Source organism: Nerophis lumbriciformis, linkage group LG38 (genome assembly GCF_033978685.3).
Source record: "Nerophis lumbriciformis linkage group LG38, RoL_Nlum_v2.1, whole genome shotgun sequence".
Lineage (NCBI taxonomy): Eukaryota > Metazoa > Chordata > Actinopteri > Syngnathiformes > Syngnathidae > Nerophis > Nerophis lumbriciformis.
Genome location: NC_084585.2, coordinates 122,501 through 175,000, shown reverse-complemented (window position 1 = coordinate 175,000; position 52,500 = coordinate 122,501). Strand labels below are relative to the sequence as shown.

At 42.7% G+C, this 52,500-nt stretch overlaps 3 protein-coding genes across 4 annotated transcripts in view; 2 read left to right on the top strand and 1 right to left on the bottom strand.

Annotated features, from left to right (window-relative positions):
• LOC133577432 (uncharacterized) overlaps positions 1-10,672 on the bottom strand; it is an 11,759-nt gene extending 1,087 nt beyond the window's left edge. The window contains exon 1 of the mRNA XM_061931277.2: positions 10,403-10,672. Within this exon, the coding sequence (XP_061787261.1) occupies positions 10,403-10,568 (166 nt within the window). The 5' untranslated portion in view covers positions 10,569-10,672. The remainder of the gene's footprint in view (positions 1-10,402) is intronic.
• A 7,575-nt stretch (positions 10,673-18,247) lies between these two features.
• Positions 18,248-41,264, top strand: LOC133575112 (uncharacterized). 2 transcript variants are annotated; one of them, XR_009811462.1, is made up of 2 exons: positions 18,248-18,514; positions 18,791-20,389. XR_009811462.1 is itself a non-coding variant. In XM_061927592.1 (2 exons), the coding sequence occupies exons 1-2, from the start codon at positions 18,334-18,336 to the stop codon at positions 41,029-41,031; spliced, it is 1,500 nt and encodes a 499-aa protein (XP_061783576.1). In that variant the 5' UTR covers positions 18,248-18,333; the 3' UTR covers positions 41,032-41,264. The 2 variants fall into 2 exon arrangements, 1 of the variants encoding a protein (XP_061783576.1); XM_061927592.1 differs by lacking the exon at positions 18,791-20,389 and adding an exon at positions 39,713-41,264.
• On the top strand, positions 20,602-23,704 carry LOC140677618 (E3 SUMO-protein ligase ZBED1-like). The gene is made up of 2 exons (XM_072912648.1): positions 20,602-21,561; positions 22,054-23,704. The coding sequence occupies exons 1-2, from the start codon at positions 21,338-21,340 to the stop codon at positions 23,702-23,704; spliced, it is 1,875 nt and encodes a 624-aa protein (XP_072768749.1). The 5' UTR covers positions 20,602-21,337.
• Positions 41,265-52,500: the final 11,236 nt, after the last annotated feature.

Here is a 52,500-nt window from a genome sequence, read left to right as displayed (position 1 = left end):
CAGGGCCCAAACAACACAACGCACTTTAGGTAAACTCCAGTATTAAACCTACAAACCCCGTTTCCATATGAGTTGGGAAATTGTGTTAGATGTAAATATAAACGGAATACAATGATTTGCAAATCATTTTCAAGCCATATTCAATTGAATATGCTACAAAGACAACATATTTGATGTTCAAACTGATAAACATTTTTTTGTTCCATCCATCCATCCATCCATCTTCTTCCGCTTATCCGAGGTCGGGTCGCGGGGGCAGCAGCCTAAGCAGGGAAGCCCAGACTTTCCTCTCCCCAGCCACTTCGTCCAGCTCCTCCCGGGGGATCCCGAGGCGTTCCCAGGCCAGCCGGGAGACATAGTCTTCCCAACGTGTCCTGGGTCTTCCCCGTGGCCTCCTACCGGTCGGACGTGCCCGAAACACCTTCCTAGGGAGGCGCTCGGGTGGCATCCTGACCAGATGCCCGAACCACCTCATCTGGCTCCTCTCCATGTGGAGGAGCAGCGGCTTTACTTTGAGCTCCCCCCGAATGGCAGAGCTTCTCACCCTATCTCTAAGGGAGAGCCCCGCCACCCGGCGGAGGTAACTCATTTCGGCCGCTTGTACCCGTGATCTTGTCCTTTCGGTCATAACCCAAAGCTCATGACCATAGGTGAGGATGGGAACGTAGATCGACCGGTAAATTGAGAGCTTTGCCTTCCGGCTCAGCTCCTTCACCACAACTGATCGATACAGCGTCCGCATTACTGAAGATGCCGCACCGATCCGCCTGTCGATCTCACGATCCACTCTTCCCTCACTCGTGAACAAGACTCCGAGGTACTTGAACTCCTCCACTTGGGGCAAGATCTCCTCCCCAACCCGGAGATGGCACTCCACCCTTTTCCGGAAGAGAACCATGGACTCGGACTTGGAGGTGCTGATTCTCATCCCAGTCGCTTCACACTCGGCTGCGAACCGATCCAGTGAGAGCTGAAGATCCTGGCCAGATGAAGCCATCAGGACCACATCATCTGCAAAAAGCAGAGACCTAATCCTGCAGCCACCAAACCAGATCCCCTCAACGCCCTGACTGCGCCTAGAAATTCTGTCCATAAAGGTTATGAACAGAATGTGTGACAAAGGGCAGCCTTGGCGGAGTCCAACCCTCACTGGAAACGTGTCCGACTTACTGCCGGCAATGCGGACCAAGCTCTGACACTGATCATACAGGGAGCGGACTGCCACAATAAGACAATCCGTTACCCCATACTCTCTGAGCACTCCCCACAGGACTTCCCGGGGTACACGGTCGAATGCCTTCTCCAAGTCCACAAAGCACATGTAGACTGGTTGGGCAAACTCCCATGCACCCTCAAGGACCCTGCCGAGAGTATAGAGCTGGTCCACAGTTCCACGACCTGGACGAAAACCACACTGTTCCTCCTGAATCCGAGGTTCGACTATCCGGCGTAGTCTCCTCTCCAGAACACCTGAATAGACCTTACCGGGAAGGCTGAGGAGTGTGATCCCACGATAGTTGGAACACACCCTCCGGTTCCCCTTCTTAAAGAGAGGAACCACCACCCCGGTCTGCCAATCCAGAGGTACCGCCCCCGATGTCCACGCGATTTTTTTGTTGTTGCAAATAATCATTAACTTCAGAATTTGATGGCAGCAACACATGACAAAGAAGTTGGGAAAGGTGGCAATAAATACTGATAAAGTTGAGGAATGCTCATCAAACACTTATTTGGAACATCCAACAGGTGTGCAGGCTAATTGGGAACAGGTGGGTGCCATGATTGGGTATAAAAGTAGATTCCATGAAATGCTCAGTCATTCACAAACAAGGATGGGGCGAGGGTCACCACTTTGTCAACAAATGCGTGAGCAAATTGTTGAACAGTTTAAGAAAAACCTTTCTCAACCAGCTATTGCAAGGAATTTAGGGATTTCACCATCTACACTCCATAATATCATCAAAGGGTTCAGAGAATGTGGAGAAATCACTGCACGTAAGCAGCTAAGCCCGTGACCTTCCATCCCTCAGGCTGTACTGCATCAACAAGCCACATCAGTGTGTAAAGGATATCACCACATGGGCTCAGGAACACTTCAGAAACCCACTGTCAGTAACTACAGTTGGTCGCTACATCTGTAAGTGCAAGTTAAAACTCTCCTATGCAAGGCGAAAACCGTTTATCAACAACACCCAGAAACGCCGTCGGCTTCGCTGGGCCTGAGCTCATCTAAGATGGACTGATACAAAGTGGAAAAGTGTTCTGTGGTCTGACGAGTCCACATTTCAAATTGTTTTTGGAAACTGTGGACGTCGTGTCCTCCGGACCAAAGAGGAAAAGAAACAATCCGGATTGTTCTAGGCGCAAAGTGTAAAAGGCAGCATGTGTGATGGTATGGGGGTGTATTAGTGGCCAAGACATGGGTAACTTACACATCTGTGAAGGCGCCATTAATGCTGAAAGGTACATACAGGTTTTGGAGCAACATATGTTGCCATCCAAGCAACGTTACCATGGACGCCCCTGCTTATTTCAGCAAGACAATACCAAGCCACGTGTTACATCAAACGTGGCTTCATAGTAAAAGAGTGCGGGTACTAGACTGGCCTGCCTGTAGTCCAGACCTGTCTCCCATTGAAAATGTGTGGTGCATTATGAAGCCTAAAATAGCAGAAGGGAGACCCCCGGACTGTTGAACAACTTAAGCTGTACATCAAGCAAGAATGGGAAAGAATTCCACTTCAAAAATGTGTCTCCTCAGTTCCCAAACCTTTACTGAGTGTTGTTAAAAGGAAAGGCCATGTAACACAGTGGGGAACATGCCCTTTTCCAACTACTTTGGCACGTGTTGCAGCCATGAAATTCTAAGTTAATTATTTGCAAATAAATAAATAAAGTTTATGAGTTTGAACATCAAATATGTTGTCTTTGTTGCATATTCAACTGAATATGGCTTGAAAATGATTTGCAAATCATTGTATTCCCTTTATATTTACATCTAACACAATTTCCCAACTCATATGGAAACGGGGTTTGTACTTTATAGACTCAGTACCGTATTTTTCGGAGTATAAGTCGCACCTGCCGAAAATGCATAATAAAGAAGGAAAAAAACATATAAGTCGCACTGGAGCCCGGCCAAACTACCGTATTTTCCGCACTATAAGGCGCACCTAAAAACCACAATTTTTCTCAAAAGCTGACAGTGCGCCTTATAACCCGGTGCGCTTTATTACGATTCATTTTCATAAAGTTTCGATCTCGCAACTTCGGTAAACAGCCGCCATCTTTTTTCCCGGTAGAACAGGAAGCGCTTCTTCTTCTACGCAAGCAACCGCCAAGGAAAGCACCCGCCCCCATAGAACAGGAAGCGCTTCACCCGCCCCCGGAAGAAGAAGAAAAAACGCGCGGATATCACCGTACGTTTCATTTCCTGTTTACATCTGTAAAGACCACAAAATGGCTCCTACAAAGCGACAAGGATCCGGTTCATAAAAAGACGCAATCTCTCCATCCGCACACGGATTACTACCGTATTTCACAGCTGATATTCCTGTGAACCGCACTGTGGAACGGGAGCACGTACGGTGAATATTCGCACCACAGGGAATGAGGAGTCATCCTTCACTGTGGTTCTAGCTTGCCATGCTAACTTCCACCCATGGTGATATTCAAAAGGAAGACCTTGCCAAAAGAGACCTTTCCAGCCGGCGTCATCATAAAAGCTAACTCGAAGGGATGGATGGATGAAGAAAAGATGAGCGAGTGGTTAAGGGAAGTTTAAGTTTACGCGAAGAGGCCGGGTGGCTTTTTTCACACCAGCTCCGAAGGCGAACACACCTTCACTAAGACGGGCAGACAGCGCCGGACGACATACGCCAACATCTGCCAGTGGATCGTAAATGCCTGGGCAGATAGTTTCGGTCACAACTGTGGTCCGAGCTTTCCGGAAGGCAGGATTCACAGAACTGCTGCACAACAACAGCGACACTGAATCCGATGACTTCGACGAGGCGGAGCCGGCCATTTTTGGATCCCACGCTTGCGCAACTTTTCAATTCGGACACCGAAGACGAAGAATTCGAAGGATTTACGAATGAAGAATAACTTCAGAAGGTGAGCGCTATGTTTATTTTGTGTGTTGTGACATTAACGTTCGAGCAACATTATGTTGCTATTTATTGCTCTACACCATTTTGAATTTTACTATGTTTGTGATTGCACATTTGCGTACATTTTGGGACAGAGTTGTTAGAACGCTGGTTTTCAATATATTATTAAAGTTTGACTGAACTATCTGACTGTTTTTTTGACATTCACTTTAGCGCAGCGTTTTTTTGACATTCACTTTAGCGCAGCGTAGGCGCGGCTTATAGTCCGGGGCGGCTTATTGGTGGACAAAATTATGAAATATGTAATTCATAGAAGGTGCGGCTAATAATCCGGTGCGCCTTATAGTGCGGAAAATACGGTATGAAAAAAAACTGCGACTTATAGTCTGAAAAATACGTTAAACTCCCACACTGACATGTCAGGACAAAAAGTATTTGTAAAAGGCAAGGAGTAAAAACTAAAATGCAGAAGTTTATTTATTTTTAATTTTTTTTTACAAATAGCCACTTAGAACGAGAAGTGCAGCTACTACTAAGTGTGCTACAAAGAGTGCGATATAGACAATATACATTGCATCCGGAAAGTACTCACTGCGCTTCAATTTTTCCACATTTTATGTTACAGCCTTATTCAAAATGGAATAAATGAATTTTTCTCAACATTCTACACAAAATACCTTTTTTTTTTTTTAAATGTTGGCAAATGTATTCAAAAACAAGAAATCATCATGTACATTTTACAATTTTGCGCCTATAACAGTCCGGAGGGTTCTTTTCCTCTTTGGTCCGGAGGACACGACGTTCACAGTTTCAAAAACAATTTGAAATGTGGACTCGTCAGACCACAGAACACTTTTCCACTTTGTATCAGTCCATCTTAGATGAGCTCGGTTTCTGGGTGTTGTTGATAAATGGCTTTCGCTTTGTATAGTAGAGTTTTAAAGGGGAACATTATCACAATTTCAGAAGGGTTAAAACCATTAAAAATCAGTTCCCAGTGGCTTATTATATTTTTCGAAGTTTCTTTCAAAATTTTACCCATCACGCAATATCCCTAAAAAAGCTTCAAAGTACCTGATTTTAAGCATCGTTAAAATCCAGCGTCCATTTTCCTGTGACGTCACATAGTGAAGCCAACACAAACAAACATGGCGGATAGAACAGCAAGCTATAGCGACATTAGCTCGGATTCAGACTCAGATTTCAGCGGCTTAAGCGATTCAACAGATTACGCATGTATTGAAACGGATGGTTGTAGTGTGGAGGCAGGTAGCCAAAACCAAATTGAAGAAGAAACTGAAGCTATTGAGCCATATCGGTTTGAACCGTATGCAAGCGAAACCGACACGACAGCCAGCGACACGGGAGAAAGCGAGGACGAATTCGGCGATCGCCTTCTAACCAACGATTGGTATGTGTTTGTTTGGCATTAAAGGAAACTAACAACTATGAACTAGGTTTACAGCATATGAAATACATTTGGCAACAACATGCACTTTGAGAGTGCAGACAGCCCAATTTTCATCAATTAATATATTCTGTAGACATACCCTCATGTCAGCAGGCCAGGGAAGCTAGGGTGGATATTCTTCTCTTGATCATCTTCGGTGGCATAAGGGACGGTGTGAGCCAAGACATCCAGGGGGTTTAGCTCGCTCGTCTGCGGGAACAAACTGCCGCCATTTCTTGCCGTGCTAGCGAGGTCCTTTGTCCCTGAATTGCTCACACACTCCGGCAGATTCAATGGGGGTCTGGCGGCAGATTTCTTTGACTTTATGGTTGGAAATGCATCTGCTTTGAGTGTCGCAGGATATCCACACATTCTTGCCATCTCTGTCGTAGCATAGCTTTCGTGGGTAAAGTGTGCGGAACAAATTTCGTCCAATTTCTTGCCACTTTGGCATCTTTGGGCCACTGGTGCAACTTGAATCCGTCCCTGTTGGTGTTGTTACACCCTCCGACAACACACCCACGAGGCATGATGTCTCCAAGGTACGGAAAACAGTCGAAAAAACGGAAAATAACAGAGCTGATTTGACTCGGTGTTTGAGAAATTGGCGGATTGCTTCCCGATCCGAGAGCGAATATTAGAAAGGGGTTTAATTTGCCAAAATTCACCCATTTAGAGTTCGGAAATGGGTTAAAAAAATATATGGTCTTTTTTCTGCAACATCAAGGTATATATTGACGCTTACATAGGTCTGGTGATAATGTTCCCCTTTAACTTGCACTTACAGATGTAGCGACGAACTGGAGTTACTGACAGTGGTTTTCTGAAGTGTTTCTGAGCCCATGTGGTGATATCCTTTTACACACAGATGTCGCTTTTTGATGCAGTACAGCCTGAGGGATTGAAGGTCACAAGCATTGCCGCTTACGTGCAGTGATTTCTCCAGATGCTCTGAACCTTTTGATGTTATTACAGACCGTAGATGGGGAATCCCTCCTCTCCAAGGTTTCTCATTGTCATCCACTGGGTTGAGTTTTTCCTTGCCCTGATGTGGGATCTGAACCGAGGATGTCGTTGTGGCTTGTGCAGCCCTTTGAGACACTTGTGATTTCGGGCTATATAAATAAACATTGATTGATTGATTGATTGTCTGTTGCTGGTGTGAAAGCATGGAATTCTCTAAAGAAAGACTTAAAAAGTTGCAAGAATACTTTTTGAGTTTAAAAAGAGTTACAAAAAGAGACAACTGGCATTATATCAAACTGATTTTTGATTTTGATTGGACGTGCCGTCGTGAAAATGCTTAAACGAAAATTAAAAAGTATGTTGGAGTTCGGGTGTTGGTGGAGGGAACCGTGATAATGTCATCTAAAATAATTTGTGTTAGAAAAACGGGGAAGATAAATATAATAATTCTTATTCTTCCATCTGCTTCTTTCTGATCATGGAAATGTATAAGAAACAAAAAAAAAACAATGAAAGTGAACTGTACGTGGCTTGTATATATGCATTTTCATGAAAGGAATAAAAAGTAGAGATAATATCGGCCGATAAATGCTTTAAAATGTAATATTGGAAAATATCGGCATCGGTTTCAAAATTATCGGTATCGGTTTCAAAAAGTAAAATTTATGACTTTTTAAAACGCCGCCGTGTACACGGACGTAGGGAGAAGTACAGAGCGCCAATAAACCTTAAAGGCACCGCCTTTGCGTGCCAGCCCAATCACATAATAATTACGGCTTTTCACACACATAATTGAATGCAAAGCATACTTGGTCAACAGCCATACAGGTCACACTGACCGTATAAACAACTTTAAGACTGTTACAAATATGCGCCACACTGTGAACCCACACCAAACAAGAATGACAAGCACATTTCGGGAGAACATCCGCACCGTAACACAACATAAACACAACAGAACAAATACCCAGAACCCCTTGCAGCACTAACTCTTCCGGGACGCTTCAATATACACCCCCTGCTACCCCTACCCACCTCAACCCCGCCCCCTCAACCCTGCCCACCTCAACCTTCTCATGCTCTCTCAGGGAGAGCATGTCACAAATTCCAAGCTGCTGTTTTGCGCATATTTGCCAACCTTGAGACCTCCGATTTCGGGAGGTGGGGGTGTGGTCGGGGGTGGGCCGGGGCGTGGTTGGGGGCGTATATTGACAGCTGGAATTCACCAAGTCAAGTATTTCATACATATATATATATATATATATATATATATATACATATATATCTACATCCTGAAAATATGCAAACAAAACTGTGTTTGGATAATTGATACTTCAAACTTGCATAAATAAATATTAAGGAATATAACATAACTTGGCTTCTGAGAGCTTCAAAATGTAATGAATAAAATGCTAAATTGTTGATAAACAAGCAATTATTTTAATAATTAAATATGGTCATTTTAAATGAATTATTATGATCATTTAAAATTAATTATTTCAAATATGTTTATTTTAAGGCTCCAGCGCCCCCCGCGACCCCGAAGGGATTAAGCGGTAGAAAATGGATGGATGGATGTTTATTTTAATGTAAAATTCTATGGCTGGATGTAATAAGGAGTCAGAAAAAATAAAAATAAAAATACAATTAATTTTGATGATTTTAGCTAAATATAGTAAAAATGTATTTAGTTTTTTTTTTTAATTTTTTAATTAATAAATATCTATTTATTTTTAGGTAAGATAAACATAATAATACAATGTATCTCTAGTCTGGATGATTTAGTTCTTGTCACCCTGTTGTCCTCCCGTCATGAAAAAAGGCTGCCCTCACTCAGGTCCGCATGGAGCTGGAGGGGGCGTGGCCTCCAGCTCCGGCTGAAAATCGGGAGAATTTCGGGAGAATATTTGTCCCGGGGGGTTTTCGGGAGAGGCGCTGAATTTCGGGAGTCTCCCGGAAAATTCGGGAGGGTTGGCAAGTATGGTTTTGCGGCATGTTACAAAAAATAATGCACTTTGTGACTTCAATAATAAATATGGCAGTGCCATGTTGGCATTTTTTCCCCATAATTTGAGTTGATTTACTTTGGAAAACCTTGTTACATTGTTTAATGCATCCAGCGGGGCATCACAACAAAATTAGGCTTAATAATGTGTTAATTCCACGACTGTATATATCGGTATCGCTTGATATCGGAATCGGTAATAATTACCTGCCAACTTTTGAAATCAGAAAAACCTAGTAGCCAGGGTCCAGGGGCCGCAGGCCCCGGTAGGTCCAGGACAAAGTCCTGGTGGGGGGTTCAGGCTTCGCCCCCCGACGCAAAATGATTATTAGCATTCAGACAGGTTAAAATGTTGCTAAAACCATCACTTTTCTATCAGTCACAGTGACTTTTCAAAACAAAAATATTACAGCAAAAATCATATGGGTTGATTGACATGTTTATTCTGTAAGATAACTTCAATAGTTTGAAATTATTTTGACAGTTAATGCCAGTTATCCTGTCAACCTTTCACAAGACTTCAATTTGTTCATTGAAAGTATAAACACTTTTGACAGTAAACAAATGGTAAAACAGTACTAAACAATTCCATTAAAAAAAAAATTGGTGTCATTATTAACTTTCTGTCCAAGCTTGTATAATCTACTGCCTTGTTCAATTGTAAAAAATATTATGTGCCTAAAATTCACATTTCTCATACTGTAAACATGGTAAGCTAACTTCATTAAAATTAATAGTCCTGTCAATAGCATGGAATTACAATTCAAATGTAGTTTTTTTGTAAGCCTTTCAAAAGAATTCAAAACATGAAAAATGAATGAAAATTAATTGAAGCCATCAGACACTTGAAAAGTGGCACATCACATCTCTAATGTAATCATTTGAACTTTTCAACAGAAATAGCACTGCAAAAATATTAAGGACATACTTCTGTATTTTGGTAGTTATGCTGTCAACATTTAACAAGATTTCTTCAACTTGGACTTGAAAGCATAAATAGTATAAACACTTTTAACAGTATAACAGTACTAAACAATTCCAATAGATAACATTGGTGTCATTACCTTTTTGTGGCTAAAATCCGAAAAACGTTGAAAGTTTTCCACTTGTATCGCTAGCAACGGCATTAGACTTGTGTTTTTTTGTCCCAACGTGGTCTTTTACATGGCTAATTCCTCCGTGTCCGATGGAAAAATCTTGTCTGCACAAGGTGCAATTCGCGTAGTTTTCACCCTTTTTGGAAGGGATAATTATTCCCGGATAGGCTTTTGAATATTCTTCACGGAATGACTGCAGTTTTCTTTTCGGTTTAAGACTCGTTTGCGATTTTTCTCCGGCTGATTCCATGATCGTTCGCTCGTTTGGAAACAATGGCAACTGGTGCCTCGTGCTTGGCAGCGGTGCTATAAATAGCCTCGCGCATTTTAAAAAAAAAAAATTTTTTTAAATGAATGAAAAACCGTATTTTTTATCACTGCAACCGTAACCCGGAATAGGTTGATGAAAACTGTACTAATTACGGGAAAACCGGAGTAGTTGGCAGGTATGGTAATTAAGAGATGACAATATCGAAATATCGGCAAAAAAGCCATTATCGGACATCTCTAAAAAAAAAAAGAAATGATGATAATGATGATGATGACGCTGCAATGAGATGTTTTCTTGATGCAGAACATTCTAGCTGCAAGAAGTTCAGCCACCATTTTGTTCTCCCCCAGTCCACCATCTTGTTAGCCATCCTACATTGGCCAATATCTTGGATTTGATCATTACGGTACTGCGGTTAAAAATATGAGTCTCGTTCATTCTGTCCCCGTAAAATAGCGACGACATAAAGTGTGTAAGATAAGCAAGAGCATGTCAACAAACCTTCAACGTGTAGCACAATAGGAGACCTGCTAGCAGCTTCCAGTTGTCGCTCCTTCTTTCTTGTTCGAGAAAGTTCCTCCTCGTAGGACGCGATTGTTCTTTCGAACAGCGCGAATATTTCATCCGCCGCCGCCATTAGTCGCTCCCTCACCAACTCTTTCAACATTTTTGAAAGTTTTACAGTCGACAACTTCGCCTTTTTTGTCTTGTGCCGTTGCAGCTTTCGCTAACGTCCGCCTTTCTCTTCTTCCCTGCTTATTGGCTTGAAGCCATTCCATAAAAGTTGCCTGCTGCCCCCTACTGCATCGGAGTATGCAACACTTCGACCTCTTTTTCCATTTACCGTCAAAATAACAGCTATACATTTTTTTTTTATCGACATCCAGCATCAGACATTCATATCCATTGTTTGTATATATATTATATATCTGTTGTCTGCCCTAAATGTCAAAATAGAAACAGCAAAAAAACTAAGTAATATCTACAAATACATCAATTAATTAAACAAAAAAGGAATAATAATACATTAATAATAATAATCAAAAATAGAATATACATATATACCATACTTGCCAACCCTCCCGAATTTTCCGGGAGACTCCCGAAATTCAGCGGCTCTCCGGAAAACCTCCCAAGACAAATATTCTCCCGAAAATCTCCCGATTTTCAGCCGGAGCTGGAGGGGGCGTGGCCTGAGTGAGGACAGCCTTTTTTTTTTATGACAGGAGGACAACAGGGTGACAAGAACTAAATCATCCAGAATAGAGATGAATTATATTATTATGTTTATCTTACCTAAAAATAAATATATTCATTAATTACGAAAAAAACTAAATACATTTTTACTATATTTTGCTAAAAACATCAAAATTAATTATGTTTTTATTTGTATTTTTTCTGACTCCTTATTACATCCAGCCATAGAATTATACATTAAAATAAACATATATGAAATAATTAATTTTAAATGATCATAATAATTCATTTGAAATGACCATATTTAATTATTAAAATAATTGCTTGTTTATCAACAACTTTAGCATTTTATTCATTACATTTTGAAGCTCTCAGAAGTCAAGTTATGTTATATTCCTTAATATTTATTTATGCAAGTTTGAAGTATCAATTATCTAAACACAGTTTTGTTTGCATATTTTCAGGATGTATATATATATATATACATACATACATGTATATATATATATATATACATATATTTATATATACATACATACATATATATACATATATACATACATATATATATATATATACATATACATATACATACATATATATATATATATATATTTACATATATATATATATATATATATATATATATATATATATATATATATATATATATATATATATATATATATATGTCTTAATAAGGTTATCCAAAAAATAGTGCTCGATACCGTAGTAGAGCGCAATATATGTATGTGTGGGAAAAAAATCTCCTGATGATTGAGGGTACCCTCCCTCATGAAACAGGCCTGTAGAGATGAAATAGTCTTGTGATTTTTTTTCCCACACATACATATATATATATATATATATATATATATATATATATATATATATATATATATATATATATATATGTATGTATGTATGTATGTATGTATGTATGTATGTATATATATGTATATGTATGTATATATATATATATATATATATATATATATATATATATATATATATGAAATACTTGACTTGGTGAATTCTAGCTGTCAATATACACCTCCCCTCTTAACCACGCCCCCGCCCACAACCACGCCCCAGTCCCACCCCCCGACCACGCCCCCCACCCCCACCTCCCGAAATCGGAGGTCTCAAGGTTGGCAAGTATGATATATACAGAAAATACATATATGTATTCAAGATTGAAGATTGTTTATTGTCATATGCACAGTTAAACAGACAGTTTGCCGTACAATGAAAATCTTACTTTGCTAGTCCACCCTTCAACAAGTCACACGGTACTTAGCTAAAAATAAAAAATATAAAAATAAAAATGTATATACAAGGCACAGTAAGTAACATAACATTATTGCACATTCTGATTGACAGTCAACAGTATAAATATATATTGAAGTGACATTTGGTCACAGCAGCAGTTAGTGTCTTTAGTGATCAAAGGTGAAAAGGGTCTACAGTGATGGTTCATAGTTCGGGGGTGGTCATGGTAACTGTCTTTTGTTCAAAAAGACAAAAGTAAAACAGGGGGAGGAGGGGGGGGGGGGGGCTAGCATTCACAAGTTAGCATTTACAAGCCTGATGGCCTGTGGGTAGAAACTGTTTGTTAGTCTTGTAGTCCTGGATTTCAGGCTCCTGTATGGTCTGCCTGATGTTAGGAGGCTGAAGAGACTGTGTACTGTCCTTTATGATGTTGTGTGCTCTCCTGGTGGCCCTGGTAGAGTACATGTCCTGTAGCGAGGGGAAGGCTGCTCCTGATATGTACTGAGCAGTTTTAATCACTCGCTGGAGTGCCTTCCTGACTTTAGCAGCGCAGTTTCCATACCAGACCGTGATTGAGCTGGTAAGGACACTCTCAACCGTACTTCTATAGAAGTTGCTGAGAATTTTGGGTGGCATGCCAAATTTTCTCAGCCTTCTTAGGAAGTACAGTCGCTGCTGGGCTTTCTTTATTGTTTGTTGGGTGTTGTGATCCCAGGTGAGGCCCTCGCTGATGTGGGTCCCGATATATATATATATATATATATATATATATATATATATATATATATATATATATATATATATATAAATATAATATATCATATATATATAAATATATACATATATATATATAATATATATATATATATATATATATTATATATATATATATATATATATATATAAATATATATATATATATATTTATATTATATATATATATATATTATATATATATATATATATATATATAAATATATATATATATATATATATATTTATATTATATATATATATACATATATATATATATATTTATATTATATATATATATAAATATATATATATATATATATATATTTATATTACATATATATATATATATATATATATATATATATATGTATATATATATATATATATGTTATATATAAATATATACAAATATATTTATACTATATATATATATATATATATATATATATATATATATATATATATATATATATATATATATATATATATATAATTGGGCTTACTTCAAACAACTTAAAGTCCTCCAACAAAGATTATTTTGACCTTCTTCCAAGATTGTATTAATAACCTGGAATCGTTAAACCAAAGTGAGAATTTCCGTTTCACTTTAAGAAATCGACTTTTGTGTATGAAAAATGTAGCTTGCAGCATAATATCAATAATCATTTCTTGCTTGCTATGCCAAATTGTATCTCTTCTATACTAAATGGGGACATCTCCATATATTCGTATTTCAGGTAATCTCTGATTACCTCCCAAAATAAAAGTACAATATCACATTCCAAAATTTAATTCTTCAGATTTTCTATAGCATTACATATATAATAGTTGTCGACTATAATATTATATCAGAAATGTTTCTTCCAAAAAATAATGAGCAGAATGTATTGCATTTATCGTTTTAAATTGTATTTATTTACATTTGGGAAGAATTGGATATGTAATATATCTTGTACTTATTTTCCCTATTTCTACTTTTATAAACTATTTTCAGATATATTGTCTTTGAATTATCCCTGGAAAATATTATTTTACAAACACTCTAATTTTTTAGAGCATTTGTCATGACAAAAAAATAACAATTTCAACAAAAATAAATGAATACATTTAAAAAATTAATAACAAAAAGATTATATAATTGTTGATGACTGAAGTATGCTGATAGCAACCCAACCTAACCACCCCCCCCCCCCCCCCCCCCCTTCACATCACACATCCCGGAGTGTAAATAATGTAAATAATTCAATGTATATACTCTGATGATTAAAGGGGAACATTATCAGCAGACCTATGTAAGCGTCAATATATACCTTGATGTTGCAGAAAAAAGACCATATATTTTTTTAACCCATTTCCGAACTCTAAATGGGTGAATTTTGGCGAATTAAACGCCTTTCTATTATTCGCTCTCGGATCGGGAAGCAATTCGCCATTTTCTCAAACACATTACAAACACCGAGTCAAATCAGCTCTGTTATTTTCCGTTTTTCCGACTGTTTTCCGTACCTTGGAGACATCATGCCTCGTCGGTGTGTTGTCGGAGGGTGTAACAACACCAACAGGGACGGATTCAAGTTGCACCAGTGGCCCAAAGATGCCAAAGTGGCAAGAAATTGGACGTTTGTTCCGCACACTTTACCCACGAAAGCTATGCTACGACAGAGATGGCAAGAATGTGTGGATATCCTGCGACACTCAAAGCAGATGCATTTACAACCATAAAGTCAAAGAAATCTGCCGCCAGACCCCCATTGAATCTGCCGGAGTGTGTGAGCAATTCAGGGACAAAGGTCCTCGGTAGCACGGCAAGCAATGGCGGCAGTTTGTTCCCGCAGACGAGCGAGCTAAACCCCCTGGATGTCTTGGCTCACACCGTCCCTTATGCCACCGAAGATGATCAAGAGAAGAATATCCACCCTAGCTTCCCTAGCCTGCTGACATGAGGGTATGTCTACAGAATATATTAATTGATGAAAATTGGGCTATCTGCAGTCTCAAAGTGCATGTTGTTGCCAAATGTATTTCATATGCTGTAAACCTAGTTCATAGTTGTTAGTTTCCTTTAATGCCAAACAAACACATGCCAATCGTTGGTTAGAAGGCGATCGCCGAATTCGTCCTCGCTTTCTCCCGTGTCGCTGGCTGTCGTGTCGTTTTCGCTTGCATACGGTTCAAAGCGATATGGCTCAATAGCTTCAGTTTCTTCTTCAATTTGGTTTTGGCTACCTGCCTCCACACTACAACCATCCGTTTCAATACATGCGTAATCTGTTGAATCGCTTAAGCCGCTGAAATCCGAGTCTGAATCCGAGCTAATGTCGCTATAGCTTGCTGTTCTATCCGCCATGTTTGTTTGTGTTGGCTTCACTATGTGACGTCACAGGAAAATGGACGGGTGGTTAAAATCAGGCACTTTGAAGCTTTTTTTTAGGGATATTGCGTGATGGGTAAAACATTTTTTAAAACTTCAAAAAATAAAATAAGCCACTGGGAACTGATTTTTAATGGTTTTAAACCTTCTGAAATTGTGATAATGTTCCCCTTTAAACAAAATAAACACATTACAATTGGCCCTGTGATGAGGTGGCGACTTGTCCAGGGTGTACCCCGCCTTCCGCCCGATTGTAGCTGAGATAGGCTCCAGCGCCCCCCGCGACCCCGAAAGGGATTAAGCGGTAGCAAATGGATGGATAGACATTACAATTTATTCTGTATGATTTTGCAGTGACAAGTGACAACAAGAGTGGCCCCAATGAATAAAACAATCTTTGTCAACACACTTCAATTATCGTCTGTTGAGACACTTTACGGACAGGAATTCCAAATATCACTTTATTGAGCAAAACTGTTTGTAACCACACCAAAAACATGAGTAAAAAAACCTTTTATCTATAAAAACTGGTCATTTTCTGCCATGTCGTTTCAACAGAAGCCGCTCGCTCTCTCACCTGCACCAACACAAGCACTCATGGCACTTAGCCAGTGTTGCGTTTATGGCCAAACAAAAAGTCTGACATCACTATGTGACGTCACAGGAAAATGGACGGGTGTTTATAACGATGGTTAAAATCAGGCACTTTGAAGCTTTTTTTAGGGATATTGCGTGATGGGTAAAATTTTGAAAAAAACTTCGAAAAATAAAATAAGCTACTGGGAACTGATTTTTAATGGTTTTAACCCTTCTGAAATTGTGATAATGTTCCCCTTTAACTTGTGTGATGACTGTATGATGATGATAGTATATACAGGTAAAAGCCAGTAAATTAGAATATTTTGGAAAAACTTGATTTATTTCAGTAATTGCATTCAAAAGGTGTAACTTGTACATTATATTTATTCATTGCACACAGACTGATGCATTCAAATGTTTATTTCATTTAATTTTGATGATTTGAAGTGGCAACAAATGAAAATCCAAAATTCTGTGTGTCACAAAATTAGAATATTGTGTAAGGGTTACATTTTGAAGACACCTGGTGCCACAAACTAATCAGCTGATTAACTCAAAACACCTGCAAAGGGCTTTAAATGGTCTCTCAGTCCAGTTCTGAAGCCTACACAAACATGGGGAAGACTTCAGATTTGACAGCTGTCCAAAAGGCAACCATCGACACATTGCACAAGGAGGGAAAGACACAAAAGGTTATTGCTGAAGAGGCTGGCTGTTCTCAGAGCTCTGTGTCCAAACACATTAATGGAGAGGCAAAGGGAAGGAAAAACTGTGGTCAGAAAAAGTGTACAAGCGATAGGGATCACCGCGCCCTGGTCAAGATTGTGAAAAAAAACCCATTCAAAAATGTGGGGGAGATTCAGAAGGAGTGGACAGCTGCTGGAGTCAGTGCTTCAAGATCCACCACCAAGAGACGCTTGGAAGACATGGGTTTCAACTGCCGCATACCTCGTGTCAAGCCACTGTTGACCAAGAAACAGCGCGAAAAGTGTCTCACCTGGGCTAAGGAAAAAAAGAGCTGGACTGCTGCTGAGTGGTCCAAAGTCATGTTTTCTGACAAAAGCAAATTTTGCATTTCCTTTGGAAATCGAGGTCCCAGAGTCTGGAGGAAGACAGGAGAGGCACAGGATCCACGTTGCCTGAAGTCTAGTGTAAAGTTTCCACCATCAGTGATGGTTTGGGGTGCCATGTCATCTGCTGGTGTCGGTCCACTCTGTTTCCTGAGATCCAGGGTCAACGCAGCCGTCTACCAGCAAGTTTTAGAGCACTTCATGCTTCCTGCTGCTGACCTGCTCTATGGAGATGGAGATGTCAAGTTCCAACAGGACTTGGCGCCTGCACACAGCGCAAAATCTACCCGTGCATGGTTTACGGACCATGGTATTTCTGTTCTAAATTGGCCCGCCAACTCCCCTGACCTTAGCCCCATAGAAAATCTGTGGGGTATTGTGAAAAGGAAGATGCAGAATGCCAGACCCAAAAACGCAGAAGAGTTGAAGGCCACTATCAGAGCAACCTGGGCTCTCATAACACCTGAGCAGTGCCAGAAACTCATCGACTCCATGCCACGCCGCATTAACGCAGTAATTGAGGCAAAAGGAGCTCCAACCAAGTATTGAGTATTGTACATGCTCATATTTTTCATTTTCATACTTTTCAGTTGGCCAACATTTCTAAAAATCCCTTTTTTGTATTAGCCTTAAGTAATATTCTAATTTTGTGACACACGGAATTTTGGATTTTCATTTGTTGCCACTTCAAATCATCAAAATTAAATGAAATAAACATTTGAATGCATCAGTCTGTGTGCAATGAATAAATATAATGTACAAGTTACACCTTTTGAATGCAATTACTGAAATAAAACAAGTTTTTCAAAATATTCTAATTTACTGGCTTTTATCTGTATGTGTACCATGAATTGATTAACGTGGACTTAAACAAGTGGAAAAACTTATTGGGGTGTTACCATTTAGTGGTCAATTGTACTGAATATGTACTGTACTGTGCAATCTACTAATAAAAGTTTCAATCAATCAATCAATCAATCAATCAAACCTCTTTGTAGCTGGAATTTCTTCATCAGTGCTCATATTGAGTCGTATTCAATCCCGCCGCAAGATGGCAACAATGTAACACAACGGATGTTTTAGCTGCTGCCAAACCATCGAAGAAGAAAAAGGCAGAAGTTAGCAACGCTTCGACACAAAAAAAAACCCGAAGGCGACGACGTGTAATTGAGTTGAAAAGATTCAAAATGTTGAAAAGGTTGATAGAAGAGCGACTAATGGCGGCGGCTGATGAAATATTCGCGCTGTTCGAAAGAACGATGGCGTCGTACGAGGAGCAGCTTTCTCGAACTCGAGAGGAGAAGGAGCGATATCGACGACAACTGGAAGCTGTTGCTAGCAAGACTGGAATTCTACTACAAACTCCAGGTGTGTTTCACCTTTACATCTTAATACATTCATTTTAGTATTGTATCACTTATGCCGGTAATATACGGCGCTGAGGAGTCAAAATGAAAGTGCTTTAATTTTGTCAATTCACTCACTTGTCGGCAGTGTTGGGTTAGTTACTGAAAACCAGTAACTAGTTACAGTTACTAGTTGCCTTATTTCAAAAGTAACTCAGTTACTAACTCATTTACTTACACCAAAAAGTAATGCGTTACTGTGAAAAGTAACTGTTTAGTTACGTCTGTTTTATTTTAGGAGTTTGCATGTTCTCCCCGTGACTGCGTGGGTTCCCTCCGGCTTCCTCCCACCTCCAAAGACATGCACCTGGGGATAGGCCCCTCCCACTTCCAAAGACATGCACCTGAGGATAGGTTGATTGGCAACACTAAATGGTCCCTAGTGTGTGAATGTGAGTGTGAATCAGTGACGTGCGGTGAGGTTGATGGCTGTTGAGCAGTGTTGGGTTAGTTACTGAAAACCAGTAACTAGTTACAGTTACTAGTTACTTTATTTCAAAAGTAACTCAGTTACGGTACTAACTCAGTTACTTAAACCAAAAAGTAATGCGTTACTGTGAAAAGTAACTATTTAGTTACTTTTTATTTTATTTTATTTTTTTAAGGCCCCATTTAATGCCCTTTTAGCCTTCATTTTAGTACTGTTATTGCACTGGACAATAATACAATGTGTTGATCAACTTGACATGCATTTGCATCACTGAACTCTGCTAAGCAATGTGGTCTACATACAACACACAAACAATGTGCTCTACATACAACACACAAACAATGTGCTCTACATACAACACACAAAGACAAAGAGATGTTTTAAACGGCCAATTTGTTTCAGACCAGAACAAATTGAAAAAACTATTTTAAATAGCTGCAACTTAACATACATAAGTAACAAACAGCATAATAACAACATAGCTGTAAAACAAGAAAGGCACACACTACATACATAAAGCCTAACCAGGCATTTTTTTTATCTCAAGTAATTCTGAAATAAAATCATGTCTGAAGCCCAGAACACTCTACACATTTCCCCACTTAGTTTAGAGAAAAGGAAATATTAGCCTGGCCCACTAGTATCCCTCTTTAGGTTTGTGAACTTTATAGTCTAAACATTTAGAGTGATGTGATAATCAAACACTCTAAAAGTCTAAAATGAAAGAGTATATAAGAGAATTGACAGAGTGTGTGTACCTTCAGTGTGCAGTGCCTCATTAAAATCCAGCCGCTGTTGGAGGTGGAGGTGAAGTGTGTGTCTCTTTACTAGCTTCGTCGAAGCATGTTGTTTTTGTAGCTGTTTCAGCATATTTGAAACTTACATTCAACTAAAATGTTCTTTTCTTTGTGGTCGATAAAAGAAACGTACTGAAAATATCTCCATTTTAAGAAACTCGGCTTCGGGGTTCGCCATGACGTCTTGATAGTAGACACAGACACGCCCCCTCCCACACACACACACACACACACACACACACACACACACACACACACACACACACACACACACACACACACACACGTACACACAGACAGCGCGCGGCGCGCCTCTTTTTTGTCGCCTCTTCAGCAGCGCTGCAACACTCAGATCTTCTCAGTTTCTAGCCGATACTGCGTTATTTTGCGTTATTTTTTATGTAGTAACGCATCATGTAGTAACGGTAACTTAGTTACTGAATATAAAAAATAACGCGTTAGATTACTAGTTACCGCCGATAGTAACGGCGTTACAGTAACGCGTTAGTTTGTAACGCGTTAGTCCCAACACTGCTGGTGAGGCACTGACTTCATCACAGTCAGATTTACAAACATATGAACCCTAAAGAGTATCTTATTCACCATTTGATTGGCAGCAGTTAACGGGTTATGTTTAAAAGCTCATACCAGCATTCTTCCCTGCTTGGCACTCAGCATCAAGGCTTGGAATTGGGGGTTAAATCACCAAAAATTATTCCCGGGCGCGGCGCCGCTGCTGCCCACCGCTCCCCTCACCTCCCAGGGGGTGATCAAGGGGATGGGTCAAATGCAGAGGACAAATTTCATTACACCTAGTGTGTGTGTGTGACAATCATTGGTACTTTAACTTAACTTTAACTTTACACATACAAACTGTAGCACACAAAAAAGCACATTTAATAAAAAAAAAAACGTTATTATGGTCTTACCTTTACTTAGAAATGAAGTCCATTCGCCGCTGTTGTGCTGGATTAATGAACCCCCTGACGGGTGTGTTATATCAACTAAAGCCCTCACTTCAACTTTCCACGTGCAAGATTGAATCTATTTAAAAAAGTGTAACCGAGGGTTTATAAATGTGGCCTATACTGTATGAAACTACAAAATAACAAACACGGAGGCTCCAGTTTACACGAGGACCACTTTATTTACCTTCTTTCAAAAACCTCCGCTCCACTCCAACGTGTCATCACTTCCGCTCTTAGCGCCTTCAAAATAAGAGCTCAAGGCATATACTGTATAACAGCGCATAACAGGAACTTAACATCACAAAGAGGAAAGCCCATGAAAATAGGTTACAAAAGTTATTTAATAAGAAGCCAAAAAGTGCAAAAACAATAATGTTCATGTTGGAGGAGTTGTGAATTAGATACACCTGCAGTCTGCAGGTGTACCTAATGTTGTGGCCCTGCAGTCATTCACAACTCCTCCAACACCAACATTATAGTTTTTTAAGGCTGAAACGACGCGTCGACGTAGTCGACGTCATCGGTTACGTAAATACGTCGACGTCATTTTTGTGCGTCGGCGCGTCGCATATTTACGTCACACAACTGTCATGGCGGAGCGCAGAGCAAACGATGCGAGCGAGGGGAAAAAAACATGCCAAAAGTTGTCAAAAGTGTGGGAGTATTTTAATAAACGGCCTAATAATGTTGTTTTATGCACACTGTGTCGAGCGGAAATGGCGTATCACAGCAGCACAACGGCTATGAACGAGCATCTAAAAAGAAAACATCCGACAGCGTTCTTCCCATCACCATCAACGAGTCAATCATCCGCGTGAGTATACGTTGTCATTATTACACAAAAACATGCATGTGTTATTTGTATCTGCGTTGTAAATTCATAAACTAAAGCACCGTTTTGCTCTGAGAGGCGCGTTTGGTGTGCCTGTTCAGTGTTTACAAAGACGCGCTCCTCTTTAACGCTAACGTTAATAAGTTGTGCAAATACCTTTTACAACATTAACAGTTACATATACTATCTTTAACGCAAACGTTAAGTTGTACAAATACCTTTTACAACATTAACAGTTACATATACTATCTTTAACGCTAACGTTAATAAGTTGTGCAAATACCTTTTACAACATTAACAGTTACATATACTATGTACAAACGAACAATTAACTTCACTTTAATCATACTATCGTTGTGTTATTAACCCAATTTAACAAGATAATGTGTGTAGTTTAATTAACCTTTTGTATTAAAGTAAGCTGTATTTGGGTATATTTAAAATGAAAATTAATTGTTGTCTCTTATGTTGCAGCAAACGACAAAGCAGTGTCCAGGATTTTTTTCCAAAGAGGCATGGGACTGAATGCACACCCCAAGTGGCCGCTGACCTGACTGATGGTGTCCTGGAAATGATGGTCATAGACATGAGGCCATTAAATATGGTAGAAGGGGAAGGGTTTCAAAAAATGATCAAACGGTTTCACTCTGGCTACACACTACCATCAAGAACCCACTTCACTAAGCTTATGGAGCAAAAATACACAAAGAAAATGAATGAAGTCAAAGCAATCCTGAAAAATGTGAAAGGAAAACTGACACTCACAACTGATGCATGGACAAGTATGGCCACTGAAGCTTACCTTGGTGTCACCATTCACTTTGTTAATGATGAGTGGGAGCTTGCCTCAATTAACTTGACAACAATGCCCCTCAATGAAAAGCACACTGCAGAAAACATTGCCTCTTGGATTGAGGATGTTGTCAATAAGTTTGAAATAAACATAAAACTAGTACAAGTCATTGTACATGACAATGCTGCAAATGTTGTTGCAGCTTTAAGAGTTCTTGAGGAAAGACATGGTGTTTCATCCCTCAGATGTGTTGGCCATACTCTACAGCTTGTAGTTAACCATGCTCTAAAGGACAACCACATCAGCAGAGCTTTAGGAGCAGCAAGAAGTTTGGTCGAGCACTTCAGAAAAAGTGAGCTATCCAGTACAAAACTAAAGGTTAAGCAAAAACAAATGGGTTCTCCAGACCACAGCCTCATACAAGATGTGTCTGTGAGATGGAACAGTTCCTTTTACATGATTAGTCGCCTGCTTGAGCAGAGGTGGCCAATAACAGCAACTCTGTCAGATCCGGAGGTCACTCAAAGAGGGAAGCATTTTCTGGATCTTAAGGCTGACCAGTGGAGCTTGCTTGAAGAACTTGAACAAGTTCTGAAACCTTTTGAATGTGCAACTGTGTACCTGAGTGGAGAATCTTATGTAACAGTTTCCGCTGTCCCTCTGCTGGTCAAAGGGCTTCGGAAGGCTACACAAACTGCATCAATCAAGTGTTTCCAGGTCACTGCTGCACGTGAGATAACATCCAGGTGGGAAGCCGAGACCACATTCAAAGATGATGGACCAAATGTGTGCATATTAGCAGCTGCACTTGACCCACGATTCAGGAAGCTGAAATTCCTGACTGCAGATGAGTGTTTAAAAGTTCAATACAAGCTGCATGCAATAGTTCTGGAGGAGAAAAGAAGGGAAAAGGAGACACACGCTCAACAGGGCACAGCAATGCAAGTGGAAAGACCAGATGCTGACAGGCGGCCTGTATCTTTACTAGACACACTTCTTGGCTCAGATTCAGATGAACTCAGCAACAATGAGGAAGACAACAATGACAGTAATGATGCTGAAATGGTCAGAAACGAGTTAGTGTCTTATTTTGGAGAATCCCCCATTTCCAAGGATGAAAACCCATTAAAATGGTGGAAAGAACATCAGGCAAGGTTTCCAAATCTGGCAATGCTGGCTCGGTCTTACCTCTCAGTTCCAGCCACATCGACCCCTTCTGAGCGCCTATTTTCAGCTGCTGGGAATATTGTAAACAAGAAAAGAACCAGCCTCACCCCAGAGCATGTAGACATTTCTTCATTACAACTGTTAGTCACTCACTGGAATGAGTAGAATTGGTTATAGTGTACTGTGTTGGACTGGATGTTTATTTTGCACATTTTAAAAGCAATACTTAATGTTTACAGTGCTCCAGAATATTTAGATTGGCACAAATGTTTACAGTGTTACAGAATGTTTTGCCATGTTTTCAATGTTGACTGAGTGGCCATACTTTTTTTTTTTGGAAATAAAAGCCATGCCTTTTGAAAAAACTGGCCTAAATTTATTTTTTTCATCTTAATTTTAAATTTAAAAAAAAATCGGTAAAAGGAAAAATAATCTATAGATTAATCGAAAAAATAATCTATAGATTAACCGATTAATCGAAAAAATAATCTATAGATTAATCGATAGAAAAATAATCGTTAGCTGCAGCCCTATAGTTTTTGCACTTTTTGGCTTCTTATGAAATAACTTTTTTAAATAGATTCAATCTTGCACATGAAAAGTTTAAGTGTGGGCTTTAGTTGATATAACAATTCTACGGCGGGGGTGCAGGAGGCGGGGCTACTGGAACCTCAGCCAGTGCGTCTTTTGCAGCCGTTTTATGATCGCTCAGCACAAGAAATACGTTGCACACATACAGTTGTTGACAAAATACACTGTACATTATATACCTCAGCTAACTAAACTATGGAAATGTATAATATAGTTCATATAGCAATACAGTCTCATTGCACAGCAGGCCGGCAGTTAGCCGAGTCCGTCCATGTTGAGGCACTGAGTGACGTGCCTCAACTGGCTGCTGTTCACCGCACCGTCTCTTCTCATTATTTTGAACGGCAAAAGAGAAAATTCAGCGATTTTGAATAAAAATAATCTAAAACTGGTGAAGTTAAATGGAAAATAACTTTATAGTATAATCACTGCATACATATAACAATTTAATTAATTTTTTTTCTTTTTAATTTTTTTTTCGGGGCCTCACCTGCCACTGCACGTCACTGGTGTGAATGTTGTCTGTCTATCTGTGTTGGCCCTGTGATGAGGTGGCGACTTGTCCAGGGTGTACCCCCGCCTTCCGCCCGATTGTAGCTGAGATTGGCTCCAGCACCCCCCCGCGACTCCAAAAGGGAATAAGCGGTAGTTCAAATATTAGAAATGACACTCAATGTAATATAAATATATGATATAAAACAAAAACAAAAAAAATGAAACGTGAAAGATTTAGTGTTTATGTACATTCACAAATTGAACAGTTAAGACAGTGCGTCTATCTCGCTTACAGCGTACCGGCAAGGGACTCAGGATTGCTTCATTTTGCGGCGAGGGGGTGTCACCTCTAGGCTTGCACCTTCTTCTTCCATGTGCGGTGGTCCAAACTTGGTAGTGGCAGATTTCCGTTCCGTGCGCCGCCCGTTTCCTTTTTCGATGGCCTGGCCGATTGCTTTCGGCATGTCATGAGCATTTCATCGCATCTTCTTCGAGATGAGGGTGAGTGCACAGTGCGTTTCTTTTAAAGGCCTACTGAAAGCCACTACTACCGACCACGCAGTATGATAGTTTATATATCAATGATGAAATCTTAACATTGCAACACAAGCCAATTACTAAAGTGCAATTTTAAATTTCGCGCAAAATATCTTGCTGAAAACGTCTCGGTATGTTGACGTCAGCGCGTGACGTCACGGATTGTGGAGGACATTTTGGGACAGCATGGTGGCCAGCTATTAAGTCGTCTGTTTTCATGGCAAAATTCCACAGTATTCTGGACATCTGTGTTGGTGAATCTTTTGCAATTTGTTCAATGAACAATGGAGACAGCAAAGAAGAAAGCTGTAGGTGGGAAGCGGTGTATTGCGGCCGACTGCAGCAACACAAACACGGCCGGTGTTTCATTGTTTACATTCCCGAAAGATGACAGTCAAGCTTTACCATTGGCCTGTGGAGAACTGGGACAACAGAGACTCTTACCAGGAGGATTAATGAGTTGGATATGCAGACGCGGTACCGTGAGTACGCATGCAGCTGCGGCTTCCAAACATTTGATCGCTTGCCCGTACGTGCGGGCCGCTATGTGCATGTCACGTACGTAACTTTGGGGAAATATATGTGCTGTATGAACTTTGGGGAGGTGAACGGTACTTTGGGCTGTGGGATTGAGTGTGTTGTGCAGGTGTTTGAGTTGTATTGGCGGGTTATATGGACGTGTTTGTTATGCGGGATTAATTTGTGGCATATTAAATATAAGCCTGGTTGTGTTGTGGCTAATAGAGTATATATATGTCTTGTGTTTATTTACTGAGCTGAATATCAGGTTCCACCCGCCTCTCACAGCATCTTCCCTATCTGAATGGCTCCCACTGCACTCTAGTCCTTCACTCTCACTTTCCTCATCCACAAATCTTTCATCCTCGCTCAAATTAATGGGGAAATCGTCGCTTTCTCGGTCCGAATGGCTCTCGCTGCTGGTGGCCATGATTGTAAACAATGTGCGGATGTGAGGAGCTCCACAACCTGTGACGTCACGCTACTCGTCTGCTACTTCCGCTACAGGCAAGGCTTTTTTATCAGCGACCAAAAGTTGCAAACTTTATCGTCGATGTTCTCTACTAAATCCTTTCAGCAAAAATATGGCAATATCGCGAAATGATCAAGTATGACACATAGAATGGACCTGCTATCCCCGTTTAAATAAGAAAATCGCATTTCTGTAGGCCTTTAATGTGAACAATTGCATTGGTCCACCCTGGCCCGTTTGGCAATTCAGTTGGTCCGATGTGGCAAGGCTAATTATTTGTGGCATGTCCCCTTACTCACCCTTGTGTGTTATACTGAATGGTTAACTGGACATCTTTATGTGCTCGGCGCCTCAATCATTGGTATGTGTTCATCTACAAAACCATTCTGGGTATCACTCCATCTTGTCTATCTTGTCTTTTAACAAAGAAACAAGGAAGTCACAATCTTCGTTCAATAAATGTTCTGCAATTTGTCGTCCCCAAAGTAAGAACTGAACTGGGCAAGAAAGCATTTAGGTTTTCAGCACCAAAGGCTTGGAAGAACCTTACAATCGAATCTTCAACTTCAAACCCTGGTTACATTAAATGAGTTTAAAGCTTCTGTGAAAGGATTGCAGTCTACCTTGTCTGTGTGTTATGTGAGCAAATTTTAATGTTGTAAATTTGATGTTTTATGTGTTGTTTACTGTTTTTAATGTAACCTTGCTGCTGCCCTCTTGGCCAGGTCTCCCTTGGAAAAGAGATCTTTGATCTCAATGGGATTTTACCTGGTTAAAGGGGAACATTATCACAATTTCAGAAGGGTTGAAACCATTAAAAATCAGTTCCCAGTGGCTTATTTTATTTTTCGAAGTTTTTTTTCAAAATTTTACCCATCACGCAATATCCCTAAAAAAAGCTTCAAAGTGCCTGATTTTAACCATCGTTATAAACACCCTCCTCTCTGAGCTGCCACCTTAACGTGGTAGAGGAGTTTGCGTGTCCCAATGATCCTAGGAGCTATGTTGTCCGGGGGCTTCCATGCCCCCTGGTAGGGTCTCCCAAGACAAACAGGTCCTAGGTGAGGGATCAGACAAAGAGCAGCTCGAAGACTTCTATGGAAATGCAAGAACCGAGACTCAGATTTCCCTCGCCCGGACGCGGGTCACCGGGGCCCCCCTCCGGAGCCAGGCCCGGAGTTGGGGCACGATGGCGAGCGCCTGGTGGCCGGGCCTGTCCCCATGGGGCCCGGCCGGGCACAGCCCGAAGAGGCAACGTGGGTCCCCCCTCCAATGGGCTCACCACCCATAGCAGGGGCCATAGAGGTCGGGTGCAATGTGAGCTGGGCGGTAGCCGAAGGCAGGGCACTTGGCGGTCCGATCCTCGGCTACAGAAGCTAGCTCTTGGGACGTGGAACGTCACCTCGCTGGGGGGGAAGGAGCCTGAGCTAGTGCGCGAGGTAGAGAAGTTCCGGTTGGATATAGTCGGACTCACCTCGACGCACAGCAAGGGCTCTGGAACCAGTTCTCTCGAGAGGGGCTGGACTCTCTTCCACTCTGGCGTTGCCAGCAGTGAGAGGCGACGGGCTGGGGTGGCAATTCTTGTTGCCCCCCGGCTCAGAGCCTGCATGTTGGAGTTCAACCCGGTGGACGAGAGGGTAGCTTCCCTCCGCCTTCGGGTGGGGGGACGGGTCCTGACTGTTGTTTGCGCTTACGTGCCAAACAGCAGCTCAGATTACCCACCCTTTTTGGATTCACTCGAGGGAGTACTTGAGAGTGCTCCCCCGGGTGATTCCCTCGTTCTACTGGGGGACTTCAACGCTCATATTGGCAACGACAGTGAAACCTGGAGAGGCGTGATTGGGAAGAATGGCCGCCCGGATCTGAACCCAAGTGGTGTTTTGTTATTGGACTTTTGTGCCCGTCACGGATTGTCCATAACGAACACCATGTTCAAGCATAAGGGTGTCCATATGTGCACTTGGCACCAGGACACCCTAGGCCGCAGTTCTATGATCGACTTTGTAGTTGTGTCATCGGATTTGTGGCCTCATGTTTTGGACACTCGGGTGAAGAGAGGGGCGGAGCTTTCTACCGATCACCACCTGGTGGTGAGTTGGCTGCGATGGTGGGGGAGGATGCCGGACAGACCTGGCAGGCCCAAACGCATTGTGAGGGTTTGCTGGGAACGTCTGGCAGAGTCTCCTGTCAGAGAGAGTTTCAATTCCCACCTCCGGAAGAACTTTGAACATGTCACGAGGGAGGTGCTGGACATTGAGTCCGAGTGGACCATGTTCCGCACCTCTATTGTCGAGGCGGCCGATTGGAGCTGTGGCCGCAAGGTAGTTGGTGCCTGTCGTGGCGGTAATCCTAGAACCCGTTGGTGGACACCGGCGGTGAGGGATGCCGTCAAGCTGAAGAAGGAGTCCTATCGGGTTCTTTTGGCTCATGGGACTCCTGAGGCAGCGGACAGGTACCGACAGGCCAAGCGGTGTGCGGCTTCAGCGGTCGCGGAGGCAAAAACTTGGACATGGGAGGAGTTCGGGGAAGCCATGGAAAACGACTTCCGGACGGCTTCGAAGCGATTCTGGACCACCATCCACCGCCTCAGGAAGGGGAAGCAGTGCACTACCAACACCGTGTATGGTGCGGATGGTGTTCTGCTGACCTCGACTGCGGAAGTTGTGGATCGGTGGAGGGAATACTTCGAAGACCTCCTCAATCCCACCAACACGTCTCCCTATGAGGAAGCAGTGCCTGAGGAATCTGTGGTGGGCTCTCCTATTTCTGGGGCTGAGGTTGCTGAGGTAGTTAAAAAGCTCCTCGGTGGCAAGGCCCCGGGGGTGGATGAGATCCGCCCGGAGTTCCTTAAGGCTCTGGATGCTGTAGGGCTGTCTTGGTTGACAAGACTCTGCAGCATCGCGTGGACATCGGGGGCAGTACCTCTGGACTGGCAGACCGGGGTGGTGGTTCCACTCTTTAAAAAGGGGAACCGGAGGGTGTGTTCTAACTATCGTGGGATCACACTCCTCAGCCTTCCCGGTAAGGTCTATTCAGGTGTACTGGAGAGGAGGCTACGCCGGATAGTCGAACCTCGGATTCAGGAGGAACAGTGTGGTTTTCGTCCTGGTCGTGGAACTGTGGACCAGCTCTATACTCTCGGCAGGGTCCTTGAGGGTGCATGGGAGTTTGCCCAACCAGTCTACATGTGCTTTGTGGACTTGGAGAAGGCATTCGACCGTGTCCCTCGGGAAGTCCTGTGGGGAGTGCTCAGAGAGTATGGGGTTTCGGACTGTCTGATTGTGGCGGTCCGCTCCCTGTATGATCAGTGTCAGAGCTTGGTTCGCATTGCCGGCAGTAAGTCGGACACCTTTCCGGTGAGGGTTGGACTCCGCCAAGGCTGCCCTTTGTCACCGATTCTGTTCATAACTTTTATGGACAGAATTTCTAGGCGCAGTCAAGGCGTTGAGGGGATCCGGTTTGGTGGCTGCAGGATTAGGTCTCTGCTTTTTGCAGATGATTTGGTCCTGATGGCTTCATCTGGCCAGGATCTTCAGCTCTCACTGGATCGGTTCGCAGCTGAGTGTGAAGCGACTGGGATGAGAATCAGCACCTCCAAGTCCGAGTCCATGGTTCTCGCCCGGAAAAGGGTGGAGTGCCATCTCCGGGTTGGGGAGGAGATCTTGCCCCAAGTGGAGGAGTTCAAGTACCTCGGAGTCTTGTTCACGAGTGAGGGAAGAGTGGATCGTGAGATCGACAGGCGGATCGGTGCGGCGTCTTCAGTAATGCGGACGCTGTATCGATCCGTTGTGGTGAAGAAGGAGCTGAACCGGAAGGCAAAGCTCTCAATTTACCGGTCGATTTACGTTCCCATCCTCACCTATGGTCATGAGCTTTGGGTTATGACCGAAAGGACAAGATCACGGGTACAAGCGGCCGAAATGAGTTTCCTCCGCCGGGTGGCGGGTCTCTCCCTTAGAGATAGGGTGAGAAGCTCTGTCATCCGGGGGGAGCTCAAAGTAAAGCCGCTGCTCCTCCGCATCGAGAGGAGCCAGATGAGGTGGTTCGGGCATCTGGTCAGGATGCCACCCGAGCGCCTCCCTAAGGAGGTGTTTAGGGCATGTCCGACCGGTAGGAGGCCACGAGGAAGACCCAGGACACGTTGGGAAGACTATGTCTCCCGGCTGGCCTGGGAACGCCTCGGGATCCCCCGGGAGGAGCTGGACGAAGTGGCTGGGGAGAGGGAAGTCTGGGCTTCCCTGCTTAGGCTGCTGCCCCCGCGACCCGACCTCGCGGAAGAAGATGGATGGATGGATGGTTATAAACACCCGTCCATTTCCCTGTGACGTCACATAGTGAAGCCAACACAAACAAACATGGTGGATAGAACAGCAAGCTATAGCGACATTAGCTCGGATTCAGACTCGGATTTCAGCGGCTTAAGCGATTCAGCAGATTACGCATGTATTGAAACGGATGGTTGTAGTGTGGAGGCAGGTAGCGAAAACCAAATTGAAGAAGAAACTGAAGCTATTGAGCCATATCGGTTTGAACCGTATGCAAGCGAAACCCACGGAAACGACACGACAGCCAGCGACACGGGAGAAAGCGAGGACGAATTCGGCGATCGCCTTCTAACCAACGATTGGTATGTGTTTGTTTGGCATTAAAGGAAACTAACAACTATGAACTAGGTTTACAGCATATGAAATACACTTGGCAACAACATGCACTTTGAGAGTGCAGACAGCCCAGTTTTCATCAATTAATATATTCTGTAGACATACCCTCATCCTCTCTCTTTTCCTGAAAGCTGATCTGTCCAGTTTTGGAGTTGATGTCAGCAGGCCAGGGAAGCTAGGGTGGATATTCTTCTCTTGATCATCTTCGGTGGCATAAGGGACGGTGTGAGCCAAGACATCCAGGGGGTTTAGCTCGCTCGTCTGCGGGAACAAACTGCCGCCATTGCTTGCCGTGCTACCGAGGTCCTTTGTCCCTGAATTGCTCACACACTCCGGCAGATTCAATGGGGGTCTGGCGGCAGATTTCTTTGACTTTATGGTTGGAAATGCATCTGCTTTGAGTGTCGCAGGATATCCACACATTCTTGCCATCTCTGTCGTAGCATAGCTTTCGTGGGTAAAGTGTGCGGAACAAACGTCCAATTTCTTGCCACTTTGGCATCTTTGGGCCACTGGTGCAACTTGAATCCGTCCCTGTTGGTGTTGTTACACCCTCCGACAACACACCGACGAGGCATGATGTCTCCAAGGTACGGAAAACAGTCGGAAAAACGGAAAATAACAGAGCTGATTTGACTCGGTGTTTGAGAAAATGGCGGATTGCTTCCCGATGTGACGTCACAACGTCATCGCTCCGGGAGCGAATAATAGAAAGGCGTTTATTTCGCCAAAATTCACCCATTTAGAGTTCGGAAATGGGTTAAAAAAATATATGGTCTTTTTTCTGCAACATCAAGGTATATATTGACGCTTACATAGGTCTGCTGATAATGTTCCCCTTTAAACAGAGGTTAAATTAAAAAAAAAGAAGCTTGTGAACTCATAAAAATTCCTGAATTAGGCGCAGCATTGTATAAAGCGCAGGATTTAAAGTCTGGGATAGAGGCTTGTAGACTTGAACTTATGGTATTCTACAAATAGAGTAAGTACAAACATTAGCAATACCAGCGCTGTAGAGTAGACCGAGCTCTACAAAGTACGGCACGTTTTCTGAAGATAGTCCCACTGCACACACACGTTTGCTTTTGCTCCATCTCGTACCTTGCACCTCCTCTCACCATCTAAACTTTGTGTGCTTAGGAGCAGGCGTTACCATAGCAACAGGTGGACTCATTGTGTTTCTTTCCTCAAGCAAAACGGAGTGTCCAGAGAATGATTCCCTATTCATCTCATTCTACTCAAGGAGAAAGAAATATCCCTAATGATCACATTTTCTTATTGGCCTGCCCCCCCCCCCCCCCCCCCCCAGGTTGGGGATAGGCAAACGGCCTCTAGGGCTTAGATGTGACTATATTGAATAAGCAGTGCTGGATAAAATCTCATATTGCCCTTTGGCAAAGCATTGCAGACGATAGCCAGGATCAGGGTTACTACGAAGATATTCGCAGCGGGATATTGGATGAGAGTAAAGTGCGGATTCAAACAAACCTGATTCCCGTATTAATTATATATTCAAACAAGGTGTCAACAGATTTAAAAGGATATAGAGGGACCAAATGATCTTCAGTTAATAAGTGAACTGCAGCTACTGGACGAGTAACGGTCCCTTTTTAGCGAATCAGCAACAGAAAAACCTATGATTCAAGAGGGAGCTCGACCAAAGTAAAGTAAGTTATTGATAAGCCCACTAGTGGAAAAAATGATGGTAAACTGATATGGAATAAATGCTCATTTTAAATAAAAACACACAAGTAGGCATCTGAAGATGAAATACACAAATCATGACAGTACAGTATCTCATTTGGTTTTATATTTGACATGTAAAGTAGATACTGCGGAAGCCTGTTTCCGCCACTAAACAAAAAATCATATTTATGAGGTACAAATTTGAAATGATGAAATAAGAAAGTCGACAATATGAGATAAAAAGTTGAAATTTTGTGATTAGAAAGTCAGAATTACAAGATAAAAAAGTCAAAATGATAAAATAACCGTCAAAATTACGAGATAAAAAGTCATGATTATGAAATAAAATGTCTAAATTATGTGATAGGAGGTCAAAACTCTAATTAAAAATAATTATGATAATATATATTTGTCATACAACTTATCTTTATTTATCCTTCAATCTCAATATGACTATTTATCTCGTCATTTTGACTTTATTTCATCATTTCAACTTTTTAGCTCATGATTATGACTTAAAATTATGACTAAACGACATTTGTAAGGTTACGAAGGACTTAAAGTTGGTTTTATTTGCGGACGACACAACTGCTTTCTGTTCAGGAGAGAACACACAGAAGATAATACAAATAATAACAGAAGAAATGAACACATTAAAAAGATGCTTTGACAAAAACAGACTATCTTTGAATCTCAGTAAAACTAAAATAATGCTATTTGGTAACAGTAGAAAAGAGCATCATACACAAATACAAATAGACGGAGTAGACATAGAAAGGGTAAAAGAAACAAGATTTTGGGGAGTATTAATAGATGATCAAATGAACTGGAAATCTCATATACAAAACATACAACATAAGGTGGCAAAAAACATTTCAATAATGAATAAAGCAAAATATGTCCTGGGCCAAAAATCACTACATATTCTCTACTGCTCGCTAGTGTTACCATATCTGAGTTATTGTGCAGAAATATGGGGAAATAACTACAAATGTGCGCTACATTCGCTAACCGTGTTACAAAAAAGATCAGTTAGAATAATACATCATGTTGGATATAGAGAACATTTATTTATTAAGTCAGAAATATTAAAGTTCGGTGATTTGGTCAAATTGCAAACAGCTAAAATGATGTACAAAGCAAACTATAACCTGCTACCAAAGAATGTACAACAATTCTTCTCAACTAAAGAGGAGAAATATAACCTTAGAGGAAAAAATAATTTAAAACATGTATATGCACGTACAACACTTAAAACTTTTAGCATATCAGTATGTGGAATTAAATGATGGAATGGATTAAGTAAAGAAGTAAAAAATTGTACTGATATGATCCAGTTTAAGAGGTTGTTCAAAATAATAGTGCTTACAGAGTACAAAGAAGAAGAATTATGAGAAATACTTTCAACCTTATTGAAAATAAGATATTCTTCATCTCAGTATGTTAATAATGACTGAATTAATTAATTAATTACATATTACAAAACTGTTGTATACTAATTCATAGATGTTATTTTATTATATAAAAAGGTCAGTAAATGATTCTATATATTTGTAAACGCTTGAAGTGGGAAAGGGGTAGGATTAAATAAGCTTTGCTTCTTCCTACTCCTTTTCGGGCATGATGTAAAATGAAATGATATGAAATTGTGTGATGTATTATGATGTAAGTGTGTTCATGTTCCAAATAAACTAAAGAAAGAAAGAAAGAAAAAAAGGGGAACATTATCACCAGACCTATGTACCGTATTTTCCGCACTATAAGGCGCACCGGATTATTAGCCGCACCTTCTATGAATTACATATTTCATAATTTTGTCCACCAATAAGCCGCCCCGGACTATAAGCCGCGCCTACGCTGCGCTAAAGTGAATGTCAAAAAAACGCTGCGCTAAAGTAAATGTCAAAAAAACAGTCAGATAGTTCAGTCAAACTTTAATAATATATTGAAAACCAGCGTTCTAACAACTCTGTCCCAAAATGTACGCAAATGTGCAATCACAAACATAGTAAAATTCAAAATGGTGTAGAGCAATAAATAGTAACATAATGTTGCTCGAACGTTAATGTCACAACACACAAAATAAACATAGCGCTCACCTTCTGAAGTTATTCTTCATTCGTAAATCCTTCGAATTCTTCGTCTTCGGTGTCCGAATTGAAAAGTTGCGCAAGCGTGGGATCCAAAAATGGCCGGCTCCGCCTCGTCGAAGTCATCGGATTCAGTGTCGCTGTTGTTGTGCAGCAGTTCTGTGAATCCTGCCTTCCGGAAAGCTCGGACCACAGTTGTGACCGAAACTATCTGCCCAGGCATTTACGATCCACTGGCAGATGTTGGCGTATGTCGTCCGGCGCTGTCTGCCCGTCTTAGTGAAGGTGTGTTCGCCTTCGGAGCTGTGTGAAAAAAGCCACCCGGCCTCTTCGCGTAAACTTAAACTTCCCTTAACCACTCGCTCATCTTTTCTTCATCCATCCATCCCTTCGAGTTAGCTTTTATGATGACGCCGGCTGGAAAGGTCTCTTTTGGCAAGGTCTTCCTTTTGAATATCACCATGGGTGGAAGTTAGCATGGCAAGCTAGAACCATAGTGAAGGATGACTTCTCATTCCCTGTGGTGCGAATATTCACCGTACGTGCTCCCGTTCCACAGTGCGGTTCACAGGAATATCAGTTGCTGTGAAATACGGTAGTAATCCGTGTGCGGATGGAGAGATTGCGTCTTTTTATGAACCGGATCCTTGTCGCTTTGTAGGAGCCATTTTGTGGTCTTTACAGATGTAAACAGGAAATGAAACGTACGGTGATATCCGCGCGTTTTTTCTTCTTCTTCCGGGGGCGGGTGAAGCGCTTCCTGTTCTATGGGGGCGGGTGAAGCGCTTCCTGTTCTATGGGGGCGGGTGCTTTCCTTGGCGGTTGCTTGCGTAGAAGAAGAAGCGCTTCCTGTTCTACCGGGAAAAAAGATGGCGGCTGTTTACCGAAGTTGCGAGATCGAAACTTTATGAAAATGAATCGTAATAAAGCGCACCGGGTTATAAGGCGCACTGTCAGCTTTTGAGAAAAATTGTGGTTTTTAGGTGCGCCTTATAGTGCGGAAAATACGGTAAGCGTCAATATATACCTTGATGTTGCAGAAAAAAGACCATATATTTTTTCAACCCATTTCCGAACTCTAAATGGGTGAATTTTGGCGAATTAAACGCCTTTCTAATATTAGCTCCCGGAGCGATGACGTCACAACGTGGCGTCACATCGGGAAGCAATCCGCCATTTTCTCAAACACCGAGTCAAATCAGCTCTGTTATTTTCCGTTTTTTCGACTGTTTTCCGTACCTTGGAGACATCATGCCTCGTCGGTGTGTTGTCGGACGAAAGCTATGCTACGACAGAGATGGCAAGAATGTGTGGATATCCTGCGACACTCAAAGCAGATGCATTTCCAACCATAAAGTCAAAGAAATCTGCCGCCAGACCCCCATTGAATCTGCCGGAGTGTGTGAGCAATTCAGGGACAAAGGACCTCGGTAGCACGGCAAGCAATGGCGGCAGTTTGTTCCCGCAGACGAGCGAGCTAAACCCCCTATCGACCCTAGCTTCCCTGGCCTGCTGACATCAACTCTAAAACTGGACAGATCAGCTTTCAGGAAAAGAGCGCGGATGAGGGTATGTCTACAGAATATATTAATTGATGAAAATTGGGCTGTCTGCACTCTCAAAGTGCATGTTGTTGCCAAATGTATTTCATATGCTGTAAACCTAGTTCATAGTTGTTAGTTTCCTTTAATGCCAAACAAACACATACCAATCGTTGGTTAGAAGGCGATCGCCGAATTCGTCCTCGCTTTCTCCCGTGTCGCTGGCTGTCGTGTCGTTTTCGTGGGTTTGGCTTGCATACGGTTCAAACCGATATGGCTCAATAGCTTCAGTTTCTTCTTCAATTTGGTTTTGGCTACCTGCCTCCACACTACAACCATCCGTTTCAATACATGCGTAATCTGTTGAATCGCTTAAGCCGCTGAAATCCGAGTCTGAATCCGAGCTAATGTCGCTATAGCTTGCTGTTCTTTCCGCCATGTTTGTTTGTGTTGGCTTCACTATGTGACGTCACAGGAAAATGGACGGGTGTATATAACGATGGCTAAAATCAGGCACTTTGAAGCTTTTTTTAGGGATATTGCGTGATGGGTAAAATTTTGAAAAAAACTTCGAAAAATATAATAAGCCACTGGGAACTGATTTTTAATGGTTTTAACCCCTCTGAAATTGTGATAATGTTCCCCTTTAAAGTGGGGTTGATGTATTTCAGTGGCGAAAACGCACTTCTTTAAATTACAAAGTAAATATTTGGCAGCTGTATTTTTTTCCCCCTCACAAGCCAGTTTATATATTGAAACAATTTGCTAATCATATTGTGGAAGTTGCTTCCTAGCAGTTCCACTGTTAGACACAGCACCAGGTTTTAATGTACATAGATTTTATCATAAGTTTTCCCTCCAGCAGGATGCGACCTTTCAGCCACGTCCGTATCCTCTCTCCCCTCCTGCTCCCGGTGGCTTACTGTTAAAGACAACAGATGATTAGATTAACACGTACCACCTGTGAAATCTAATCACCTGCCAGCTGTGTCTTGCCGTCAGCCCCTATCCGATGGTACTCGTCCTCAGCACCATAGACAGAGGCGGTGACTTTTGCTCCTGCAGGCACGCTGGCCACACCTCCCTCCACACATATGTACTAAAATCTGAGGTACACTTCTTAAAATAAATAAACTATTCTACAGTATTTATCAGTGGCGGGCCGTGCGTTTCCCACCTAGGCCTTCAGTGATGTCCGACTTCAATGATTACTTCTCAAAATAGCATCATTGATGTCACCACATGACCATTGCTGGAGAAATAACTATACAGGAACACATTTACACACTACTGGGCATTGTACAAAACGGGTTATTTTCTGGCGCATTTAAGAAACAATAAACCCGCGTCAGGGCAGCACGGTGAAACAGGGGTTAGTGCGTCTGCCTCGCTATACGAAGGTCCTGGGTTTGATCCTGCGCTCGGGATCTTTCTGTGTGGAGTTTGCATGTTCTCCCCGTGACTGCGTGGGTTCCCTCCGGGTTCTCCAGCTTCCTCCCGCCTCCAAAGACATGCACCTGGGGATAGGTTGATTGGCAACACTAAATGGTCCCTAGTGTGTGAATGTTGTCTGTCTATCTGTGTTGACCCTGCGATGAGGTGGCGACTTGTCCAGGGTGTACCCCGCCTTCCGCCCGATTGCAGCTGAGATAGGCTCCAGCACCCCCCGCGACCCAGAAAGGGACAAGTGGTAGAAAATGGATGAATGGGATAAACCCGCATCAGCTATTAAAACATATCTTATGTGGTACTGTCAAAATAAACATTTCAAAAATATACTAAACGTGAAAAAATTAAGAAATAATATATCTGTACTCTCATTTCATCGCCGGGCCAGCTGAGCTAGCCGTTGGCCGACATGGTCTCACAAGATGTAGTTTCTATTTAAATAACCTTCTTGAAAATGGCATTGCAAATATATTGTCTTGTCTAATCATAAAAGATGCAGACAAGGCATGTTGGCTGAGTTCGTAAAGTTTACTCCACAGCGTGCTCTTCAAAAACATCCCGCTGCATGTACACATTCAACAACCTAAACGGGGCTACTGCGGCATGCTGGGTAACGTAGCTCATAACATCTGCCTAGGGCAAAGGTCGGCAACCTTTACCAGTCAAAGAGCCATTTTGACCAGTTTCACAAATTATAGATAACAATGGGAGCCGCAAAATTTTTGAAATTTTAAATGAAATAACACTGCATACAAAGTTTTTTTTTTTGCTTCATGCTATGTATAAACCAGGGGTCTCCGACACGCTGCCCACACCTTTTTATTGAATTTTTAAGCTGGTGCGGGTTTTAAATGAATAGCGGTTGTCAGCATCATGCGTGCCGTAATGTTACAGCATATAGCGCCCACTACAATTAGCGTGCCTGAACAGCCACATGTTGAATGGAGCTTTCGCTTGCTCACGTAGGTGACAGCAAGGCATACTTGCTCAACAACCACACAGGTTACACTGACGGTGGCGGTATAAAAAAAACTTTAACACTCTTACTAATAATGCGCCACACTGTGAACCCACACCAAATAAGAATGACAAACACATTTCGGGAGAACATCTGCACCGTAACACAACATAAACACAACAGGACAAATACCCAGAATCCCATGCAGCCCTAGCTCTTCCGGGCTACATTATACACCCCCGCTACCAAACCCCGCCCACCTCAACCGACGCACAGAGAGAGGGGGGGGGGGGGGGGGGGGGTGTTGGTGTGTGAGGGAGCAGGCTTGGGGTGGGGGCGGAGTTTGGTGGTAGCAGGGGTGTGTATAATGTAGCCCGGAAGAGTCAGGGCTGCATGGGATTCTGGGTGTTTGTTCTGTTGTGTTTATGTTGTGTTAAGGTGCAGATGTTCTCCCGAAATGTGTTTGTCATTCTTGTTTGGTTTTGGTTCAAAGTGTGGCGCATTATTAGTAATAGTGTTAAAGTTGTTTTATATGGCCACTGTCAGTGTAACCTGTGTGGCTGTTGACCAAGTATGCCTTGCTGTCACGTACGTGTGCAAGCAGAAGATGTATATTGTATAACAAATGTTGGGCTGGCACGTTTGTTAATACAGATTGTAGAGGGCACCAAATGTTGTACCATCATGGCACGCCCCTATTATAGCTGTAAGGGTGAAAATCAGTGAATATTAATCCCGGGAGTTTTCTGCCAGAGGCACCAAAATCCGGAAGTCTCACGGGAAAATTGGGGGGTTCAGCAAGTAAGCTGCTGAGCCGCATCAGAGTGATCAAAGAGCCGCATGCGGGTTGCCGACTCCTGGCCTAGGGCCATCAAGAAGGCCTTACTGACGACATCACGTCATCTGATTGGCCATCGCAGCGGTCTGTCAAATGTTTGTGTCCGTTCACTTACAGCCTGCATTATTGATTCTGAAGGCTCACAATCCACTCTTCCTTCAGTTGTTAACAAGACTCCGAGGTACCCTCCTCCACTTGGGGCAAGATCTCCTCCCCAACCGGGAGACAAAATAAATATCTGAAATAATGATGACGATTACACCACTGATGCATCAACAATGAGTGAATGGACAAACATTTTACATTTATAAGATAACTGTTGTTTGTGTCCTACAGACATCCAGCAGTTAATTGGTCATCAGGAAGAGCGTCTCCCTCAACTAACAGAACGGAGCTCCACTTTGAAGGAGGAAGAGCCACCGTCCTCCCACATAAAAGAGGAATTGGAGGAACTCCATGTAACTCAGGAGGGAGTGTGCCTTCTAGGTCCGGAGGAGGCTCACCTTACGGATGTTTCTGTAAAGACCGAAAACGATGAAGAGCAATCACAAGCAAACAACCTCTTAGCTCCACTATCAGATAGTGATGACATAACGTCACACTCTCCTGAAGATGAAGACCGATTCGACGCCCAAGAGCCTTCGAGCATCGATACAGACTGTGAAGGTGATATGAGGACTCACACTGGCAACAAACATTCTGAAAAGTCCAAAAAAAAGCAGAGTAAAAATCGGTTTGCTTGCTCATTTTGTGCTAAAGGTTTTTTTTATAGGAGCTATTTGGCTCGACATATGAGAACGCACACAGGAGAAAAACCCTTTAAATGTTCGATTTGTGAGAAAAGATTCTCTCACAACGTCTCTGTGGTATCACACATGAGAACACACACGGGAGAAAAACCCTTTACATGTTCCGTTTGTCATAAAACATTCTCTCTTCAGATACACATGTCGACCCACATGAGAATACACACACGGGAAAAACCTTATAAATGCTCAGTTTGTGACAAACGATTCACTCAAAGGCCACACATGCTATCACACATGAGAAAACACACAGGAGAAAAACCTTTCAGCTGCTCGGTTTGTGATAGAAGATTCACTCAAAAGGCACATATGCTAGCACACATGAGAAAACACACAGGAGAAAAACCTTTCAGTTGCTCCAATTGTGTTAAAAGGTTTTCTCGTAAAAGTGATTTCACTCGACACATGAGAACACACACGGGAGAAAAACCCTTCAGTTGTTCAGTGTGCGATAAAAGATTTACCCAGAAAGAAACAGTGGACTCGCACATGAGAACACACACAGGAGAAAAACCCTTTAAGTGTTCAATCTGCGATAAAAGGTTCACTAACAATGCGTCACTCTTGTCGCACATGAGAACGCACACTGGAGAAAAACCCTTCAGGTGTTCCGTTTGTCATAAGACGTTCTCACACAGCGGAACGATGGTATCGCACATGAGAACACACACAGGTGAAAAGCCTTTTAGGTGTTCAGTTTGTGGTAGAGGATTTGCTCAAAAGTCGAACATGGCATCGCACATGAAAACACACGCAGGAGAAAAAGCCTTTCGGTGTTCACATTGCACGAAAACATTCACTCTGCACGAAACCTTGATGTTACACATGCGGACACACAATGTAGAGTAAACGTCATGTTGAGTTTCTGCAAAAAAAAATGGTCAAAATATAAATATTATATTAAGTGTAATGATCACACATGAGGACCGAGGAGTCACCTAGAATTGTATGATCTGATGGGTGTATAATACCAGATTCCCCCATGAGCTCCAAGTTAGTGTGCCGCTAAAAACAGCAGTGCCCAACTTTAGATTCTGACCTTTTCACTTTCTCAGGCTGATTGGTTGAGAAGAAAATGAATGATTAAATGCAAAATGTTTTGTCAACAGGGGTGCCCAAAAATATATCCACATAGAAATTGCGATTCTTATTCAGTAAGACTCTGAATCCATCCAAAATGTGCGCTTATTTGCTGCGTCGGGTAATGGTCTACGTCCAGTTTTGTCCCAGCGAGTGGTGGGTCCAGCGAGCTGCTAAAATGAGCAAGCTAGGTTTAGATATCGTTAATGTTTCTGCATGAATGAGAAAGAAATAGTCAGCTAGGGGTGTAACGGTACATAAAAATTTCGGTTCGGTACGTACCTCGGTTTAGAGGTCACGGTTCGGTTCATTTTCGGTACAGTAAGAAAACAACAAAATATAAATGTTTTGGTTATTTATTTACCAAATGTGTAAACAATGGCACAACACACAAGGTCCATTGCCAGTGTTAGTGTGGTCAACATATATCAAATAAAAACTAAATAAGATAAGGCTCAGAATGGTTTCTTAACAAAAACTTTCTACATATAAAGTGCTTTTTTTGATTGATTGATTGAGACTTTTATTAGTAGATTGCACAGTACAGTACATAATTGACCACTAAATGGTAACACCCCAATAAGTTTTTCAACTTCTTTAAGTCGGGGTGCACGTTAATCAACATTAAAATGCCTCAAGTTGTTGCTCAGATTAAATAAAATGACAAAATTTGTCTTCTACATATAAAAAGTGCAACATTAAGCAGTTTCAAGTCAACTCAGCCTCAGATTAACCCCCCCACCACCAAAGAAATGGGTCAAAATCTAGTTTCTAATGCAATATGGACTTAAATCTGCTGCTGTAAAACATTTGTTATTGCTTTAGCCCTGCCTGACTCGCCGAGGAGAGGCTGCTTGAATGCGGTGGTGACGCTTCAAATGGGTTAGCATGTTTGACGTGTTTGAACAATGTCGGCAAACCTCCGTCCTCCATTGTTGTATCGCACTGAAGTGTTCCCAAACGGGAGATCTTAACAAGGCAGGAGGGTCTTCCAGCTCTGGCTTTCACATGTTGTCCTAGCCTGGTCGCATGCCGTGTGTTGTGCCTCGGTGTGCATTGTTTACACAACGTGCGCTACGCTACTTAATATGTCCGTGTGGAAACTCGTTTGGTACACCTCCGAACCGAACCGAAACCCCCGTACTGAAACGGTTCAATACAAATACACGTACCGTTACACCCCTACAGTCAGCAACATCTACTGTATGTTGAGGCCAATTTTTCAGGCGCACTTTGGATTCTCTGAGGGACAGGCAATATGGCCTAAAGTCTAGATCACAATATTAATGAAACCTTCTCCAAAAGCGATGTATATAACAATTAGGGATGTCCCGATCCAGGTTTTTGCACTTTAGATCCGATACCGATATTGTTTTTGCATTTCCGATCCGATACCGATAGATACCGATACTGACCGATACTGGCCTATCCGAGCATGTATTAACGTTATTTAGCCTACTTAGTTGTCAGAATCATGTTGAAAAGGGTTTTAGTACTCTTGATAACAACTAGCCAGCTGAATTAGGGGAGTTTGAATAATACACAATGGTTGGTAACAAGAAACTGACCTGTTTATTCAAGGATAAACACAAAATAGACAAAATGATACATGACAAACAGAAATGGCATCATTGAACTAGGGCTGGGCGATATGGCCTTTTTTTAATATTGCCATATTTTAAGGCCATATTGCGATACACGATATATATCTCCATATTTTGCCTTAGCCTTGAATGAACACTTGATGCATATAATCACAGCAGTATGATGATTCTATGTGTTTTGATTGATTGATTGAGACTTTTATTAGTAGGTTGCACAGTGAAGTACATATTCCATACAATTGACCACTAAATGGTAACACCCCAATAAGTTTTTACACTTGTTTAAGTCGGGGTCCACTTAAATTGATTCATGATACAGATATATACTATCAGATATATACTATCATCATTATACAGTCAACACACAAGATAATCACATTGAATTATTTACATTATTTATAATCCAGGGTGTGGAGGGTAAGTGTCAAAAAGACAGCCAAAAGAGTTTGATATGAGAATAAATCTAAAGTTAAAATATAGGGTAGAAATGCACCCATTTGCAGGAAATGTAGTCTTGATTTTCAAAATGTTCTTTCAAGGCTTGCATGTCTACATTAAAACATTCTTCTTCATACTGCATTAATATATGCTACTTTTAAACTTTCATGCAGAGAAGGAAATCACAACTAAAAAAATCACTAATTTTTTCATACGGTGTTGATGTGGAAATTTTTGCCTCGGCATTTTGATGGTGTGGACGTGTGGCACCGAATGGAGATAAGCGTCTCGACAGACGTCACAATATTTGAACAATGATGACGAAAACTGTTTTCTCTGTCGTGTCCGTGTGTCGAAAATTGTTATGTGCTTATTTTTTTATTTGATTTTGTGCGTGGCATAGATTTGCTATGCGCAGAGGACGCTTAAACAGTGCGCAATTGCACAGGCGAGCACCTTAGAGAGAACGTTGCTCGCACGGCTGCGCTAGCATCACAGCTAACGTTAGCCATGCTGCTACCTCTCTGCTCGGGGAGGACGTATACGTATGTGACGTATGACGTGACAGTATGTGATGTATGACGTGACAGTATGTGACGTATGACGTGACAGTATGTGACGTATGACGTGACAGTATGTGACGTATGACGTGACAGTATGTGACGTATGACGTGACAGTATGTGACGTATGACGTGACAGTATGTGACGTGTGACGTGACAGTATGTGACGTGTGACGTGACAGTATGTGACGTATGACGTGACAGTATGTGACGTGTGACGTGACAGTATGTGACGTATGACGTGACAGTATGTGACGTATGACGTGACAGTATGTGACGTATGACGTGACAGTATGTGACGTGTGACGTGACAGTATGTGACGTGTGACGTGACAGTATGTGACGTGTGACGTGACAGTATGTGACGTATGACGTGACAGTATGTGACGTATGACGTGACAGTATGTGACGTATGACGTGACAGTATGTGACGTGTGACGTGACAGTATGTGACGTGTGACGTGACAGTATGTGACGTGTGACGTGACAGTATGTGACGTATGACGTGACAGTATGTGACGTATGACGTGACAGTATGTGACGTATGACGTGACAGTATGTGACGTATGACGTGACAGTATGTGACGTGTGACGTGACAGTATGTGACGTGTGACGTGACAGTATGTGACGTGTGACGTGACAGTATGTGACGTATGACGAGACAGTATGTGACGTATGACGTGACAGTATGTGACGTATGACGTGACAGTATGTGACGTATGACGTGACAGTATGTGACGTATGACGTGACAGTATGTGACGTATGACGTGACAGTATGTGACGTATGACGTGACAGTATGTGACGTATGACGTGACAGTATGTGACGTGTGACGTGACAGTATGTGACGTGTGACGTGACAGTATGTGACGTGTGACGTGACAGTATGTGACGTGTGACGTGACAGTATGTGACGTGTGACGTGACAGTATGTGACGTGTGACGTGACAGTATGTGACGTATGACGTGACAGTATGTGACGTATGACGTGACAGTATGTGACGTATGACGTGACAGTATGTGACGTATGACGTGACAGTATGTGACGTGTGACGTGACAGTATGTGACGTGTGACGTGACAGTATGTGACGTGTGACGTGACAGTATGTGACGTATGACGAGACAGTATGTGACGTATGACGTGACAGTATGTGACGTATGACGTGACAGTATGTGACGTATGACGTGACAGTATGTGACGTATGACGTGACAGTATGTGACGTATGACGTGACAGTATGTGACGTATGACGTGACAGTATGTGACGTATGACGTGACAGTATGTGACGTATGACGTGACAGTATGTGACGTATGACGTGACAGTATGTGACGTATGACGTGACAGTATGTGACGTGTGTAAGAAGGTGCGCTTGCTGTCTGTGAGAGGGAGACACAGGAAAGAGTGAGAAGAGCCTGTCGTGTAATGCCAGCAGCTAAAAGCAACTGCGTGAGAATCCACAGACCTGTGGATGTGTTGAAGGTGTGCTGGAAAATGCGAAACGGAAATTACGGAGCAGCAGAAAAGTGGAATGTATTATTTAAATCGGTGCATTGGAAAACACGGACCGGAGTTTTTTTTTAAACTGGATCTGGATCGGCATTTTCCCATGCCTTGCTGATACACAATTTTTGGCAAATATCGGCGGCCGATCCGATCCAAATATCGGATCGGGACATCCCTAATAACAATATATAACTTGGCATATCAATGACACTGAAACTATTCCAAAAGGGGTTAAAAATGCTCCTAATTTGGCTGACCAACTGTGCGGTAAATTTCTGGTCGAATTATTTTGTCAAAACTATTGTCCATCTCCTTGTTATTTTGCTGTTAAATATTTATGTTCACCTTCATTAAATATGCGATACCTGAAGTGGTGCTGGGCGACATTTTGCCTTTAACGATGAAAAATGCCCCATGCTTGCGTTGTTTTAGGCTGTTGGACCAGTTCAAGTCGCGAAAAGGATGCGAGTTTCTTTAAAGTTCCTCGAGAGGTAATCAAGAAGGGCAAACGAGTGCAAGATTTTTCGGGGAAAACCAGGCAAACTAGCAACAACTTGGCAACATGGCCAAAACTTTCCGTTTTCTTTCACAACCAGCCAGGTCTGCAGTGGTGTCTCCGATGATCTTTATGAGTGGTTAACATGATGAAAAAATGGAAAAATAGCAAATTAAGGCTATCGAGTGCTCCTCGTGAGTCGCAAAGTTAAATCATGAAATGCAAACTTCCCCGAGCAAAAAACGATGCATAATTAATTAGTTTGACCCAGGCGCGCGCACAGAAATTGTAGACCTCCGTGCTTTTCCAAGTTTTCATCTGTTCGATAGTTCGACACGTCTGGGAGCGCAACCGATGGTTCACTCGACAAACATTTTTTTGATAACATATAGGGATTGATTCCATTTCATTGTTAGAAATTTTTTTTTTTTTGCTCGTATCTGCTTTAGCGGTAAGATCTAGGCCTCTTGCGTACTCCGCACAGTAGTCATATTGGTTTGGTTGACCACCACTTTGTTCGCTTGAAGTAAACATCTCAGAAAAAGTCACATGATTGAATACAAAGAATACATTGGTTACTTTTTTGTTAGAACATTTTTCTATCTACACTTTTGTTTAAATGTAAAGGGGAACATTATCACAATTTCAGAAGGGTTAAAACCATTAAAAATCAGTTCCCAGTGGCTTATTATATTTTCCGAAGTTTTTTTCAAAATTTTACCCATCACGCAATATCCCTAAAAAAAGCTTCAAAGTGCCTGATTTTAACCATCGTTATATACACCCGTCCATTTTCCTGTGACGTCACATAGTGAAGCCAACACAAACAAACATGGCGGATAGAACAGCAAGCTATAGCGACATTAGCTCGGATTCAGACTCGGATTTCAGCGGCTTAAGCGATTCAACAGATTACGCATGTATTGAAACGGATGGTTGTAGTTTGGAGGCAGGTAGCGAAAACCAAATTGAAGAAGAAACTGAAGCTATTGAGCCATATCGCTTTGAACCGTATGCAAGCGAAACCCACGAAAACGACATGACAGCCAGCGACACGGGAGAAAGCGAGGACGAATTCGGCGATCGCCTTCTAACCAACGATTGGTATGTGTTTGTTTGGCATTAAAGGAAACTAACAACTATGAACTAGGTTTACAGCATATGAAATACACTTGGCAACAACATGCACTTTGAGAGTGCAGACAGCCCAATTTTCATCAATTAATATATTCTGTAGACATACCCTCATGTCAGCAGGCCAGGGAAGCTAGGGTCGATATTCTTCTCTTAATCGTCTTTGGTATCCGTCCCTGTTGGTGTTGTTACACCCTCCGACAACACACCGACGAGGCATGATGTCTCCAAGGTACGGAAAACAGTCGAAAAAACGGAAAATAACAGAGCTGATTTGACTCGGTGTTTGAGAAAATGGCGGATTGCTTCCCGATGCGACGTCACATTGTGACGTCATCGCTCCGAGAGCGAATAATAGAAAGGCGTTTAATTCGCCAAAATTCACTCATTTAGAGTTCGGAAATCGGTTAAAAAAATATAAGGTCTTTTTTCTGCAACATCAAGGTATATATTGACGCTTACATAGGTCTGCTGATAATGTTCCCCTTTAAATTTATTAAGCACTTATTTTACGTTAGTTTTAGGCAATAACACAAATGTGGCTATTGTTTCAGCACCGAGTAGTTATAGGGGCAGTATTGGTCATACTAAAGTTGATACTGTCAGGTTCAAACACTGATGACATCTATTAAACAAGACAAGAAGCAAAGAATCAAACAGAGACAGAATTCAATTTGGACTCAATTGAGGAGAGTCGCCTGTACACTGTACCCTTGTACAGTATCTCAGCACGCTCTGGCGAAAGATTGTACTCCTCCTTCTTTATTTGACTTTCTCCGACCACGCTGCTTCCAGAGGGAAGTGGGTCGTAAACAGCGTTGCCTTTGGTTACCGAACAGTTCAAAAGAAGAGGTCGTAAAATAGTTCAAAAAGACGTTCGTAAAACAGTTCAAAAAGGAGGTTCAAGAAGAGGTCGCCTGGAGGGGAGTCTGGTCCTGCTTCCGCTCCGCTTTGAAGTCCTTGGGTTAGAACAATATCTTTCTGTTGATTACCATACATGAAAGAAAACAGAACACCTTCATTTTGCTTCCCCCCCCTACACAGTGGAGTTTTACGAGCCTTACTCTTGGTAAGTTCCAAAGACAGCTTTTGGCTTTTGTGATAACTTACAAACAATTATTCTAACAGATGCTGATTCTCCAAAATTTTAAGTTCAAATTGTTTATCACAATTTTATCCATCCGTCTATGCATTTTTTACCGCTTTTCTCTAGGGCCAATTTAGTGTTGCCAATCAACCTATCCCCAGGTGCATGTCTTGATCAGACAAAACACACAACATGACGCACAAAAATAGTGTAGCATGTTAGGCTGTTCCTCGCGGAAAAAAATGATATCGCGTGGTTTGCTTGTCGCTGTCAAATTTGCGAGAAAACGAATGTCACCGACACGCATCGTCGCAATATGACGTCCGTATCAAAACCGAATGTTGTATCGCACAACCCTAAAAAACATACAAAGAGCGGTCAATCGCTTACCAAAAAAAGAAATCAATAAATACAGCATCATCTCACCGACACAACACAACCCATGTCTAAAACTCAAACTCAACCGTACTTTTCTGGCCTTCACAATAAAAGTCCTGCATGCTGCATCCTCTCTAACAGAATAAGAGTCTCAGAAAAATAAGCTTACACAAGCTACGATGTTACCCGATATGAACATAAGTAGGGGAGATGGACAATGTAAGAAACTTAAACACTTAAAAAAAAAACCCACCCCCAATGTCACATTTGAAGTTATCAGCAACTACTGATTCCATTCATTGGCACTTTTTACTACTAAAGAGTAATGATCGTGAATTGAGAATCCATTTTGAATTGAATCGTCACCCCAAGAGTTGTAAGTTATTATATTTAATATTGTAATGCATTTGAAATAACATATTTGCTTCTCTACTTGTACCATTTTGTTTGGATTGTGATGCGCACAATCTTTGTAATAAAGATGATTTTGATTGTGGCCTTTTTGTAGTTTTTTTTTTCTTCATGAGAGCCTTAAAACAAGTGGATCCTGGTAAATCTGCAGGTCTTGACAAACGTGAGCCCTTTGTTGATTTTATTGCACCCATTATTAAAAATATTTCCTTGTCCAGTAATGACATTCCTAACATGGAAATCGCCCTATGTTTGACCTTTATTGAAAGGAGGTGATCCCACATCTGTTAACAACGATAGACCCATCCCCAAGTTATGCGTGTCAGGTTCAAACACTGATGACATCTATTAAACAAGACAAGAAGCAAAGAATTAGACAGAATTCAATTTGGCTCAATTTGAGGAGAAACGTCTGGTCTATACTCTTGTACAGTCTCAACACGCTCTGGCGAAAGATTGTACGCATCCTCCTTTATTAGGACTCTCTCTGACCACATAACAGCTGCTTCTAAGGGTCGTAAACAATTCACAGAAAAGGTCGTAAAAGAGTTCAAAAAGAGGGTTATATATATATATATATATATATATATATATATATCCATCCATCCATCCATCCATCCATCTTCTTCCGCTTATCCGAGGTCAGGTCGCGGGGGCAGCAGCCTAAGCAGGGAAGCCCAGACTTCCCTCTCCCCAGCCACTTCATCCAGCTCCTCCCGGGGGATCCCGAGGCGTTCCCAGGCCAGCCGGGAGACATAGTCTTCCCAACGTGTCCTGGGTCTTCCTCGTGGCCTCCTACCGGTCGGACGTGCCCTAAACACCTCCTTAGGGAGGCGCCCGGGTGGCATCCTGACCAGATGCCCGAACCACCTCATCTGGCTCCTCTCCATGTGGAGGAGCAGCGGCTTTACTTTGAGCTCCCCCCGGATGACAGAGCTTCTCACCCTATCTCTAAGGGAGAGCCCCGCCACCCGGCGGAGGAAACTCATTTCGGCCGCTTGTACCCGTGATCTTGTCCTTTCGGTCATAACCCAAAGCTCATGACCATAGGTGAGGATGGGAACGTAGATCGACCGGTAAATTGAGAGCTTTGCCTTCCGGCTCAGCTCCTTCTTCACCACAACGGATCGATACAGCGTCCGCATTACTGAAGACGCCGCACCGATCCGCCTGTCGATCTCACGATCCACTCTTCCCTCACTCGTGAACAAGACTCCGAGGTACTTGAACTCCTCCACTTGGGGCAAGATCTCCTCCCCAACCCGGAGATGGCACTCCACCCTTTTCCGGGCGAGAACCATGGACTCGGACTTGGAGGTGCTGATTCTCATCCCAGTCGCTTCACACTCGGCTGCGAACCGATCCAGTGAGAGCTGAAGATCCTGGCCAGATGAAGCCATCAGGACCACATCATCTGCAAAAAGCAGAGACCTAATCCTGCAGCCACCAAACCGGATCCCCTCAACGCCTTGACTGCGCCTAGAAATTCTGTCCATAAAAGTTCAGAACAGAATGGGTGACAAAGGGCAGCCTTGGCGGAGTCCAACCCTCACCGGAAACATGTCCGACTTACTGCCAGCAATGCGAACCAAGCTCTGACACTGATCATACAGGGAGCGGACCGCCACAATCAGACAGTCCGAAACCCCATACTCTCTGAGCACTCCCCACAGGACTTCCCGAGGGACATGGTCGAATGCCTTCTCCAAGTCCACAAAGCACATGTAGACTGGTTGGGCAAACTCCCATGCACCCTCAAGGACCCTGCCGAGAGTATAGAGCTGGTCCACAGTTCCACGACCAGGACGAAAACCACACTGTTCCTCCTGAATCCGAGGTTCGACTATCCGGCGTAGCCTCCTCTCCAGTACACCTGAATAGACCTTACCGGGAAGGCTGAGGAGTGTGATCCCACGATAGTTAGAACACACCCTCCGGTTCCCCTTTTTAAAGAGTGGAACCACCACCCCGGTCTGCCAATCCAGAGGTACTGCCCCCGATGTCCACGCGATGCTGCAGAGTCTTGTCAACCAAGACAGCCCTACAGCATCCAGAGCCTTAAGGAACTCCGGGCGGATCTCATCCACCCCCGGGGCCTTGCCACCGAGGAGCTTTTTAACTACCTCAGCAACCTCAGCCCCAGAAATAGGAGAGCCCACCACAGATTCCCCAGGCACTGCTTCCTCATAGGAAGACGTGTTGGTGGGATTGAGGAGGTCTTCGAAGTATTCCCTCCACCGATCCACAACTTCCGCAGTCGAGGTCAGCAGAACACCATCCGCACCATACACGGTGTTGGTAGTGCACTGCTTCCCCTTCCTGAGGCGGCGGATGGTGGTCCAGAATCGCTTCGAAGCCGTCCGGAAGTCGTTTTCCATGGCTTCCCCGAACTCCTCCCATGTCCGAGTTTTTGCCTCCGCGACCACTGAAGCCGCACACCGCTTGGCCTGTCGGTACCTGTCCGCTGCCTCAGGAGTCCCATGAGCCAAAAGAACCTGATAGGACTCCTTCTTCAGCTTGACGGCATCCCTCACCGCCGGTGTCCACCAACGGGTTCTAGGATTACCGCCACGACAGGCACCAACTACCTTGCGGCCACAGCTCCAATCAGCCGCCTCGACAATAGAGGTGCGGAACATGGTCCACTCGGACTCAATGTCCAGCACCTCCCTCGTGACATGTTCAAAGTTCTTCCGGAGGTGGGAATTGAAACTCTCTCTGACAGGAGACTCTGCCAGATGTTCCCAGCAAACCTTCACAATGCGTTTGGGCCTGCCAGGTCTGTCCGGCATCCTCCCCCACCATCGCAGCCAACTCACCACCAGGTGGTGATCGGTAGAAAGCTCCGCCCCTCTCTTCACCCGAGTGTCCAAAACATGAGGCCGCAAATCCGATGACACAACTACAAAGTCGATCATAGAACTGCGGCCTAGGGTGTCCTGGTGCCAAGTGCACATATGGACACCCTTATGCTTGAACATGATGTTCGTTATGGACAATCTGTGACGGGCACAAAAGTCCAATAACAAAACACCACTTGGGTTCAGATCCGGGCGGCCATTCTTCCCAATCACGCCTCTCCAGGTTTCACTGTCGTTGCCAACATGAGCGTTGAAGTCCAGTAGAACGAGGGAATCACCCGGGGGAGCACTCTCAAGTACTCCCTCGAGTGAATCCAAAAAGGGTGGGTACTCTGAGCTGCTGTTTGGCGCGTAAGCGCAAACAACAGTCAGGACCCGTCCCCCCACCCGAAGGCGGAGGGAAGCTACCCTCTCGTCCACCGGGTTGAACTCCAACATGCAGGCTCTGAGCCGGGGGGAAACAAGAATTGCCACCCCAGCCCGTCGCCTCTCACTGCTGGCAACGCCAGAGTGGAAGAGAGTCCAGCCCCTCTCGAGAGAACTGGTTCCAGAGCCCTTGCTGTGCGTCGAGGTGAGTCCGACTATATCCAACCGGAACTTCTCTACCTCGCGCACTAGCTCAGGCTCCTTTCCCCCCAGCGAGGTGACGTTCCACGTCCCAAGAGCTAGCTTCTGTAGCTGAGGATCGGACCGCCAAGTGCCCTGCCTTCGGCTACCGCCCAGCTCACATTGCACCCGACCTCTATGGCCCCTGCTATG

What these genes read in the sequence shown, in the direction of transcription:
- LOC133575112 (XM_061927592.1), top strand. Translation starts at nt 18,334, where the DNA reads ATGTTGAAAAGGTTGATAGAAGAGCGACTAATGGCGGCGGCTGATGAA. An exon ending in AATTCTACTACAAACTCCAG is followed by an intron (nt 18,515 to 39,712) that starts GTGTGTTTCACC and finishes TGTGTCCTACAG; the next exon opens with ACATCCAGCAGTTAATTGGT.
- LOC140677618 (XM_072912648.1), top strand. Translation starts at nt 21,338, where the DNA reads ATGGCGGAGCGCAGAGCAAACGATGCGAGCGAGGGGAAAAAAACATGC. An exon ending in TCAACGAGTCAATCATCCGC is followed by an intron (nt 21,562 to 22,053) that starts GTGAGTATACGT and finishes CTTATGTTGCAG; the next exon opens with CAAACGACAAAGCAGTGTCC.